This window comes from Denticeps clupeoides, chromosome 14, assembly GCF_900700375.1.
Source record: "Denticeps clupeoides chromosome 14, fDenClu1.1, whole genome shotgun sequence".
Taxonomy (NCBI): domain Eukaryota; kingdom Metazoa; phylum Chordata; class Actinopteri; order Clupeiformes; family Denticipitidae; genus Denticeps; species Denticeps clupeoides.
The window spans coordinates 7,547,951-7,608,898 of record NC_041720.1 but is presented as its reverse complement, the minus strand read 5'-3'; the positions used below and the strand labels follow the sequence as shown (position 1 = coordinate 7,608,898).

The 60,948-nt window shown below is 43.9% G+C and overlaps 4 protein-coding genes across 6 annotated transcripts; 3 read left to right on the top strand and 1 right to left on the bottom strand.

Moving 5' to 3' along the window:
- Positions 1–1,501: 1,501 nt before the first annotated feature.
- Positions 1,502–10,704, top strand: LOC114802898 (14-3-3 protein beta/alpha-A-like). The gene is made up of 6 exons (XM_029002033.1): positions 1,502–1,609; positions 2,288–2,742; positions 8,199–8,322; positions 9,013–9,176; positions 9,338–9,433; positions 9,521–10,704. Exons 2-6 carry the CDS (start codon positions 2,449–2,451, stop codon positions 9,575–9,577), a joined length of 735 nt encoding a protein of 244 aa, XP_028857866.1. The 5' UTR covers positions 1,502–1,609; positions 2,288–2,448; the 3' UTR covers positions 9,578–10,704.
- Positions 10,705–11,615: 911 nt separating this feature from the next.
- On the top strand, positions 11,616–21,587 carry adam17b (ADAM metallopeptidase domain 17b). Of its 2 annotated transcripts, none has more exons than XM_029002021.1 (19): positions 11,616–12,114; positions 12,236–12,368; positions 12,753–12,886; positions 13,786–13,874; positions 14,337–14,520; positions 15,192–15,319; positions 15,574–15,660; positions 15,744–15,854; positions 16,057–16,201; positions 16,780–16,868; positions 16,956–17,108; positions 17,406–17,605; positions 17,700–17,803; positions 17,912–18,046; positions 18,702–18,832; positions 19,166–19,244; positions 19,338–19,426; positions 19,507–19,563; positions 19,845–21,587. In XM_029002021.1, exons 1-19 carry the CDS (start codon positions 11,976–11,978, stop codon positions 20,214–20,216), a joined length of 2,559 nt encoding a protein of 852 aa, XP_028857854.1. In that variant the 5' UTR covers positions 11,616–11,975; the 3' UTR covers positions 20,217–21,587. The 2 variants fall into 2 exon arrangements, with proteins under 2 accessions (XP_028857854.1, XP_028857853.1); XM_029002020.1 differs by having other exon boundaries at positions 15,189–15,319.
- Positions 21,588–21,722: 135 nt separating this feature from the next.
- LOC114802888 (cleavage and polyadenylation specificity factor subunit 3) lies at positions 21,723–28,374 on the bottom strand. Its single transcript, XM_029002022.1, has 18 exons — positions 28,198–28,374; positions 28,046–28,109; positions 27,875–27,972; positions 27,667–27,795; positions 27,021–27,198; positions 26,757–26,846; positions 26,534–26,684; positions 26,234–26,409; positions 25,990–26,148; positions 25,650–25,796; positions 24,779–24,931; positions 23,292–23,400; positions 23,080–23,178; positions 22,851–22,945; positions 22,634–22,721; positions 22,448–22,514; positions 22,117–22,213; positions 21,723–22,035 (listed from the first exon to the last, which is right to left on the bottom strand). The coding sequence occupies exons 1-18, from the start codon at positions 28,266–28,268 to the stop codon at positions 21,934–21,936; spliced, it is 2,073 nt and encodes a 690-aa protein (XP_028857855.1). The 5' UTR covers positions 28,269–28,374; the 3' UTR covers positions 21,723–21,933.
- A 7,387-nt stretch (positions 28,375–35,761) lies between these two features.
- LOC114802895 (H2.0-like homeobox protein) lies at positions 35,762–38,414 on the top strand. Of its 2 annotated transcripts, XM_029002029.1 has the most exons (4): positions 35,762–36,297; positions 36,487–36,642; positions 37,065–37,249; positions 37,751–38,414. In XM_029002029.1, the coding sequence occupies exons 1-4, from the start codon at positions 35,808–35,810 to the stop codon at positions 38,030–38,032; spliced, it is 1,113 nt and encodes a 370-aa protein (XP_028857862.1). In that variant the 5' UTR covers positions 35,762–35,807; the 3' UTR covers positions 38,033–38,414. The 2 variants fall into 2 exon arrangements, with proteins under 2 accessions (XP_028857862.1, XP_028857863.1); XM_029002030.1 differs by lacking the exon at positions 36,487–36,642.
- The last annotated feature ends 22,534 nt before the right edge of the window (positions 38,415–60,948 follow it).

Sequence of the window (60,948 nt, the reverse complement as noted above, 5' to 3'; positions counted from 1 at the left end):
ATCATTACAACATTTCAAAATCTGAAACTAATGAAGGAGACTAATGTAAGATTTACTTTTTGTTGCACATTGTGTACAATAGCACCAACACACAGAAGATCAACTCACCATCTCACCAAATAAAGAAAAGCTGAGCAGTTAACACTCCTGTTTCACCTGTCCTAAGTTAATCAATATTATTGATATTATTTTTATTTTATTATAGGGGTATACACTTGTTTATTTGGTTGTTTTACATTATTGTAACGTCCATGTAATTTCTTTTTTCATGCCAGATTCGCAGATTAAATGTTTTTATTGAGCGTTGAACATATGATCAGTAGTATATTGATGATTCTCTACATATTTCATCTTGATTCACAATGAACTGACAAGAGAGTCACAAGTAGTGCACACTGGTGTGGAGAGAAGCCACTGAACAAAGAGATGACAATCAATACTGGAATGTGATTAGCCATTAGTGACCACGAGTACCCAAAGACTTCTTAGCTGGTTCTGACCAGTAACAAACACATTCAATACATTGCCATAATACATGAGAGGGCATAATGCAAAATATTTTTAAAAAATGTACAAAGAAATGTTTTAGTGAGCTAAAAGATGATATTTTTAGATTATTCAGTCGACATTTTGTCTGTGCTATTGTTTTTTTCCTGCTCTTATCTAGTGCTGTCCACTTTCTGCAATGACAATCTAAATGTCCCACTTGTGGTACTAATAAAGCATCATACGATCCTATCTGATGAGATATGTATGATGTTTATGTGGTTAAAATTTTGATGATTTTCATTGACAGAAGGACCGCACGGACAGGCCCGAGGTCTCCTGGCCAGGCCTGTCAGTCGACAATTCTCACGAAGCTTGCTTTGTTTCTGAGAAGGTGAAACCTTGTTTATGCTTTTTGTAACAATCCCCCCCCCCCCCCCCCCCCCGCCTCCTTTTTCTCGCATAGACGTGAAAACACAGACAAAGACATGGGCACAACGTTCTCAAGAGGGGCAGTCGTGACTTGCCTTGCGCAGGAGAAGGGCTGAGTGCTTTGCCATGCTTTTTGCCTTTGAACAAGAGCTAAACCGTTCTCGACCGAGTCATAGTCACGTAAAAACAAACGTGCCACACTAGGGAGACTCCACATAGGGCCGTACGCGCATGTGCAATTAAACGTCCATCAAACGTTCATCAAAATGTGCTATGAAAGCGGCATAATGATTTATCCTTTAAACGTGCTGTGTAGCCCAGAAACATATCTTCTCACTCGCGACCGCCGCCCTGGCCAGCACGAGTGCAGGATGATGAGGATATCCATGGCAATGGTGACGTCTACTCCCTTGCTCTAATTGGAGGAAACCCCGTGGCCTCAGCCCCAGCCTCTTGGCCTATTGAACAAATCCACATTAACCCCGCCCTCGTTCCCCAAGCTAGACTTCTATTGGTCGACGTGAGGAGACGCGACCGCCCAACGGGCGCATAACCGCCACGTCATTGGCCCGTCGGCGCTCGCCGACACGCCCCTTTTCGCCATGTTCGGTTGAGGGTGACGAGAACCTTTTCTCTCCCACCTCAAAGCGGATCTAGCCTACTTGGAGTCGCAGGACGAAGCCGCTGTAAGGTTGGCAAAATATTTCCTTTTTTTTTATTGTAATTTTAATCTGTCCACGATACCGTTTGTTATACATTCAAGGGTAGTCCGGCAAATAGGAAAACAGAGGTGTCTGAATATAATTCAATTTTCACCTGAAAGTGTTTTAATCGCTTGCTAACCGGCTAACTAGCAAGACATTTGCATTAAAGCGTTAACGTTACTTCGCCGGAGGATGCGCTGCACTCTCCTCCTTTCTTATTTCATCAAGTTCTTATTTCGAACGTATCGCAATTTGTCAGTCCTCGGGAAACATGGGAGTAACATGTTAAAACGACGTGGGCGAGGCGTTTTTAACAATTTTATTTTGCAATAGACCGCTATATCAAGCGCCGTGGATAATGTACAAATCGCGACAGGTTAATTTTAACAATTTTACCCGATCACCAAGGTATTTACGTAGAGTGGAATTGCAAAATATACCTGTTCGTGTCCGCGACCTTTGTATTGTTTAAAATGAAGCGGTAGAAAATTGGTAGATAGATTTGTGGACGCACCTGTGCATTTTATATATTCGTATCGACAATTAATTGATTGTCGATACTTAAAATGATTTAAATTGCCATGTCCCGCTAACTGGGCGAACTGGCCCGTCCGACTGGTTTAATTGGATTCCGCGATCTTATCGAGTTCATCTTTTTTTACCAGGTGCTCCGGGGATCTCGCTCTTCACCCCCCCGTCAGTACGCCTTCTACGCCCCCCTCGCTCTGCACACCTTTTCCCACGTTTTCCCCTCGCCCCCTCCTCTCGGACTGACCGGAAACCCCCCCCTCATTTCGGGATTTACGATCCGAGGTACGAGGCGAAGATGGATCGGACGGAGCTCATTCAGAAAGCCAAGCTGGCCGAGCAGGCCGAGCGCTACGACGACATGGCCGCGTCCATGAAGGAGGTGACGGAGCGCGGCGCCGAGCTGTCCAACGAGGAGCGGAACCTGCTGTCGGTCGCCTACAAGAACGTGGTGGGCGCGCGGCGGTCCGCCTGGAGGGTCATCTCCAGCATCGAGCAGAAGACCGAGGGCAGCGACAAGAAGCTCCAGATGGTGAAGGAGTACCGGGAGAAGGTGGAGGCCGAGCTGAGAGAGATCTGCAACGATGTGCTGGTGAGGTGGCGGCGTTTTTTTACATTTTTTCCCCCCCTTCCTCCGTTTCACCTTTAACCCGAAAATATCTGATATCTTGATATCTGCTGTGCGCGATATTATAAACCACGCGGATCCACCGAACCGTGCGTGCTTGGAATCAGAGGCCGATTGTGCGACGAGTAAAAATATCTCCTGCTCCAGGCTTCATGCATGCTGCGAACGGGGTCAGGTCCAAGTATTAATAGTAAGGAGAACGAGTCCTGGCGTTCTTATGCAATTCTCTCGACCAAACGTAAAATCTTACTTGCGTTTCATAAGTGCGTCGCCATCAGTTTTTGGTAAAACTATTAGTGGTCCTTAACACCGCGCTCTGTTATGCATACTCATAACTGGCGTTTTAATTTCAATTTGTGGCTTAGGCAGCTAGGTCATGGTTATGTTTTACATTTTATGTGTTAGTATTGCATTGGCACTGCGTATTATACGTAAATCACGAGAGAATGCATATAGTGCAACTCCGAATCCTGAATGTTGAGCGCAGGTCTACCTTTTAATGGTGTGTAGGTGCTTGTGGGAGGGGCAGAATTGGAAGAGGGCGAGGGCGCGCCATTTGTGGACTTTGACACTTCAGCGTTAATGGCTTGATGCTTATCGGAAAGTGTGCAGGAGAGCTGCAGGAATTGATTTCCTGGGGCAGCAGTGCAGAGGCACGGTCTGCCACCCGAACTGCTCGATCAATATGCGTAGCCTGGAAAACTGCATTTACCCCTCCCTCCCTCCCTCCCTCATTTCCCAGAGGTGGGGATGTGTCCCGTGTCAGCACTTCGTTTATAGGGTGTATGCAGGGGTGCTCCTTTTGATATTAATCTGATGACCAGTGTGCAGTCCTACAAGCGCAAACCACACAGCCCGTAATCAGCATGCTGGTAATTCCCATTTTTACGGAACAGTGCGGACGATGCCGGGAAGAAACCAATATTTATGCCCCAAATGTTGCATTGTCTGCTTAAATTCCACGCCAAATGAGGCTGAACAAACTGAGCTGTGTGCCCTGCAGCAAAAACACTTCTTCTCCGCTCTGATTCAGTTAATACTCATTCTGAAGTTGCTAATTGTTCCTTAGGGAGGGATTTCTCAGCTCCTGACAGCGCGCTGATGAACACCAGCCACGGCTATTTGCTTCTTTTTTTTTTTTTTTGTCTTCTTTTTTTTAACGATTTGGCACAGCTGTAGTGAAACGTTAAAAACCACCATGCCTGATATTCAATCTTTTATTTATTTAATTTTTTTGGAACCTTGTTGGAAGTTTTTATTCCGAATGTCACAGCCGTCAATTTGCCATATTCATTATGAGACCGTTACGGAACACGTGCCCCTAATTCTGTCAGTTCAGGGGGCGCATATGGACATGTATGCCTGATTTACAGGTTCCATCTTCATACGCTCTAGATTTGTGGCCTGTAATACTGATGAAAGGTGTGTGTGTGTGTGTGTGTGTGTGTTGGGGGCAGGTTAACCTCTTGGTTGTTTCCGTCACAGCCTGTGGCCGCCTGATGCAGCGGGTTTTTGGAGAGGTTACTCGGGTAACGTCTGCTATGTTCCATTGTAATGGACCACGTTGTTGGGGACATGCGTGAATTGTGAGCTTTAAATAGGACGCCAGTGCCGCTTGTCTGAGGGGCTGAAGGACACGTTCATGTGAAGCTCAGCTGCATTGTTCTGCAGCTAATCTGCCCTGAACTCTCAGGCATCCTTACTATGTGTGTGGTGTGTGAGGAGGGGGCGTAATTCAGCCTCTGCTCTAACACACGGCCTCGTGTAGGCAGGAAGACAGCTAGAGACGCACCGACTCATCACGTAAGCCCTACTTACCGCTGCGTAGTGCTGAGAGGTGATGGGATGGTAATTTAGGCCCTCCATTTCTCTCTGTTCAGACGACCGGCTACGTCCACAGGCCCGGGTGGCTTCTGCAGGGTCACCCGTATGAGCGAGTGGCTTTAGACTTCTGTGGTTTGATGAAAAGGATGTTGTTGCAGGATGCTGTGTAGGTGTGGTTCGGTGTTGGTGTGCATGCGCTGGTAGAGTAGCCTGATGCCCTCCTGAATGCAGTTACTTTCTCCTTCTACGTTGTTACTAGCAAAATAATGTAAAAGAACTGCGACATTGTATATGGGATCCTTTCTTTAAGTGCTGCTTTATGAGGAGGCGATTGTAAATAATTCAGCTTTCCAAGATAGTAGCTCTGGCCGTTGCTCAGATCCTTAGGTGAGGAAGTGCGTCCTGGCTGCACTCATCTTTCACTGCAGAATTTATGCCAATGTTTATGGTGTGTTTGATTGGCTCCCTCAGCAGTCATGTGCTCTTATCTTATGAGCAGTAGTTCCTTTCTCATGTCTGCTGAGGCAGGCCCATACCCTGCAGGGAAATTAACTACATAATTAACAAGTTTGGGGGGGGGTTGGCCAGCTCTGCGCTGTGCCGAGGAAATGACCCAAAGTAAAACATCCTGCTGAGTAATGGAGGCGACTAATTGATGTTTCGAACACACATACAGCATTTAACACTTTTCCTATATTCTATAAAGTTTTTTTTTTTTTTTTTAGAAAAAATCATAATGGATCATTCATTTTTTTCTGGTATGTTTATTTATGAAATGTAAGTGAAGTATCTTGATCTCAATGTTGTGAAGTTTTCAATATTAAGTTTTCTATAAGGAAGCTCCACTAGATGGCGCTGCTTTAATGTAGTCAGGCAGTCAAGGCCATTTAAAATGCAATGCCTTCAGATTTTTGTTATACTTCTCTACTCCGTATATTTGATTTCAGTGAAAATGGTTTATAAACTAAAGTTCAAACCGGCAGCTACCCTGATAACTAGCTGCATTTACACTGGTAACCAGACAGAGTACGTGTATAGCAGACAGTCCATGTTTTTCAATCATATCGAGTTTAGCTGAGCTGTGTGAAGTTTTTCCAATTCATAACCATGTAATATGTACTTAACTGGCTCTGTAATATATCTATATATTTAATTAAAGCTAACATAGAATAGATCGATGTCATACTCTGGGCTCTAGAGTCCGACCAATTTGGTCTGTAACTCTAAAAGCCCATATCGTATTCTACACCAATCGGACATCATGAAGGGCGGGGCCTGCCTCTGATTGACCTTGGTCTAGATATTCCTGTATGCATGCTGCAGTCAGACAGAGAGGTGAGTAGCCTGAACCAACTAAGGTGGAGTGTATGTCGCCAGGAAATTTAGACTCGAGGCCGAGAAGTACAGTTTTTTTGAAGTTCAACATTGACAACCTGCTTCGTGTGGGTTATGATTTTTTTCATGGTCAGTTTCTTTCAGTGCAACTAAAAAGTTCGAAGTGGCCTCCATTTCACCACCTCAGCATCCATTTTCACGCTAATCAAGATACATTGCCTAACCGCTCATTTACCGCGCCCATGCAAAATGCTAGAAATGAAATGCTGAAAAAGTATAATGCACCTATAAAACACATTACATGCAACGATAAATGTACTGGCCAAGTGTCCCCTCTCCCCGCGGCCTATCAGCAACAGGCAGCAGCAAACGGCTCACCAGGCCGAGATGGTCAAGTTCAAGCCCTTAAAACTCTTTCACTTTTAGTTTAGATTTTCTTTTAATTTAATTTCAGCTCAGTGAAGCACTTTAAGCACCAACGCATTTTCAGTAAATTACCTTCTTTGTAGAATTGTGTTTCGAATAAAGAACTTAAACCAGATTGTTATTTAATAATTTGGTGCCCTTAAACTTTGCTATTAGGTGCACCAATGCAAAAAGCTCATCTAGAGCCCTGACGCTGTATTATTGACCGTCCAGTGTGAACCTCAGTGTAGCACCTTTTGGCTCGGTTATTCTGATTGGTGGTTAGATGTACGTTGTCGGAGAGAAGTGGATTGAATCCTTGCCCGTGACTGCTGGTGGCCTGATTCAAGATGCGAATGGACTGGAGATGTACTCCACACAACCATCTTGATTTTAACTTTTACCAGAAAGATGCCCAGCCCTTTTTCTGTGTACAGACTTCTTTCTCCCGACCTATGACAGTTGCTGTGGGTAAAGACAGTATGTTCTGTTGTTTACTGAGAGTTCACTTGAGTCTGCTGACTCATAGTCCCTCTCCCTCATAGTACAAACCCATCTCAGATTCCATCTCCAGGGGTTTGCCGTGGATGATTTGCAGGAGAATAACCTGCATTAATGTCACTGTATGAAAAGGTACATTTTATTTTATGTTCTTCTGATGATACATTGGATGAAATATTCTGTAATCTTTGTCATCTTTAGCCTCTGCGGTTAATCCCCTTTTATCAAATGCCACTACTTCTCTAATTGGGAATTTCAGTTCCGTGGCCTCCTTGTTGTAAAGTATCTGGGTCAGTAGAAGTGGTGATTGCAACTAGGGCTGCATTATATTGCAGGAATTGAAAAATTGGGATATGGAAAATGAATTGTGACAAAAAGATAAGAGGTTAAATCCTTTTAAATGTACATTGTGTGCCATGGTTTTGCACATTTGTAAGTTTTTGAAATTGTGTAATATTGTTTTTTTTTATTTTTTTTTATACAAATATAAAATGTTTTTTCTATACAAAATAAATCCTGCTGTATAAGACCTCAGATTTCTTTTGGTCTGCCCACGCCCTGCAGGCTGTGCTGGTCCTCCACCTCCCTGCAGAAGCTGCTAATCTGGTATTAAGGCCTGACCATATGTGATCTCACTGCCACTCACTCTCCCTACACACTCGGGTCATCTCAGTTCAGCTCGTTGCGACGGGCGGCTCAGATTAAACTGGTGATTTCATCCTACACTTTCTCCACTGCTTGATCATCCCGCCCGACCAGCCTGCTTCTTTCCCTCCTGCACACGCCCCCTCATGATGAATCTACTGTATTCTCACATACAGTTTCATTCATATGTAGCAACTCTCAAATGGTGGTTTTATTATCATTTTTATTTTATTTTTTTGCAGTAACATGCAGTAATTCATGTACCTGGTTAACATTTATTACCACTGTTTTCATGTAGCGTTTTCTTTGATCATCTGAAAATGCGTTCAAGCTAGCATGTTTTCTACATGGTCTTCGTTGTTATCTATGTGTTCTGATTTATAAAAAAAAGCACGTTTCATGTGTGTACTTTGTAGTATTGAGAGTTTTGAGGGGGTAAATTGCTTGACTACGGAACCTTTACCGTCGTGAACGTAGACGTGTGCTCTGCGTGTTCAGGATCGATTCCACACAATCCTTCCTTCCCATTCAGCTTTCGCCCTCATTATTCTGCCCTAACATGACTGCGCCTATCCCGCCACTTGGCAGAGTGCCCACGGTTTTGTTTTAATATGCAGCATATATTCATACTGGACAATGTTTCTGTTCAAGGTCCAACTTTTAGCACAATTTGAGTGAAATTGCTTTAATTTCCCCCTTGTTTTCTGCAGGAACTTTTGAGCAAATATTTGATTGAGAACTCCACGAACCCCGAGAGCAAAGTCTTCTATTTAAAGATGAAGGGAGATTACTACAGATATCTTGCCGAAGTTGCCTCAGGAGACGACAAGAAGGGTGCGTCAGTAAGCATATATCTGTCTGAATCTGTCTTTCTGTTTTTCCACTGTCACTGCCAGCATTGATGTATATAAATGTTGAACAACTGACTGCCACTGTTCACTGTCCTAACAAACACCAAACCCACTTGGCTGACCGGGCGTACGGTGCTGCTCACTGCATAAATAGGCCCAGACCGTCTGCTGAATCATGTCCTGATATAAATATATAGCTCATTTCTTTTATTCAGCAATAAGAGGCGCATGCAGCTTCATGTGCCAGCTGAATTCATTGGATTGATAGTAGATGAATCTACAAACCAAAAATGTGTGTAATAACTCTACTGGGGGTAAATCTTCTCTTCCCCTTCCCCCATGTCTGGATTTTAACCTTGCACATAATACCTCTAGACTATTTAAGTCCCAGTGTGCGTCTAAGTCTGCCAGCCTGTCTGGTACATCTTTGCTTGGGGCAGGATGCAGACTAGAGGACTTAAATTCATGCTTAGTGAGGTTGGACTCTAAATATGGCGAGTGGTATTTTAAGCCCTAAAAAACACCTCAGTCAGTCAGCGAGTCAGGCCTACTCGCTAGGTCTTTCAGGGGTAGGTCTTTCCTTCTGTTTTTTTTTTGGAAATTGCTCTTGTGGATTCAATCTTTGGTGTCTGCTTGTTTTTTCCCCAAAGTCTCCTTTTTTTTTTGGCTACAGACACGATAACCAACTCTCAGACCGCCTACCAGGACGCCTTCGATATCAGCAAACGTGAGATGCAGCCTACACACCCCATCCGCCTAGGCCTGGCCCTCAACTTCTCAGTCTTCTACTACGAGATCCTCAACTCCCCGGAGCAGGCCTGCGCTCTGGCTAAACAGGTGCGGTTCGGCGTGTTGTTGGGTAATTGTGAAGGGAAAAAAAAAAAAACACGGCAAGTGAATTTTGCTTGGAGAACCAGTAGCCTGTGGAGATGGGCTTTGCAACGCTGCGGCCCTTTCGCACTCGTATGCCATCTCACATGGTGCAATTCTCCTTGCAGGCTTTCGATGAAGCCATCGCTGAGCTCGATACACTGAACGAAGACTCGTACAAAGACAGCACGCTCATCATGCAGCTGCTGAGAGACAACCTCACAGTAAGTAACCGCGGTGTACCGTGCGTAGCGAGGGGTGGCTTGTCGTGTGTAATGGAGCACAGCCTAATTGTTAATACCTCTCCGCAGTTATGGACCTCTGACAGTGCTGCTGACGAAGGCGAAGGAGGAGATGGAGAAAACTAAGACGAGGAAAGCCTTCGATACGGAAAAAAGAAAACAAAGGAGAAAAAAAAAAAAAAAAACCTTTTTACACATTCATTCCTTCCTTCATTCAATGCATTCTAGCCATGTAAACCATCATTACCAAGGAGCTGTGTGTGGAAATTATGTTTATTTTTTGTTTTGGGGCACTTGGATTTTGGTATAATGGAAAATATTAAGTTAAGAAAAAAAAAAAAACATCTCCATTCCTTGGTTTGTGTTTGTCCTGGCCTTCCGTAAGTGCAGTGTCTGCTGGAGAAAAGTATTACTATCTTTATGTAACATCAGTAACACAGTTTTTGACTTTGATGGACTAGACTGTATGGTGACTTTCAAATGCCAACTGCAAACGGCGAGGGCGCCCAGGGTGGCACTGTGGCAATGTAAGGGTGGGGTTGCGCCTGCTAGCTTAAAAATGTTTTGGCCAATACGGTCCTCCTTGATCTCCTTTTACCACTGTTCTAACCGTAGATTTAAGCAAAAAAAAAAAAAAAAAAACTTCCCAGGATCGTGAGAATTTTTGACCATTCCTGTGTTTGCTTGAGAACTTGTGCGGTATCTGTCTTTCTGAGCTGCTTGGGCCATAGTCGAACTACAAATAGCCAGCCAGCAAGCCTTTCTCTGCCAAGCGAGCGCTTTTCATTGGTTATTATGAGCAGGTCTGTTCTCGGTGAAGGCCATAAAACCCTCCCTCTTGTGATGTTCACTTCAGTGTGTTACTTTGTAGCATGTCAGGTTGACTTGAAATTTGAAACGGTCGTGGTTTGTGCAAGACCAAGTGATGTTGGGGGGGCGTGGGATGGTGAAATGATGAAAAATCACATGACTGCATGCCTTTTTTTTTTTTTTTTTCTTGTTTTTTTTCAGTGTACACTGGAATGGGAGCCAATACTGCATACACAGAGTTTCACTTTGGATCTAGTACTTTTTGTTTGCGGGTTTGTGCACATGTGTTGAGGGTGTACAGTTTGTCCAGTGCTTGTCACTAGAGATTCGGACCACTTGTGTTTTGCTAATCATTGATTGTAGTCCCCAAGAGCCTTGTGAAAATGTTAATGCCCTTCGTAATAGCAATGTAACATGAATAAAATGACATTTTATAAACCATTTATTTGAGTTACTTGTCATTTGTTACTTTTAACGTTTGGAAGACTTTTTATTATTACAAGGATAATATACAGTACAGGCCAAAAGATTGGACACACCTTCTCATTTAATGTGTTCTTTATTTTCATGACCTTTTACATTGGTAGATTCTCACCAAGAGGGGGCCAACAAGTGCTAAACACCTCTGGGAACTCCAAGACTGTTGGAAAACCATTCCAAAGCATTTCACTGCATATCATACCGTGTATTACTATGTATGTGACACGATTTGAATTTCAGGTGACGACCTCTTGAAGCTCATCGAAAGAATTCCAAGAGTGTGCAAAGCAGCAATCAGAGCAAAGGGCGGCTATTTTGAAGAAACTAGAATATAAAACAAACATGTTTTTCAGTTATTTCACCTTTTTTTTTTTTTTTTTTTTTTTTTTTGTTAAGTACATAACTCCACATGTGTTCATTCATAGTTTTGATGCCTTCAGTGAGAATCTACCAACGTAAATGGTCATGGAAATATAACACATCCAAACTTTTGGCCTGATTTCGTAAACACATGAAATGGTCTATGAAAATCGGCCAGTCTTAAGTTTTTTGTTTTGTTTTGTTTTTTTGGTGATTGGGACCACATGGTCCGTTCCTCCTATAAATAGACATTTTAAACACGTGAACCACGCATTCCTTCCCCGCATTAGAATGTAGATCGTATGTCGGGGTAAAAAAAACAAGTAAATAAAAACGCACAAAACGATCCACGCACCCAGCAGCTCGGCTTCTTAATCGGGACGAATAGTGTGATCGTCATAAATAGACCGAGCGGACGCCGCACAGTAGTCACGCGAGTCGGGGCCACGTCCCGCCCCCCACCCACCCTACCCCACCCCACCCCACCCCGGTTTACAACACGAAGTTCCCGCAGAACCACGTCCTGCGCCGCCCCAGGAACGAGCATCGTCACGCCAGGCGACGCGCCGTCCAGAACCCGCGCAACGTGACCAGGTCCCCCTCCCACCCCACCCTCGCACCCAGAACTCTACTTCCGGGTGGACGGGCTGGTGCTTTTCACTTTTCCGCTGCTTTTTAAGACGGAAATATTTCGCTCTCCAGGCCTCGTCTTTTTCTTTTTTTTTTTTTACTCGTTTCCGGCCAGATTACGCTGGGCGCTTTGCGGCGATAAGGGGAAGTTTTTATTATTATTATTATTATTTTTGAGCGGCGCATCGTTATGCCCAGATGTCGTTTCCATCCGAAGAATTAATCCGGCCGACATCGCGCTGTAATGTCTGGTCGGGGACGGGAGCTCTGCGCCTCGGCCGCCATGAAACGCGTCCTGCTTGAGCTGCTGCTGCCGCTGCTTTTTATACTTTGGACGGAGGGTTTCGAGGCGGCGCGGGCTGATGGCGAGGACCCCGAACTTGGTGAGTTTTTTTTTTTTTTTTTTACTGAACGGGGAAACGACGCGCGTATTCTCCGTCCGAATGCGGGTAAAAAAAAAAAAAAAACCTCGTCTTCTTCGTTTGGACCGTCTGTGCCCCCCAGGCTCTCTGCGCTCCGTGCTGTCCGACTTCGAGGTGCTGTCCGTGTCCGGCCTCCAGCAGCACTCGGCGAGGAAGCGGGACGTCCGGACGCGCAGCCACACGGAGCGGCTGCTGACCTTCAGCGCCCTGCGCAGGTGGGCCCTCACACGCGTGGCACGACGCGCACTGCATTCTGGGCCGAGACAACGAACAGGACCCCCAGCTGTCGGGGGAGACCCCAGAAATCCACTTCAAGTCCACTTTGGGGGCAGTGGTGGAGCCTGGCCCCAAGGAAGCGGCCCCGTAATCAGAAGGTTGCCGGTTCGAATCCCGACCTGCCAAGGTGCCACCGTCCCCACACGCCTGTCATGGCTGCCCACTGCTCACCCAGGGTGATGGATAAATACAGAGGACACGTTTCGTTGTGTCAGCAGTGTGCTGTGCTGAGTATCACAATGACAATCACTTCACTTTCAGTTCACTTAGGCCCCCCTCCTGTTATCTGTTTCCTGTCATTATTGCACGTTTGACATTTTCAGGCACTTCAGGCTCTACCTGACCACCAACACCGAGCTGTTCACCGAGGATTTCAGGGCTGTGGTCGTGGGTGCAAATGGAAGGGAGGAGACGTTCAACGTGCAGAGACAGAACTTCTTTGTTGGGCATGTTATTGGTAATTTCACCTTGAAATCCCACAAGGCTTGTTTTGCACTAGTGAGGACTTTTTTTATTTTTTTAATATCTGAACTAAATTCTAGAGCTAGTTACAGATTTGCATTGTGATTGGCCGAAACATTGGACGCCTGATATCAGCGTTAAACTGCATTTAAATCTCACTGACATTCAATCTCTGCTTAATCCACACTGCAGTTGAGGGTCCTGGATGTGCAGGGGCGGGGCTCCAAACCACCATAGGCCATCTTTAACTATCACCTTGTCTAATTACATTGCATTAACCAGCCTCATCATGAATTTATCAGATCTGTTGCTTTGTGACCTATGATGCCATGATGTTGCTTAGCAACAGGTGAATCATAGCTTCAAATATTTTGGAAGTCGGAGGCGAGTAATTATTCTCAACGTTAAACTCAACGTTTTCATATTTCACAGTGGTCACACATGACAGATGATGCAATCATAAATTTTTTTCTCAATTCAAATGAGATTATTGCCACGTTCACTGTTTAATAAGAATTATTAGTCTGTTTTATGCCTATAGATTGTTCAGGAAGGGGCTATTTGAGAGTTAATAGTGGGAAGATGAAAAACCTTAAAATGTGATTGGTTGAGCCCTGTTAATGACCTGTTAAGGCAGCCATAATAGATTAGTACAGTAACTCCATGTAATGGTTTATATTTATTTTATGGACGTTAATGAAATCAGTTGCACTGCTATCAGAACCACGTCTGTGTGAGCAATAAGCACCCTAAGATCATGAGTTTGCGATTTCTATGTCACTCCACCGCACGTCATCCTTAGTTACAGTGATATAAATATGTAACTGACGTGTTGACGCAGGCATGAATCTGGTCTCATTCTCACACCCTAATCAGAATGCCTGTCATTCTCAGGGGAGGAGCATTCTCGGGTGCAGGCTCACATCAATGACGACGACTTCTCCGCCCACATTCTCACCCATGAAGCTGAGTACAATATAGAGGTATGGATGAGGCACACGTGCTGCCTACCCATGACATGGCTGGACTTTCCACCAAAAGAGTTAGGAATCATGAAACATATGGTTTTGTTGTGCTGCAATCATCATTTGAAAGAAGTCCTGTAATATTGCTAATATATGGTTTTGTGGCCATTGTTTTTGAACGGCCGTGTCAATTATAAATTGTGATGAACATCACTTTGCTGTCATTAATATTAGTGCAGCAAAACGGTATGCGTGCTTGTGTGGTGAGTGAATTCATTAGGCTTATATTGTTAATAAGCTGATGAGCTGACGCACACTGACATATGTGTCACGCTGCATTATTAATGAATGTCAGGGGGCTTTTAGGCCGATTAGCACCGACCACTGGCGCCACTCCCTTTAATTCAAACACACACACACACACACACACACATCTTTTTTATGTTTTTCATTAAGCTTTTCTGCCATCTCCCTGTCCAGCCCCTGTGGCGGTTCACCGAAGGGGACCCCGACGGCCGACTCCTGATCTACCGCTCCACCGACATCCGCAACGCCAGTCGGCTGGCCTCGCCCAAAGTGTGCGGCTACATCAGCGCCAGCTCTGTCAGCCTCCTGCCCGAGGCAATACGAACCTCCCACACCGAGGACCAGGGAATGGAGGAAGGTGAGGCAGATCAGAAGTCCTGTCCTTTTTGCCGCTTACCACGGCAGCAGTTTACTCTTACAATTATGCAGATGAACTGTTTTGTGCATTTACATTGTACAGCATTCAGGGACAAATTATTCCCGACAACACCCATGTAGGAAACAGAGATGTTGTAACCTTCCTCTTTGCAAAAGCCCGTGTTCTACTTTTGTCCCTCTGGTGAATTTCCTTAGTTCCTCTTTTAAAAAAAAACCTGCGTTCCATACTGTCAGATGGACCAGAAGGGTTAAAGGTTAAGCTGTTTTACTGTTGCTAGGTTGGTTGTACCGTCCAGTGTTGGTAGAGAATTGCAGCTGGAGACTTTCTTTTTTGGCATCTGCATTTAGCTCACTGGGCACGATGTGTCTGTTAAATTAATCATCTCCTCCTCATCACCGTTATCTATTATTCAGACCCAGTTAATGAGGCGTCTGCTTGTACGTGTGTAATACATTGTGTGAGTTGTGTAAGCTAAAGTGTGTGTGTGTGTGTGTGAGTGGTAATTGATGAGATCGGCGGTAAAGATGATGGCGCGATCACCAAAAGCCACGTCATAGATGCAGGAAGGTGACAAACAAGCGTCTGCTGAGCGTAACGCGGCTTTGCTCGTTGACCGGATAACGGTGCAGCTCGAATGTGACATGCAGCAGGTCACCTGAGGGAGACGCGGCAGGTCCACGACCACAGTGTCAACACCTGTCCTCTGCTGCTGGTGGCAGATTATCGCTTCTTCAGGGAAATGGGCCGACAGGAGGAGAGCATCACTCTCAACTACCTGGTGAGGACGGTTCTTTTCTTACATTTACGGCATTTATCAGACGCCCTTATCCAGAGCGACTTACAATCAGTAGTTACAGGGACAGTGACCCCTGGAGCAACTTAGGGTTAAGTGTCTTGCTCAGGGACACAATGGTAGTAAGTGGGATTTGAACCTGGGTCTTCTGGTTTGTAGGCGAGTGTTTTACCCACTAGGCTACTTTCTCTGTTGAAGGCTTTAGTTCCTGTCTCATGAAATGGTGTTGTTCACCCCAGATCGAGCTGATCGATCGCGTGGACGACATCTACAGAAACACGTCTTGGGACAACGAGTTTAAAGGCTACGGGGTGCAGATTCAGCAGGTGAGCGTACCTGAAGCGACAGCGTCTGTCCATGTTGCTGGCAGCTAAAACCCAGCTTTCCTTATCTCACCCGTCTCCCTCAGATCATCATCAACAAAGAGCCGACTCTGGTGCCGGCAGGGAAGGCTCACTACAATATGCTCGGGAGCCCTGACAAGAGCAAAGATGTGTGGGACGTGAAAAGGCTGCTGGAGGTGAGTGGGGGGAGAAAGGCTGGGACCCTCCTTCGACCACAGGGCGTAATGGTCACCATAGTGAAGGATAAGGTGTTTACTGACCAGTATTGTCCTTGGCACAAAAACAATATTGTGAGAAACCTTGCTTTTTTATGGGCAGATTGTGCCATTAACATCGTACAGTTAAGAGTTTGCCACGCCCCTCTCACTCTGACCACAGCAATTCAGCATAGACGTTGCAGACAACGCGTCCCGGGTGTGTCTGGCCCACCTTTTCACCTACCAGGACTTTGATGAGGGAACCCTGGGGCTGGCCTTCGTGGCCCCCTCTCGTCCAGGCTTCCCCGGCGGCTTGTGTTCCGAGGGTGAGCATCCTGCCGTTTCCTACACACTCAATCCGCCTCCTGCTGAGAACGACATCATAGAGGAGGGAATCTCAAAGGATTTGTCCGCCTAAAACCCATCTGTAGCATATTAGTGTATTGTAATTAAAGCATCGTATCGTCATATATCACCGACTTGACACAGAGTTGACTGTCTAATTGTATGGATTTAGGGTCTCTTTTGGAGACCTTGAAATTGCGTCCACTCACTCGCTAGTGGATTAGTTTCCTGACCCCTTGCACTAGTCGGAAGTACCGCTAGCAAGTACCTGTAATTACTGATAGTAAGTTACGCTGGATAAGGGCGCCTGATAAATGCCATTAATGTAAATATAAACACTTATTGCTGCCAATGGCCGCAGCAGCATAGCTGAATCCGCTGACATAAAAATATATTCTTGATACTAATAATACAATCAATTCATCCAGCGAGTAATGTTCATTCATAGGCAACAGTTGCCTAGCAACCTACCAGCGGAAGCAATATAGTTACTTTACTTTATTTTTTTAGTTCTAGTGAGAATTTAAAAATGCTGCAATTTTTCTGTTGCATATTTTAGAGTCAAGTCCAGCAAATGATGGCAAAGTGGTGTACCTAAATACAGGGCTGACCAGCACCAAGAATTATGGGAAAACTATCCTGACTAAGGCGAGTTTGAGGGGCACGTTCTCTGTAATGAGTCCAATTCAGATCCGCTTCATCCAAGGCTCACTTCTGCATGTGCGCTGCCCGCAGGAAGCTGACCTGGTGACCACCCATGAGCTGGGTCACAACTTCGGCGCCGTGCACGACCCAGACGACGTCCCCGGCTGCGCCCCGAGTGACGAACAGGGAGGGAAATACGTCATGTATCCAATCGCTGTTAGCGGAGACCACACCAACAACAAGGTCTGTATCTCATCTAATCTCGACTGGACTTGGTACTACAGAATTTATTTGCCCATTGTGCCTGTTGTTGTTGAGCAACAAAGGTCCCACTAGTCCCAATTTTTTGAAGCTTTTGCACAGTTCTTATAACTATTGGCAAAAGAATGAACTTTTTGGCGCATTTGCACTGCTGGAATTGGGAGAGATTTCAGTGTCTAAACCGCAACACTAGGAAACACAATTAGTTCAAATGTGCTTCCCCAGTTGGTTCCTGTTCATCCTGCTCCGTGTTCCTGCTCCGTGTCCCGCTCTCCACAGTTCTTCTCCAACTGCAGCAAGACTGCGATCGCCAGGCGCCTGAAGTCCAAGGCGCCGTCCTGCTTCCGCGTGCGGAACAGCAACGTTTGCGGGAACTCTCGCGTGGAGAAGGGCGAGGAGTGCGACCCGGGGCTGCTTCACCTCAACGATGACCCCTGCTGCACTGCGGAGTGCAAGCTCCGTCTCAACAAACAGTGCAGGTACAGCGCCGCCGTGTGGCACAAGATGGCAGCACAACACCAGGAAGGCGATGTGTGATTAATGTTCAGTGTTTGTCTGGTGTCTCGGCCTCAGTGACAGGAACAGCGCCTGCTGTAAAGGCTGCATGTTTGAAAAGGAGGGGAAGGTGTGTCAGGAGCCAATCAGTGCTACCTGCAAAGGGAAGTCATACTGCACTGGTACGCTGAATAAGCATCTTTCTCATTAACCGGCTTTGTGTTCCTCACAGTGAGGTTCCAGTGTGAAGACTGAATTTTATATGATTCTTCCCATTTTACCCCTTAAAGGTATGAGCAGCGAGTGTCCGCCTCCCCAAAATGCACCAGACAATGACACATGCGTGGACAATGGCAAATGCAAGAATGGAGAGTGTGTCCCATTCTGCGAGGCTGTCAGAAACCTCATATCGTGCGCCTGCAGCGGTGAGTATCCAGAAGGGCGAACAGGTTGCTAGTGTCACATCTACCCACCCATCCATCCTGATTTGCTACCTTTTTAATTTACATGAAATTATCAGAATCAATTTTATTAGATGTTACTGCCTGGCTTGACAGTGGGTAGAGGTGAGACAGTGAAGATAATACACATGCAATGGTATTAACATAAGGATTTTACCTACTGTTGGCAAAAAAGTTGTTTTTTTGCGGAAAGATGTAAGTAGACCAAGGACGTGTGAATGGATTTCCGAACTATCTGCAACTCTTAAAAAGATTATGTATACAGTCGGGGGTAAGCAGCTAGTGTTTCAGCAAATCTGGGACCTCTGGATAGGATTACTAAACCGCCCTCTACAGCCCATCAGTATGAGATGCATGTCAACAGGCATAAAAACCACTCACAGTCTGACATTAAAAGTGTTCTACTCTCTTTCCTTGACATTTACTACAGGTGTGGGCAGCGGTATGGGTAATGGTTTGAGTTGAGCAATAATTTACTTGTGTTAGAGCACTGTACAAAGTGCAAACATAAATTCCTTAGAGTAAAAATAAGATTTCTGTAAATTTTATAGTATACATTGTAAAATTGTATAGATTTACAGCAGTTACTCCGTAGCCTAATTTTCTCTCTCTTCTGCAGAACCAAACAACTCCTGTAAGGTGTGCTGCCGAAATAAGAAAGGCGTCTGCAGGCCTTACAAGAATGAAACAGACTCCCCGTTGTTTCTGAGGAAGGGCAAGCCCTGCTTTGTAGGCTATTGTGATGGAAGTGTGAGTACATGTTTGCAGACATGCTACACTTCATATTGTATCTGTTGCTGAGGCAAATTTTGGCATACTATGCAAATATACTGCATATATATATATAGACTATTTTATTATCTGTACATACATATTATAATAATTAAGTTATAATAGTCATAATAGCTATGTAAAGGCACTATACCCAGCAAGAAACATCACTGACATGAATGTGGCATCTAGGCTGAGCATTTGTCTCATTGTTGACCGATTGGTAGTTTTGAATTGAATATTTTTGGGAAAATCTGCTAGTTAAGAACAAGATTTCAAGGGACATTTAATATTCCTAATCACACCTTTCAGGGTAAATGCATGAAGCAGGTGCAGGACGTGATTGAGAGACTTTGGGATTTCATTGATAAGCTCGACAGCAGCACTTTCAGTGAGTTTTCATGTTCTAAAATATCACAAATGTGTTTCTATTTCTTGATTTTGGTATTTGGAGAAGCAGCTCTTTTTGTCTTATGGTCTTTAGAGAAGTTCCTGGCGGACAACATTGTGGGCTCTGTGCTGGTCTTCTCCCTTCTCTTCTGGATTCCTCTCAGCATTCTGGTGCACTGTGTGGTAGGTTTACATATTCAGATCTATTCGACTGAAATCTGCTTTTCAGATGCCTGATTACAATTTTTTATTTTTTTTTTTAGGATCGGAAACTTGATCAGCAGTATGAGATGAAAACCAAATCTCTCTTTTATCATAGTGTAAGTATTTCCCACAGTCTAGTTCGTTACCTTACTTTTTCCACTCTTGATTTTTATTGCAAATAGAATTTGGTGTTTTGTAGGATTAGAAGAATAATAGAATAAAAATGAACAATTTAGAAACGTATTTTGTGGTAAGGAGCCAGTAAAGGGGATGTGTGTTGCAGCATTCTGGATCATCTGTAGATGTAAAACAGAAGGCTCATGCCCACAGTGAGAGATTTCTGTGTTTTAACTTTGGTGGAAGTCTGTGTGTGTCACACATTTCTTTCCCTGGGCAGAATGAGCTCTTCAGCAGTCTGGATTCAGCATCTGTGCGAATCTTCAAGCCGCCGTCCTCCTCCAACTCCAACACTCCACGCTTCCCAGCATCGGTACCCCTTCAGGCCAGCAGTCCACCGATCCTGGCCACCTTCCCGGGCCCTCCCATCCCCACCATGGAGCCTTCAAGGATGGCCACCATACAGGAGGACACCAGCTGTGACTCCCCGGTGGATGAACAGATTCTGGAGGAGGACTTCTCCCCGTCAGGGTCTGCGGCGCGTTCATTTGAGGACCTGACGGACGGTCGTCATGCCAGAATGTCTCGCGGTGACGAGGCCCAGAGCTTCAGGCTGCAGAGGCAAATTAACAGCAAAGAGACGCAGTGCTGACCGGGACGTCTGGGCGCTGAGCAGTGAGCATTTAGGTACAGAGTAACAAGCAGGACTTGTTCAGGATGTAACTCATCAGTACCTGGCCCTCGCCATTGGTTCATAGACTTTTAAAGGCTGATCTTCCAAAATTGGGGTATTGGTGACACACTAGTGCCTTTTTTTTTTTACTCTGCAGTACGGTACGGTATGTTATCAAAGGTATGGAGTATTTTACTGCACCACAGTACTCATGGCTTTAATAGGAACCAAAGCCTCTGAACATTTCAGATTGGAACACGAGGAGGGAGAGGGTTATTTGGGTCAAACAAAAGAGCCACAGCACTTTACTTCCAAACCCAGTATCACGCCTTCCGATGTCACATCGGACAACGAAAATGAGAAAAGTTCTACCTCTGTAGACCCACGTTTACCTTTGTATTTCCTGCTGTTTTACACGTTCTTACTTTAGATTGCTGGCATAAATACAACCAAGCGCAGGGGCAGTGGCGCAGTGCTTGTCCTGCAGCTCATGTTTTTAGTTTCTTATCATGTGAATGTACTGAGGTCACGTGACCTTTTGCGAATGTGTCCCATGCGCCGAGGCTTATTCATGCCAGTAAAAAAAAACAGCATGAAATACAGATTTTTGTGATAGTTTCACCTCACAAGTAAATATGGTATTCTGGAACAAGATTTCTGCAGCAAATAGGCAAGCTGGGTTGCTCACTCTGTACCTCCCTGATGAGCACATTTCTGTACAGGACATCAGATTTGCTATGAACTACTGAGAAAGTGACCTTATTGTGCCTCTGATGCCTTGAGTCTCTGGTATGTAAACTATCATCTAAGATTTACCGTGCTGACATCGAGACCTAAGTGCCTTTTTTTTTATTTTCAACAGTGTCATAGAGGATGTTTTGTATGTAATGATTCCTCTGCTTTACAAGATTTGCCATTATTCTGAAGGCTTTTCGGTAGAACAAAGTTTAGTTATGACATTCCTCTCTGTGTGTGTGTGTGTGTGTGCGCGCATGTACACACTCATTGTTCATCGTCACCCTGCTGCTTTACAGGTATTATATGTTTGAGAATCTGTGCGTTTACGGACGCGATTTAGGGTTCTTAATGCATTTTTCTTGAAGACATGCACATGGGACACCGGTTATTGTTCCCCCCTGTAGGTAACAGTGTGAGTACAAATGTTGTATTGGATTTTTTCACAAAGTCTAAGTGCGCACACTTCAGTATGCATTACATATTTATAGTTTACAAAAATAACTGTTAGGCAAGAATCATCTCAGCGTTGGACCACGGTGTAGGAAACTGTGCCCTTATGTCTCCCAATCAGTGTTCATGTAATAGATGAATTAAAAATAGTTAATGTCTTAGGATGTGTTGGATTATTAATAATATAACATCCTTATTAGTATTTTTTTTTAATTTCATCAATAGTCAATGCACAGAACCTTCAAATAATAAGTCATGTTTGTAATAAAGGCGACACAAGGTCACCATTACATCCAGTCATAGTAAAACAAAATGTTTTGTTTATTTTAGTAAACATCCAAAATACACTTTCATACAGACATTTTGGTGTGTAAAACTCAACTCATAAGCAGGACATCCCGTGTCTGGATGGGTCATATGCTGTTTTGATAAGTAAAGATGAAATCAGCCAACAGAACATTGTGAAGCTGCAGTCCGACTGATCTTGGTGGGGGGGGTTCCGCGTGGGTCACATCACGGGGTTCATGGCGTCGTACAGCCTCTGCACCGCCAGCTCCACCATCTCCTTAATGGACTCGTCTTCCGTGTTGCCCTCCTCGTAGTCCACCACCTGTGTGTCACAAGATTCTTTACCTCGTGGCCTATTGGTCAGTCGACTTCTGAGTGACGTTATCCAGCAACATTAGCTCACCCGCGTCTTCAGGTTGATGGAGGCCGTCTTGCCGTCCACAGTCACCGACAAACGATTTGAATCTTTAAGCTCGACGCACTCCTCCCCAAACATGTCTCTGTGAGGAAACAACGTCACACCAGTGTTAATGCCAGAGTTTACCCCAGCGTGCACAACATCGGGCTAATATCAGGCATATATGATCTGTGTTTAAAATTTTCATCTGCAAATGTGTCTACTGGAACGTTCATTTATGGTTTAACACATCTGAAAAATCTGATAACTGAGATGAAGTGCATCCCTGGAGAATGCAAACGATCCAGTCCTCTATTTCCAGTCCAAACCCACTTACTGGAACATGATCTCTACTCTCTTAGGGAAGGTCTCCAGGTCCTCACTCTCCTCTTTGATCGCCATGACTGCAGATGGTTCCGTCATATTGAGGACAAAAATACATGCAGCTCAGTAACACGCTACCGAAGGGACACGTGCTGCTCGTGCAAATGTTATTTAAAGCATTCATTAAATTAAAAAAGACCTTTCTGTGCTTTGGGGTTGGACTGAACCTCCAGGATTACAGTCGTGACTGCATCTGCATACATGTCGTTCAGAGGGTTGGCAATCCACTGCAGGGAAAACACACACACACACACACACACACACACACACACACACACACACCAAAAAAAGGTGTTTGTGTCTCAAGCCCTCGGACACTGTGTATGTGGCTCTTTGCGGCTCTGAAACTCACTCACCTCCAGCATAACCATGCCAACTTCGTGCACCAGTGTAATGTTCTTGAAGATTCTCAGCGAAGTCTTCTCAGCGCCATCGATCTCCTCGACATCACCTAACACGAAAGGCACCAGCACGCGGCTTAACATGACTCCAGAGCACATGGCACGGAAGGGATTTCTGGGTGCATTTCAATATCTGCACATCACAAGGTCACAAGGTGACAACCAGTGTTGCAGTGGAACCCACCTGCCAGGTGGCGCAGCTGGTTGACCAGGAGGGTGAAAGGGCCGGTGAAGGGTATGGCCTGGGTCTGCTTCACTGTGCTCATCGCCAAATCTGTGTAATCTGGGTGGCACAAGAGAAAGCGAAGGATTCACACAACTCACACACACATACACACACTCATTGCAGACAGAACGGCACAGGATGAGACTGAACAAGACTGAATTTAAACTCACTGGACAGGTCCAGCGGAGACAGGATGTGGTAGCTGAAGTTGCGTTTCACCAGAATGCCTGAAACCCTCTGGCCCTGAGCACACTTCTTATCAGCCAGACAGCCCATCACCTGCAGGGAGGGGTCACCAGTTACTATTTATATAGCATGGTAGTAGCCTAGTGGGTAACATACTCGCCTATGAACCAGAAGACTCGGGTTCAAACCCCACTTCCTACCATTGTGTCCCTGAGCAAGACACTTAACCCTAAGTTGCTCCAGGGGGACTGTCCCTGTAACTACTGGTTGTAAGTCGCTCTGGATAAGGGCGTCTGGTAAATGCTGTAAATGTAAATGTATATAACTGTGCGGAGCAACAAACGATTGAAAATGCCTTTAAAAATTGCACACACATGATGCGTATTATACAGTGTACAGTCCTATGGACAAGAGTTAACAGTTTGCAATGCAGTGAACATGTTACCCCAACAGGGCAGGTGCTTAGATTCTGCCACACGTACAGTATTATTGAAGGAAGAGCAGGGACAGAATAAAAAAAATACAAAATAAAACAAATGCTTTAAAAGAGGAACAGATGCTAATGTATATATTGGGAAGCCTTCCTATATTGTGACCTTTTAAATAGTTATATATTAAAAGTTAAACAGGGAGTTCCAGACATTTATATATTTAAAGCATTTACCAGACGCCCTTATCCAGAGCGACTTACAATCAGTACTTACAGGGACAGTCCCCCCCACTGGAGACACTCTGGGTTAAGTGTCTTGCTCAGGGACACAATGGTAGTAAGTGGGGTTTGAACCTGGGTCTTCTGGTTCATAGGCGAGTGTGTTACCCACTAAGCTACTATGACACACCACTAGTTACAAGACAGGTGCACAGTGACCTCAAAAGTCCAGCACCTAAGATAAGATAATGGGGAAGGTGTAGGGTGCTGTTGACAGCCTTGTCAAAACCATAGCTTGGTAGATAATGCACAATTGTTGGACATCTCGAGGTAGCTTATGACCATTTCTAATAAAATAAATAAATAAAGGTTTGGTACCTTGAGATTATTTATGGGTATTTGTAACTAGAGAATATTTTATGACAACAACCTGGTGATTTGACACACATGTACAGTGCAAAAAGTATTTTCCCCCAGAATTCTACACACAACACCCCATAATGATAATGTGGAAAAAAAGTTTTGGCAAACATCTTATTTTGCGTCAGATTTCTGATTTGTACGCACGAGTAATAAGGTCTGTGTTTGGTCTTTGGTCACGCCTTGAAGGATGTACCTGTGCTAATTAAAATGGTATTTAAGGTTGGGTCAAGTGGGATGTGGTGCACTCACAGGAGCCTGACAGCTGAATCCCCTATTAAAGAAACAAACTACACTTTTTTTTTTTGACAGACCCCACATAATGTCTAGGGAGCCGTGCATGTGCCTGACTCCTTACCTCGGAAGCCTGTGGCCTGTGTGCCTGGTCAGGCTGCTTCTCACCTTGGCGAGTTTCTCTCCTCTGAAGTTGAGCGTCACCGCCTCCGTGTTGCGAGGGTTGTGGACCTCGATGTGAACCTCGTCGTTGTCCTCGTACTCCCTGATCAGAGCCGCTTTCAGGCGGGCCATTTCATTCTGCTCCCCGTGCACCAGGATCTACACACAGTCGGCAGCGGTTTCAAAACGTATAAAACTTCTCTCATTGGTCACCCATGCCTATAGTGTAGAATGCAGACAAGCCGCACTACAAAAAAATGTTACGTCCCAGTGTGGTTGGGACATTAGACGTGTCTGTCTCTTTAAGGCTGCCGTGGTTGGAGTAGATCCATGCCTACTGGCTCCGCCCACTACTCACTGATTGGCGGTCACAAGACGTAAAAAGGAGATCTGCTAGAGATCTCGTCCTGTGGTTTTGGTTGCAGAGGCTGCTTAGGTTGCTCTGTTAGTTTGATGTTAGTTGTCCCCTAACACCTCCCTCCCTTCGTTGGGTGTCCGTACTGTGTGTGTTTATTTCCGATCAATGTCACTTTGTATACTTGTACATAGTTTCACTGTAAATAAACGCACTTTTGTACAGTTTTGTACCCCTTTCGCAAACCCATCCTGGTCACGTTCCTCTCCACCCCTAGACGAGGACGTGACAAAAAGGTTCACAATTTAATTAACATAGAATCATAAATATTATTTATGAGCCCATGTAATACTTTAAATTGACTGGCGACATTTTTTCAGTCGCACAGTAATAACACGTTACATTCTTACTGCAATCACCTGAAAAGCTCAAATCAGAGAAAAATGGGAAAACAAAAAGAGGCATATTTGTAACATGCTAATAAACAGGAATTCTGAAATAAATGATGAGCTGATACCGTACCACGTGTGGAGGTTTGAGGGCGCGGATGAACTCGCTGGTCTGCTGGTAGTCAGTGTGGGCGGAGAAGGAGATGTAGTCCACAGACATCTTCAGCTGGAGCTTCTGCCCCGACATGGTGGTGATCTCCTCGGGCTCCGACATGATGTGCTGCAAGGGGTCAGGGGTCACGGCAAAATGGCGTCATCAGGGCTGTTTGCGGGAATTATATAACTGGTAACAGCCCTACACTCCCATGAAGTCCAGCTAAACACCAGCTTCACCAAACCTGATACTACAACAGTCCAGCAGCATCATCATCATCATCATCACCATCAGCTGGTATAAAACTGAGCAAACGCACCTTGGCCAGAGTTCCTTCAACACAGTAACCGGCTATGATGACACCGTTCCTCTTGTCAGTGCACCAGCTCTCAAACAGCTCTCTAGACAGGCCGCTCTGCATCATACCTGGCGAGGCCATCACCACGCTGGGACCGATGTCATCAAAGTGGTCCATGCTCTGAGACACGAAAAAGAAAAGTTTGGGTGAAGTGGCTCAGAGTTGAGAGTGATTTTAATGAAATCGGATTTGCGGTCCTACGCACCTTCAGGTTGCTGATGTGTTTGAACACAAAAGGGTTGTTGATGTTGATGGCTTTCCGAATCTTGTCATTCATGGCGTTGACGTACGTCTGGTACACGGCCATGCACTTCTTGGCCAGCGAGGAGGCGTAGTAAATTGGAATGTCATGAAGCTCTGGGTGGTTCTGCCAGTACTCATCTATAACAGCCAACATGAGAAAACAGTCAACTTTGTGACTCTTTCTTAATCTTCTTCTATTTATTTTCACCTAAACGCCCACGCTAATAATATATATATATATTAAAAAAAAAAAAACTCTCACCCAGGATTAGAAGCAGCTCCTGGGCTCGGCCCAAGGCGAAGACGGGGATGAGGCAGCGGCCCTCGCGGTTGACTATGTCGTGGACTGTGTTGCAGAACCGCGCCTCCCTCTCCTCCCGCTTTTCGTGAATGTGTGTCCCATAGGTGGACTCCTACGGAAGCCGGTGAGTGTTAAGCACGGCCGGCGGTGTGACCGCGCCGAGGTCTGGTGTCTCGTTACTCACTGTAATGAGGATGTCAGGTTTGACGCTGGGAATCTCTGCCGCCATCAAATGCCGATCTTCCTGACGAGAGAAGTCTCCTGTGTATAAAAGCTGTGCAAAGGTAGCAGTTAAGGATATTGGCATATTACACCAGTATGGTGAAGTGGATCAGAAGCACATTTTGCTTTTCCAATAAAAATATTTTCTGTTCACATGTTTCATAAAAAGCATGACTGAGTTGGTTTTTTTAAAGGCAGTGCTGAGAAACGGGATAAAAACACACACCTTAACCCCAGCAATCTCGATCATGAACATCGCTGCTCCCAGAACGTGTCCAGCATGATAGCACCAGAACTTAATGCCGGCCACCTCTTTCACCTCGTGAAAGTTGATGGTCTCGATCTTGTCCATGCTCTCCTCCAGGTCAGTTTCTGTGTACAGCATGTCATCTGCGGAGATGTTGCTTCAGACAGACAGGAGAGGCGAGATGTTACAGAATTTGAAGCTACACTAACAGTCAAAGATTTTGTGCTTACAGCATTTATCAGGCGAGTGTAGGGCTTTGTATTTAAAGGATCTCACAATATGATATGCATCATGATACGTGGGTAACGATACGATATTGTGATATTGTACATATTCTACAGTTCACTGAAGATGCTGTGTACGATCTGGGTGGATCACATTACATTAATAATTCAGTCAAAACATCATCAAAACGTACGTGAAAAAACTGCTACCCCGTCTAAAGTACAGGAAAGTTATTGTTATAGCATAAATCCTTATACAGATGTCCATTCAGGGGTGTTGGTAGGAACTTTTGGAACCTTTTTTAGCAAAAACCGGCAGACGTGACTGAAAATTTCTGCTACGGTAGAGAATTCTGGCGAGGCGGCAAAAAATGGCACAGCAGGGACGTGCAGGAACCGACCTGACTTTGACGTAATCGGACAGCAGCCATCGGTAAATGGCCTTGGTCGCGTGGGTCATGAACGTTCTCCCCTTAAAGCTCGTCTTCTGCAGGAACCACGGCAGCGCGCCGCAGTGGTCCAGGTGGAAGCTGCGGAGCGGGCAGACGGCCGTGAGACACAACACCCTCTACCCGGAACCGAACGCGCCCGACGGGAGCCGCGACTCACTGGCTGATGAGGAGCAGGTCGATCTCGGCCGGGTCGATCAGGTCGATGTACGGCAGCGCGTCCATTCCCTCCAGCCCGGGGTGGATGCCGCAGTCCAGCTGCAAAAGCCAGCGGAGTTGGTCACGAAGCCGGTCGTTTCGCCCGGAGCGCGGCGGCGCGGCGCGACCTTACCATGATCTTCCGGCCCTTGAACTCCAGGATGATGCAGGAGCGTCCGACCTCCTGTCCGGCTCCGCTGTCGGCGAGCAGCACGATATAGATATATTATAACACATGAACTTCCACAGCGAGCGAGACAAATGAAACGTTCAAATGAAACTCACAGGGGCCGTATAAGCAGCTGGTCGCTCTCTTCCGCGGGCACCGGCGCGTCGGCTTTACGTTTCGCCGCCATTTGATCGTATTTTGGTCGGCGATCTTTACACAGAAACGCGGCGCATGACAACAAAAACCGCTACGCTTCGAATCCCACTTCCGGGTCCGCGTGTGAAAGCGCTCCGTAGCGGAAACGCTGCCGTTTACGTTGGTTCCTGCGACCGGCGAGGAGACGCCCGAACACGCACGAAGCCTCGTTTTATTAAACGACCTCGAATCAATTAATTTTCGCCATCGATTCATTTGCCGCTGACTGCAATGCGATAATGAATGGATTTTATATATTTGGGGACAGTCACGAACTCTTCAAACTGCTGCCATCAGGCGGACGGTAGAGCTTCAGTTTCTTCCATCAGACCGTCAGACGTTTGAACTGAACAGTGTATGTATATATATGTTTATAGATGTATTGTTGGTTGTTTCTAATATGCATTATTCACATAAATGTTTATTGTCTTTTGTCACACCACTGCTGCATGAGAAAGTGAAGTGATTGTCATTGTGATACACGGCACACAAAATCCTCTGCTTTTAACCATCACCTTTGGTGAGCAGTGGCCCATGACAGACGCCCGAGGAGCAGTGTGTGGGGAAGGTGCCTTGCTCGGTGGCACCTCAGTTTCGAACCGGCAACCTTTGGATTACGAGGCCGCTTCCTTAACCGCACACAGGTACTAATACCTGTGTATTGGTGTCATGTGATCAAGTGCAAGTTCAAGTGAGCTTTATTGTCATTTCAGCTACTTACATGTTAGACAGTACAAAGTCAAAGAATAGCATGTTTCTCCAAAACCAGGCATGACATGTAACATATAAAATATGGTTGCAGGCTGACATAAAGTGCACGTGCACGACATCGACAAACCAGGCTACATGAAGTGCAAAAACATGGAAGAAGATAAGAATTTTTATTGTGAAGGCAGAAAGTGGACAGCACAAGATTAGAGCTGCAAGAAATAACTGCATAGACAATAAGCCAACTGTACAAAATAAAAAGTTCTAAATATACGAATAAATAGTCTGGGAAAAAAACAGTGGATGTGAGTTTTAAAAATATCAGTGTATACATAAAAATATATATTTGCGAATGTCTGTATACTGTATAAGTAAGTGTAAATCTGTACAGAGTAGATATGCATACACATATTGCACAACAATAAGAAAAACGGAAATGGACACAGGCAGTGCAAGAATAACAAGAGTAACGTCATCATGTGGAAAACAGAGAAGACAGACAGCACAAAAAAAACCCCAAAAACTGTGGAATCAGTGAAACGAGTAAAAATAATGTGGTGATATTATTCAGAAATGCTCTGAACATAATGAGGTAGAGTGTGTTCAGAGTGGAAATATGTGATGTGACAATAAAAGCGATTTGATTGGACAACCTGCAATGCCTGACCTGCAATGAAGTAGAATGAACAGAAATTGAGGTTCAGTACAAAATGAAAAGGAACATGGTGGAAAGTGCTTGCTGGCTGGCTGTTCTTAACCCTTCACTCACAACTGCAAGGTGGAGAAGTAACTAAAAAGAAAAAAAGGAGATTAGAGGATGGGGACCAATCGAGACTTCTGCAGATGAGACACTTTTATAAATACAGAAGTTTTAAGGATTTTCAGAAGAAGGTAACAAATTAGGCAATGACAACCGAACATAAACGCACCATTGAAATTGATGTACAATAAATTGATAAAAAATTGGTTCTCAGGTTTGGTATGGACGGAAGTTGGCTGGAGGAACCATATTCCGGGTTTCATTTGCACCTCACATGAAAAGCAGTAAGTATGGACACACAAACATGAGGACATGCTTCCTTTACGAGATGCCTGAATAACTTGATCGTGCCATTTATCCATTAAAACTTTTTTTGCAAAAAGGTAATTACAAGGAACATGCTGAAATGTAATCCTCTATTGGACATCATGAGTCCTTCAGACATGCTGTAACATGCAGAAATATAATGGAGGGGCAGTGTCACATTTCATGGACAGAATCTCACCTCTGTCTTAGACTCTTGAAGCAGCACGTTTGGTAGTATAATCCAATGTTATGGAATAGCTCGTAGACATACAGTACAGACCAAACATTTGGACACATCTTCTCATTCAATGTGTTTTCTTTATCTTCATGACCATTTACGTTGGTAGATTCTCACTGAAGGCATCAAAACTATGAATGAACACATGTGGAGTTATGTACTTAAGACCTTCCTCTTTAAAGAATACTTAGATTAAATTGTAATTTTCTTGTTGTCGAACTTTGTGTACAGAATCTACAACAGAGTGAACTAAATAGATGTATTCATAGTTGGGGTCCTAGTGAACCGGAATTGATCTCTTCATCGATGGTAACTTGAAAGCACGTTGTAAGTCGCTCTGGATAAGGGCGTCTGCCAAATGCCGTAAATGTAATGTAAATGTAAATGTACTTAAACAAAAGTGGAGACCTGGTCTCCACAGTCACCGGACCTGAACCCAATCCAGATGGTTTGGGGTGAGCTGGACCAACAAGTGCTAAACACCTCTGGGAACTCCTTCAAGACTGTTGGAGAACCATTTCAGGTGACGACCTCTTGAAGCTCATCGAGAGAATGCCAAGAGTGTGCAAAGCAGTAATCAGAGCAAAGAAACTAGAATATAAAACATGTTTTCAGTTATTTCACCTTTTTTTGTGAAGTACATAACTCCACATGTGTTCATTCATAGTTTTGATGCCTTCAGTGTGAATCTACCAACGTAAATGGTCATGAAAATAAAGAAAACACATTGAAGGTGTGTCCAAACTTTTGGCCTGTCCTCTAGTTAATCTAAATGTAATCTAAATTGTAATTTCATTGTCTTTCAGTGTAATAGAGTATTTATTTTGCAGGATTGGGTGCTGAAACCTGTATGTAAACCTGTGTGTGATGAGTTTTGCTCTCGCCGTATCTGTGTATAGGTGAGCAGTGGGGTGTCGTTGCCGGGATGTCCCGCGTGGGAACAGCTGTGGTGCTTCGGCGGGTAAACAAGCGCGGGTCCCATCCGTCGTAAATCTGCGCTCCTGCTCGAAATTGCGTTTGGCTCCTGCCTTCGGTCAGCTCCCACGAGGACCCGCGCAGATTTGGGAATAAACTTCGGCTCCAGATTCTGGACGGTCCCACAGTCGCCCCTCTAAACGTAACTCAACTCTGAAATATGGACGGGGGATGTTTTCCAGAGCAGATGATCAGACTCCACAGCGCTGTCCCGTCCCAAAAGTTTTCCCTTGCCATTCATTATGTTAAGCTGGCCATTAGCGTGTCCATTATTTTGACATAATTACAAACCAACTTGAAGTAACGGTATTCTCTTCATTCCTTTCGTCGCTGCCGTTCCGCAGTACGGCCGCTAGGTGTCAGCAGAGGGGCGACATTTATATTTGACAGTGACACTTATATTTAATAATTTGGCCTATTAAACTCGACCACGCCGGATTGCAGTTGTGCTTCGACAACAGCGCGCTATAGATTTTACAGTGTACGGAACTTGCTTGAATATTTATCTTTGCCTTTTTATGAACAGAGTCATTCTACTCATGCACTGTGATCGCTTTTTATTGCATTCACACTTGTTTCATTTGAATAAGTTACTGCATGCATTCATTTGCATACTTTTTATTGATCTATCCTAATATCAATTCGTTGATTCGTAACATATCTGATTGCATCCACCCCTTTCCTGTTATCAGGCTGGTCGCCAGATACCGATGCTTTTTTAGGCAACCACGGGAATCGAACCCAGGAATTTTAAATAAACGAGCGCGCTGTGGGTGGCAGCGTGGGTGCATCTCGGATTTACAGTAACGCGTCGCCACCCAGCACAAGACACCAGGAAGGGTCCGGACCAGGCTCATCATCATTTCAAAAGGCGCCAGCGAAGGGAGAACAATATTCATCCCTGTCATACACACACACTGTCATATTTTATTAAATTCAATGTGAGTAATTGGTTCGATTTGGTCATTTATCCGTTCGAAGGCTCCCGATTTCTGTATAAACCGGACGCACAATATTGCACCTGTGAGCGGTATTATCTGCCTGTGAGTACCAGCATCTGCTTTTTCAATATCTGCACGTTCAGTCCTGCGTGTTGTGGTGGAGGAATTTTGGCCCGTTTCTCCATACAGAGCAGCACCAACCGATGCCAGTGGGTCTCTTCGGTGCTCCCTTAATCAACCGATTCTGTCAACTACAACTATTAAAAAAAAACACGATTTAAATTCAAACCTTGTCGAGTCACGTCTTATACACACGTCAGGATTAAAGTCTCTCACATGAATGACTTCAGTAATATTTGTTTGCATTCCAGTGCCTAATTCCCGGTGTGGATCCACGCGGGGCCCCCGAGGGCCCGAAGGTGCTGCTTCTGTCTTTTGGACTCTGGACGATCCAGCTGTGGAGACAAAGATCTGGGGAGGGCTGAAGTCGGTCTGGTGGGTTTCGGGGGCTTCTGGTTTGTTATGGTGACATTCTTGTTTTTTTTTTTTTATTAGCCCTGTCGGTACCCAATCCTCACCACTTGCCCGATCGGCTCCGCGCATGCGTACTCCAGAATACAATACAATACAAATACAAAAGATAAAAGTAAACCAGAAATGAAAATTGATTGAGATGTTGAATCTCGTGCAGTTTGATGAGGTGAAATGTGAAGCACCGATACAAGCCAGAGCCACAAATGTTGAGTTTTATTTTTATTTAAATTCCTTTTGTTCACCTCTTCTAATTCCTGAAACTGCATTCAACGTGGAAGTTGAATATAATCCGCCTCGTGATTAATATCACAGCACATCACCTTCTTCACAGGAACTCAATAATTTGCCTTATGCAGCAAGTCAACTTAAAAATGCAAGTTTTAAACCAGAATTTCTTGTGTGTCGAAAGAGGATTCGTATTTATTTTATCATGTCTGTTTCCAGAGACTGTCAGGCAGGACACATCCCACGAGTCCAGCTGAATATGAGCTCGACCCAGACGGACCTCAAAAAAAAAAAAAAACCCAAGATGCTACCATATTTTCCCATGATTGGGATTTGAGGAGATGGGGGCTCCCCTGCACGTATCCACGAGGGTCACGAATAGTCTCGTCAGAAACATTTAAATTGAACAAAACACCTTCCTCGATTCGTTTAAACTGTTAAATTAAATGTTAAACAATCACAAAAAAAATTTTAAAGTCAGTGTGTGTTTTTCCACGCAACATTATAGCTGTTTAACTGTAGCCCCAGAATGAGTGTTAAGGGGTGTCTGATTTTTTCATTTCTGGCCAACTGTGATCCGTCGGAACAATATTTTATGAAAGCTCGTTTCCTATTTTTAATGGGAATATTGTAGCTTGTGTGAGTAGTTTAGTGGCAGAATGGATTTCGCAGATAATAATCTGTCCATTATCGGTGTGTTACATCACGAATGGCAAACACGCGAAGTAAAGAAACGCGTGGGGAATTACACCGGTCGTGAACATTCCACATTCCGTGGATCGTCCGTCCCGGGTTCCTTTTTAAATCATTATTCTTTCCCCAAAAACCGCTTTATAGCCTTCTTTCCCATCAGGAATCAGGAAACGTCGCACACTTCGTCAGGTTTTTTTTCGAGCCTTCATCAGCTGAGATCAAACGTCCGTTATGTGCGACTTCCACCATCTCGCTCCCCCACAATGCCCCACTCCCACTAAATCTGCGAGGGTTCCTTCCGGAGGCCAGAAATAGGGAATAATAATTCCAGGCTGTAATAATGGGGACGGTTTAATTGTGATCCGGGACATTTCCTGACGGGAGCGATATCGGCCTGGAACAATGACCGCGTGGACGTGTGGGACTCCAGACCACGGAGACGTGTTTCAGGGCGGTGCTTTTTAAGAGGGACAACAAACTAAGTCTAATACACCAGAAGAAAAAAAACCACGACAATAACCCCGGCTGGAAATTATCACTAATTACACATTAATTATTAATTACAGCCGATGCGAAAAGTATTTAATGTCGAAATATGGTTTAGCGTTTCTCATTATAAACAATGAAATGTACTGATGCACACACACACACACACACACATATATATATATATATATATTTTTTTGATTTATAAAATCAAAAATAATCTATACAACATGTTGCATTATACCGATTTACACCTTGCATATGCCAAATATATATAAATATAATGCTTTCCCCTCTTATTCTATCGGCGGAAATTGTATGTTTTTTTTTTAGTTATAGTTTTATTTCTAGGCAGCGATTTCACAGCACGTCGCGGTTTAAATATGAACGCACGTACGTAAAGTTTTGGAGATGAAATGCCGTGTTCATCTCGATCGCCGCGTTAAAGCCTCCGCCGCGGAGCGCGCGACACAGCGGGGACGCGCACGCACGCACCCGTACTGGCCGGCGCGCTCCTCCGCACATCCTGTCCTTCACCTCATTAAAATGTATATATATATAAATACACACACATATATATATAAACATATATATAGGTAGTTATTATCCTGGAAACGTGTCGTCTAGATGTCGGGGTCGGTGCCGCGGGAAAAAGATAACGTGCGCACGCACTTAATGTAACAAGAACTATTAACGATCGTGATGACGAGTTTATTATTATCAGTGATGATAATAATGATAATGATACTGATAGTTACACGTACGCCAACTGACGCAACAACACCTGCACCCCCCCCCCTCCCCCCCCGTTAAAGCCGCTATTAGAATGACTTTTTTTTTTTTTTTTGGTGACGATGCTTGTTGTCGCTCTCCTGCTCGGGTCATATGGATGAAGTATCGCCTCTGAAGTTAATTGTGTTTTGCTTTTCGCGGGGAATAGATTTCCTCTGTTTATTATGGGCGCCGGGACGGATTTGCGTCACTGTACAACTTGCGGGTCGAGATAAAGTTGCACAAATATTGAAAGAAGGAAGTTCTAGCGGCCATTATAAAACCCGACCCCCCCTCCGCTGCCCTCCTCCGGAAGAAATAAGGATTTCTGCCGCATCCTAAAATACTGAAGCGGCGTCTATTTTTAGGCGCGTCCGCCCGTCGACAACAGGACGCGGTGCGCGTAACTCCCGCTAATTTACTGAACCCGACACACGGAGACATAATTCATTCTCTGACTTCATCAGAATTATTACAACAGTAATAATAATAATAATGTAGTTTAGTAAAAAAATAACGGTCCGTGTGCGGGAATTAGTGAAAATCCGGACTGGGAATGTTATTAAATGGCCAGGAAGTAGAAATTGGAGTAGTAATAGTAACCTGCACACTCGCTAATAGCTCACGTACATACTCACTACATACTCACGCATCCGAATGGCAGCGAATATTTCGTTGTGTTTTTAATGTCCCTGTCACGGTGCGTTTGAAACCAGCATCTGGTCACGTGGTCCAGGGAGCGTTTTGTTTTTTTTATTATTACCCTTATCATTATCGCGCGGCTCTGATTGGACGAGAGCTCCGCCAATCGGGGCGCGAGGAGAAACTCCGGCGTTCATCTCGCCTGGACCGCAGTCTGGAGCCCCAGAACCGAGCGGAAGGTCCCCGTGACGCATGAGGTCGCCTTTCCCGCCCGCGCCCGCGGTACACGCTCGCACCTTCGTCCCGCCGCCGCACGCCGCTCGCCCAGCCCGACCCGGGAGGATGTACGCCGCCGGACTGAGCCCGTTCTACGCGTCCAACTTCAGCCTGTGGTCGGCGTACTGCTCGGGCGGCTTCGGCGTGGACGCGGCCAAGAAGTCCTCGTTCTGCATCGCGGACATCTTGCACGTCGGGGACGCCGAGGGCCTGGCCGGCTCGTCGGCGCTCATGGCTCACATGGGCGGCCGCTCTCAGGTCCCCGGGTCCCCGCTGCGTCCCTCCCCGGTGGCCGCCGACGCGGCCGTCTTCGCGTCCCCCTACCACCGGCACGGAATACACCTCACGGCCGCGGCCCGTGGGCAGCCCGCGCCGCCGCCCTCCAGCAAAGACCTCAAGTTCGGCATCGACCGAATTCTGTCCACGGACTTCGAGCCCAAAGCGAAGGAGGGCTCGACGTTGCGAGGTAAAAGCGGCTCGAAGCTGCCCCGATCGTGCGTGCAAATGGGGGTTCCCGGGGAGGGAGGGGTCTTCTTCTTTCATTCATGCCATTTTAACACCACGAATCCATCAATAAAATCCAGAAATCTACTAAATTCGTTTAGTTTTATATATATATATATATTGTATCTTTTTTTTTGTCGTTTTACTTCAGATCTCTCGTCTATCGTTAGCTCGAACCACCAGTCGGCGGCCAGCCCGTACTTCACGTCCATAGAGCCGGGGATGAGCGACAGGTCGCCCATGCTGAGCTCATTAAGCGGCGGGGGGAGACAAACAGGGCAGCATCAGTTTCAGGACACCTTCCCAGGTAGCCTAGCGTGTACTCCACCGCATTAACTACACTTCAACACACACACACACACACACACACCACTCCTAATTCTAACATGGCATCATTCATCAACAGCAGGGGACTGATGTCGCGCGTTCTACACCACCTGTAGGGACATCGGCTTGTCACTGGGTTCTCGTTACCTTCATTTGTACCTCAAAGGGACACCTGTGCACATATAGAACCTATAATTGATCTATAGGTCAAGATAGATTCCTAGGGTTCCAATAATTGACCCATGAGGAACGCAACTGGACAAAGTCGACTGTACTGTTGTTTTAGGGGTATGTCGGTCCCTGTCCTGCACTGTCCCTGCAGAAACGCGTTGCAGGTCGGGGACGTGGTGCGTCTAAAGCCGTCCTGACCCGCATGTCTCCTCCCCTCCTCAACTTTCCCAGGCCCGTACGCCGTCCTCACCAAAGACACCATGCCGCAGACGTACAAGAGGAAGAGGTCGTGGTCGAGGGCCGTCTTCTCCAACCTGCAGCGCAAAGGCCTGGAGAAGCGCTTCGAGATCCAGAAGTACGTGACCAAACCGGACCGGAAGCAGCTGGCCGCCATGCTGGGCCTGACCGATGCGCAGGTACTACTGAGACACCACTGAACGTAAAACACACCGTACACGTAAAATCCGGGTTTAGAAGAACTGTTTTTTTTTTTTGCCGTGACAGGAAGACACACCCCGTAATATAAAGCAAGGAAACAAGCGGAATTTGTTGCGAAATGAGAGCTTGTGAGGAAATGAAAGTCGATTATAACGAATTATGGCAAAGAGCAGTTGTGTGACAGCAGCGTTCCGCATCCTTTCATAACACTCTGTCCATTTTTTTATTAGGCAACTTTTCAGGGGTGATTTTTTTCCCCCTTACAGAATAAAAAATAATTAAAAAAGATACATTGATTTGGGAGCATTAGTGTAATGTTTATTAGAAAAATATGAATAATTTATTCTCTTTACGAAAAAAAATAATTCATGATACATTTTTGAATTTTTTTTATTTTATATATGCTAATGTATAAATTGAGGGGACAGACAGTGATTAGACTAACTGGACCATTAACCCAACTCGACCCTCCCGTCCAGGTCAAAGTCTGGTTCCAGAACCGGAGGATGAAGTGGCGGCACTCGAAAGAGGCGCAGGCGCAGAAGGACAAGGAGAAGGAGCAGCCGGACAAGGCGGCGGACGACGGCGTCCAGAAGGAGCCCGACGAGTCGGACTGCGACAGCGAGCCCAGCGAGTCCGAGTTCGAGGACGGTCACGAGGAGAAAAGTGACGTGGACATTTCGGAACAGCACGACAAGGCCGAGGACGTGACGTCACCCGACGCCCTCACAGAGTCAGTGACGTCACCGCAGATGTTATGAAGGAACTTTTTATTTCCCCCAACGCAGAACTCATAATTTAATGCGACTGAAATTCGTCTTAAGCCACGCCCAGAGCCGCTTCACCTTGTTTTTTCCCTTTTAAGTCACTTGGCAGGAAGAACGACGTCTCCGACATTTTCCTTTAATAAGGAAAAAAAATTGAAAATGCTCTTGTGAAAAATTTTCTTCCGAACCACTTTGCCCACGTGTTGAACGGAGCATATTTAGGCAACCAGTGCAAATGTACTGTTTATGAAAACGCTTTTGTAAAATATATTTTCCAATTATTTGCACTGAAAATAATGTAAATTTAAGGTGTCTTACATTTAACTGTATCGATGAAAATCGAATTCATTAAATATTTTGCGAACTACGAATGTAATCGTGCACTTGTATTATTATTATTATTATTATTGACAATGTTTCAGAAGCAGAAAAAAAAATTATCCTGGAGGAAATTGTTAATTAAGTTTGTAAATTAAGATCGAAAAATCTTAAAAAATAAGATCATTTACCCAAGAATGATTTAAAAGACCAAGACCAGTTCATAATGCCTCCATCACTTTGCTGTGTTTTACAGTATCTGCATCTCAATTCACTGTCCAGCAACATCTGCCGAAAAGCCAACAGATAATTTCCACGCCGACACCGATTTCTTCCCCCGTGTTGAACCTATCTGACCTCTTGTAAATGTCGATTCTGGTTCGTCTAACAGCGAAATCCTGCAGACACGACGCACAGAGACAGCCTCACCCAGACAGGGTAATGTCGTGTGTACCGCAATCATAAGCTGGTGATAAATGACATTTCGGGGCGGCTGCTGGCTTCAAAAAGTTCACTTAATGCGGCCGGATTCTCTCTCCCTCTCTCGCTCGGCCTGAAGAATGCTAGTCGCCCTACAATAAGCAGAAGACGAGTAGAGGGGGATTTATAGTTTGTGTACATTTTCTGGCTCCATGTATCAGCGGAGTAAAGGATGAGTATTTTTCTACAAGTCGGCCTCAGATCTAAGTATCAGGCCGCGCTCCATGTATGGGCCTCCAGCTGCTGGACAATAAAGCTGCTTCGCCGAATGTCCTGTTTTGATTTTTAAAATATTATCTAGTACGCCCCCGACACAATAAACCCGGCAGACAATGTGAGCAGGGTCTTAAACCCGCTTGATGTCGTGGCAGATATGCAGTTTAATAATTTTATACAGCACAAAAAAGTGTGAGGGTCAATAGACACAGGCCTGCAGTTCACAGTCCAGTCTAGAGAAATGCAATTTAAAACAATATAAAACTTCATAAAACAGGAAGCAAATAGAAAACTAAATGTTTCAATAAAAAATGGGATTACATGATATGTGTCATAGCTCTGAATGAAAAGACCTAACAGTCACCTCTGAAAAATGTGTTATGTGCATAAATATCATAAATGCCCGAATAATTAGTCTAAAGGTTAGTAGTCTTTTCTCATTCCTGTACTGACAGTATAAATTGTGGCTTTTATCCATTTACAGGCAAATATCAAATGGAGCGGTCACTGCATGTCACAATAAATTCAAGATATTTCAAAATATTTCACTTCACTTTTTTTACAAATCTGTCCATCGATGAGCATAGAATCGTGTGAGTATGAACACAAATAACTCAAAGCAGGACATCTCAACGGCGGTGGCCTGGTGTGGTTGGGCTGCGATTTTCAGAACAACTTCACCAAAGACCACCTGAAAGCCCCTCGACCACGGTGTCCACTTTCTTCTCCTCCGGAAAAGAGGGAAGACCTCTGGAGACGGAGACGTTTTTCCGCTTAAGAGCACATCTTGAGTTTCACTTGACATTTTACGCCTCCCTTATCTCCCGTACCTGCCCGGCGGCTTCATCAAGGCTCCCCAAAACCTCTACACGCAAGCGGGCGCTAACAAACGGGGTGCGAGGGGCAGTTCAAGTTCGGTTCAATGGAGGGGTCCCCTCACCCGAACACCCCGGAGCTCAAATGTTGACTGGTTACCATGGACCTTTCTGAGCCCTGAGGAGTTTTATTGGCTGAGAATTAACTGGAGAGCGGCAACATATAACACTTCGGCGTGAATCTCAAATTATTCTGGCAAAAGTGATAAATTTCCTTTGTATGTGCAAACATAAAATAACAATAACAATCCAAACGCTTAAAATAATACAGCGGGCCTTGATTTGTGAACTGTCTTGAGGACTTTTATGACTCGTCCAGGAGAAAGTCCATCTGGCCCATATTTAATGTCAACCTTTTTACCACCGTTTGAGAAGCTCCATATATGCAGCCATCAAGGACAGAGGACAAGCAGAGCAGATGAAGAATTTTCTTTTTTAATCCCCATTTTGAAAAACTGGGTGTTCTGAATAAATTACCAGCTTGGCGTATTTGGTTTCCAAATACATCAAGTCATGGATTATTTCGACTTAAAAGCCCTCGAACCTGTGAAGGTGACCGATGTGTTGATGGAGACATTTGGTCTATTTCGTTTTCTTTTTTTTTTTACTTGAAAAAAAACAACACTTCATTCTTCAATAAAACATATACAAGTGTTTTACGAAGGGTAATAAAAAAAAATCCTATCATTCTACTTTGACTAAATAATAGACAATATATCACAACATATTACTAATTAATTCACTACTGAATAAACGGTATACAAAAGCTCATAAACCCTGTTTTAAATACCAGGGGTAATAATTATGCAATATCTGTGTTATGAACATGTAATTACATATATATAACAAGACTAAAACCTAAAACTAAAACCTCAGTATACTTTTAATGCATTTATAAGCATTAAATAACTAACCATTTCACATATTTTCTTAAACATCCAATGATACTTATAAAAATAAATATATATAATGTAAACCCTGAACATAAATGCAATTTGATATGATATAAATTTGATCCATGTTGTAGAGGTATCTTTCTGTATGTTGTCCTCTCACACGTATGCTCCTGGGAAGGTTCCACTGGAGCGGCCGTAAATCTGTGCACCTAAATGGCGTGTTTTATTTAGTTACACAAACCTGAGGACGTGCCGCGGCCGCGTGTTTGTTCAATCGCATGCTGATTTATGGGATAAGAGAAGGGGCTTCCCTCACAGATGAGGTCCGGCGAATGGCTTCCACGCACTGAGAAAATATCGTCACCCTCCTTACCTGTAATTTCAGCCCCAGTCATCGTTTTAATCCAAAAAGAAATCATGGATATTAATCACACTCTTTATTCAAAAAAAAAAAATGTTTTATGGGAAAAGGCTTCTGCTTGTGTTGAAAATTCTTTAATTTTTGTTTAAGTGGAAAAGGCCACCGATGGAGCTCTTTTAAATATGGCGATCGTAAATTGTGACTATTAGCATGCTCCCAATCACATTCTCCCCTCTCCTCTCCAAAACTAACTTCACCACTTTTGTGAATATTGTCTTGCAGGCCACATATCGGAACACCGTGTAATATTTCCTGAATGTGCACACATTTTAATCTACATTTTGTCTGGTTTTCCAGAATGATCTAGACTCAAGTGCAGAACACGCATGTTCTCCCAGGCTGAAAAGGTCCTTATACAGAGTCTGTCGCCACATTATTGAGTGCCTCTCTAACATGGTTCTAGTTTCCTGGCAACTTGGCTTTGCTTTGCAAAACCCAAGGCCCTGCCAGCAGTTGGGAGCGGGTGAAGGGAAAGAAGGAAAAAGGAAGGGAGGGAGGGGAACGGGATGGAGAAAAAAAAAAACTAAGAGGCATCTAAAGTTAAATTTAAAGACGTGTTTCTTTTGGACACGTGTCCGCGCTGCAATAAACCAAGGGAGACATTTTCATACCCCACATTTTTCATGGTTTCTCTCGGAGTTTCCTCCCTTCCTCCTCTCTCCACCTTGGCTCCAGCGCTACCTACTGCTGCACTACCCGAGCAGACCACAGCCATCGGGGCATCGGTTCCACCCCCTTTCCTTCAACAGAAGCTTCCCCCCCGGACCCGGGTCTGGTTGTGTTTGGACGGCTCTCCGACAGGGAAGGTCCTCTGAGCTGATGCCACCTGGACGGGACTACTTAAGGCTCCTTTCATCGCCCGCTCATTCTTAAAGTAATACCGCGTGGCGCAGCCCCCCAGCCCCCATCGACCACCGGCTTCCCCCGGCCTGTCCCTGCCCATTTAATGTGGCGGCGGGCTAAACGTTTTCATGAACTGCAGAACAAGTAGCGCAGAACCCGGGTCCCGTCCCTGCCAACTCCGCCAAACATCATTTACGAGCTGCGGCCGCAGTTTTGTTATTAATTAGTGGCTCGCGCTCCTCCGAAGGGCCCGGGGCCTCAAAAGCCCGGTCTGTTCCCACAGAGAGCGTGTTTATACGGCGGCACATGCTGGCGATTACGGCCGCGTCTTAAACCGCCTGCAGCGACGCCAGAACAAGGGCAGAGGGTGAAATTACTGTCATCAACGGTGGAACAGAGACGACTTTCACTTCGCTTTCCGTAATTGACTTTGAAATTTATGGCCTGTGCCAGTGTTACCCCGACTGCTGACCATGTATGGTGCACGTGTGCGTCTCTGAACGCTAAACGGACGTGTGAGGGACTTGTGAATGTGGCAGTTGACGCGCTGAATGCTTCATTCAACCTCTGTACTAATTTACTGCTAAATTACACTTTTGTTGGCGGGTCCGTTTAACCCTTGGCAGCGTCTGTCGAGTCTGGATACTGTGATGTTGTGTGTCTGCAATATTATGGGTAAATATCATCCCCATGTTGTGATGCGTGTAACAACTTTAAATAAGCATGAGCTTTTGATCGTTTGTGTCTCTGACATATTTTGTCTGGCATTCGCAAAACTGGATTCCTTGAACTCAGTCTCATTTCTGCATCTGCAAAACAAAAGTGAAGTGCAGTCAAAAAGGTCTTCTTCCATGTACAGGAAAGAGCATAGAGGAAGAGGAAGATATTTCTGAGACTTGGAGGAATTTCGTGTAATTATTGTCAGATGAAAGTTAGAGTTGATCACTGGGGTTATTTCAGCATTTATTACCCATATGAAATGATCAGTTTTAAATGTACATTTGCAATTTAACTGGTATTAATTAATTTTTCTAACATAGTATCAGAGTTTGTTACTTCACAGATTAATTACATTTTAATATCACACTAATGTACATATACAGTTAACCCTGTACACATTTATTACACAGCTCGGGTGGCTATTTATAGTTCGTTAACAGGCTCTTTCATGTTGTTTCATCAAAAAAAAAAAAAAAACACACAAACATATACAGTACAGGCCAAAAGTTTGGACACACCTTCTCATTCAATGTGTTTTCTTTATTTTCATGACCATTTACGCTGGTAGATTCTCACTGAAGGCATCAAAACTATGAATGAACACATGTGGAGTTATGTACTTAACAAAAAATGGTGAAATAACTGAAAACATGTTTTATATTCTAGTTTCTTCACCCTTTGATCTGATTACTGCTTTGCACACTCTTGGCATTCTCTCGATGAGCTTCAAGAGGTCGTCACCTGAAATGGTTTTCCAACAGTCTTGAAGGAGTTCCCAGAGGTGTTTAGTACTTGTTGGCCCCTTTGCCTTCACTCTGCGGTCCAGCTCACCCCAAACCATCTCGACTGTGGAGGCCAGGTCTCCACTTTTTTGTTAAGTACATAACTCCACATGTGTTCATTCATAGTTTTGATGCCTTCAGTGAGAATCTACCAACGTAAATGGTCATGAAAATAAAGAGAACACATTGAATGAGAAGGTGTGTCCAAACGTTTGGCCTGTACTGTACATGTTATTTGTTTTGTTGGAAAAGTCATGCAGACCCAGTGAGGTGACATGGGGCTTTTCTCACTTCCCCCTTCCCTGCTTATCATGACTTACAGATACATATTAATTTGGGGAAGAGGTACAGAATAGGAAAAATACAACAACATCTCATGAAACACGGCATCCTTGATTAAACATTTGTTCGTTAACTCTATATGTCACTGAATTTAAAATACATTTCTAAGTACATGCAAAACATTTCAGGCCCTATTTCAGAAATGGCTCGTCATGTCTGTTCAATGTAAGCGATCTGATGTGGCCAAAGCCTCTGGCAAAAAGGGTGAAGAAAGGCAAATAGAGGACGACCCCCTTAAAACCAGTCATCACTAAAAGTCACTTGTGTTTGTTGTAAAGGGGATCAGTGGGCTGGAGGCCGGGTGTTGGGACCACCCTCACGCTCTATCTGCTCGGCCTAAATGGAGCCATCCCTCATTCCCGCCTTATCTGATAACGAGCTCATTATCATGGCCCAGGACTCGCCGTCAGCCCGTGTTGCGGTCTGCTGGCTGAGCCGGTGTGTGTGTTTTGCTCTTAGAGGAGTGGGGAGTGTGTGTGTGTTTGTTAAGCAGGGGGTTTGGAGTGGGGCTGGTGGAGACCGGGAGGGGGGTCAGATGAAGCATCTAGTGTCAACACCTTCCCTAAAGCACACTTTGCAACGAATTGGGGTGAGTGATTAGGGCCGAATTCTTCTTCTCGGCCCGGCTTGTTATAGGGAAGGCGAACGGGAGGGCGTGACAAAATAAATAATGCGTCACAATAGTTTGTCTTGCTCTTGTTCCAAAATAAACGCGGCAGATTGGGGGAAAGGGGGCAGAAACTGACGGCCGACCGGCGCACCGGAGCGCTGATACGCTTATCTCGCGCCCAGCGGCCCGGTCAGCTGGCACTCTGTCATCTATCATCAAATGATGCAGAGAAGCGCTAACTGATAGTGGAGTGGCCTGGCAAATGCTAGATGGTGAAACGTCTACCTGATGATAGTAGAAAAAAGCTGCCAAACGAACAAGCATTACTCTTAATAAGGGGTGGGACTAAAAACAGAAAAAAAACACGACAATATAAAGCGATGCTTCCTTTATGGATGCATTATTGGCCCCCTCGTTCATCTTCCGCATTTTACTTCTTCAGATACATGCGCACCTCAACCGCATCAGAGATTACTGTCCGGCGGTGTATTCATTATAGCAGAATTTACAGCACCCTGATATCACTGTTTGCAACTAAACAAAGTTTCCTCAGTCACAGGATGTCTGTCCTCCTCCACCCTTACTATTAACTCTACGATGACACAGAAATTGATGATAAACAAAACATTTAAGTAACATTCAGTGTAGGTTTATAACCTACAACATTGTGTAGCAAGGCATGTTGGCACATTAATTTGATGTCAATTGTTTTGTCTCATGTACATTGGACAATTCATAGTTTTCTGCCCCACCCTGTGCTTTATGTGATTGTAGACTGAATAGAAATATGAGACCACAGAAGAGGGAAGCCAGGTGATTTTTAGAAAGCTCTCTGACTTTTGCTTTTTTAAAGAACAGCTTTCACGTCGGAAGCGTGTCAGTCGAGCGATGGAGACACGGGTGACTGAACAATATTGCTGCTGCTTGCGTGTTGCGAAGTGCCGGCAGACGTAAGAAAAAAAAAAAAAAAAAAAAAGCAACACAGTGCGACGCATTGATCCGCCAGCAGGACGTGCAGAACGCTCCCCTGAGCCACCATGGCCGCTCTCTCACCCGTCTGCAAGAGGGGTCAGAGGTCGGTTCCTCCAGGGATATGACACTGTGCAGCTGGCCTAATCATCTGCGCATATCTGGCGATAAAAGTTTACGAAGCGTGGCGAGGGCCAGCTGCTTTTATCGGCCGATTTGGGGATATTCCCACTGAACGTTGCCAGGTCTGTGACCGGGCTTCCTCTATTCATCTTTTCACCTTTCATTCTCCGGCATGAACTAGATTCCTTTATGAGCTAGAGTTCAAATCTAGAAATGAATACAGAACTGCAAGATGTTGCATGAATTTGAATACTGTGTGTGGCTCCGACCACACGTCTGCAGCTTATCCGCCTCTCTGGCTTCTTCCCTCTCTGCCGCGTCTCTCCCTTCATTCCATCACTCCTACCCTCCCTCTGTCTGTATCTCTTTTTTCGACTGCCCTCTCACTCCTGACACATGCTTGAACCCCGATGCACGGCATCCGTCAGTTGATCATTACAAGCTTGGGGTCCTGACCTGCAGAACTCCAATCGTGACACCTCTCCCTCTTTCCCCCTTTCCTCTGGTTCCCCCTGTCTGCAAATCCTATTGTGTACTGAGGCCTGCTTCACACATACGAGAGACGATTTTCCCCACCAAGGGCCGCTTGATTGAGATATAGAGCAATCTGCCCTGACTGCAGGAAACGTGGGGAGGAAATGGCGATGTCCTGCATTGCCTCGAGTGCCACTTCAGGTTATTTATTTGGACAAGGAAAAATATTTTAGCGGAATTCCCCAGTCTCCCTCGAATCGCCCCTGAAACTGCACCGAGGAGCTTGGCCGAGGTGTCATGTGGACTGTTGGGAGAGATCACTTCCCAATCTGTAAAACACACGCTCATATGCACACATGTACACATGCACAAAAAAGTCTCACACACGTACATAAAAATTACACAAACTTTTAAGCATGCATTACATCACAAAACACACACATTCTGTAAACATGTACGTGCATAAAATACTTGCACGTCCCCAAACCACATTTACATACATACATCACATGCCTGCACACACAATGGTGCTTGTCCACACACACACACACACACACACACACACACACACACATCTGCACATGCAAATAAAATTCACACTACTACAAATAATCTGCAAGCACTAACAGAGAAAACAAGCACACATGCACACCCCCAAACACACGTCCAAGCACATAAACACACACACACAAACACACACACTCCCTTTCTATTCATGCTTGCAATCCAATTACGTTATCTCTGCCATGACACTCCCCTGACCGCCTGCTCTACAGACACAGCGCGCCTTCACACATCTACTCATAACAAACTGTTTGTAACCATCAGCCCCCTATTGATTATCAGCTCTAAACAGTTGTGCATCTGGTTAGCATTAGCGTCCAAGCGGCGGGGGCGGACACTGCTGTGGTCTCGCAGGCTATAAAGACACATGTTACACGAGCCGTAATTATAGACTGCGACGTGCAAGAAGGGAACGGGCCGGCAATGACTCCGGGCCGGGAACCAAAAACATATTTTTTTGGCTACTATTTATTTATCTATCATGCAGCTTCTCACATGTCATGCTTCCTCGGTTGCTTTCTCCACATGATATTTCTGCTTGTGCAATGTTTGAAATCATTTATAATAAACAAGAGAATGAAAATTTGATTTTATGCAAGATTGGATTATTAACAAGTGTTGGATTATTAACTGCTTACTTATAAGGTGTAATATAGCAGTGATAGAAAATCTATTATATTGAATATATTAGTTCAGAATTGACAGACTATTTATTACTTGCTTATAAAGAGCGACAATAATCATAAGATCATTAGGTCATTTTAGTATAATTTATATACAGTTCTAATCATGTTTAAATGGGCTTTGTCTTTGGTGTACTGTTGACTAGTTAGAGAAAAATACACATTTTTCATTTACAGTGTTAAAAATTGCCTGAATTAATACATGCATCAGAAATGCTAAAAACTACAGCAATGCAACGTCCCAAGTGGAATTCAAATTTCGAACACACTTATAACCCATTTACCAGTCATACAGTTCATGATCGATGTTTAAATATCTCTCGTCTTCCTGCAACATGCAATGAATGTTGCAATATCAATCTGCACATGTGTGATTCAGAGCAGAGCTTTTGCGTTGCGTGTTTTCAGTGGGGAAACGGGCCGAGGGGAGCCAGCGTGAATCCTGTGTCAGCATGCAGTGCTTGGAAGGGTTGATAATGTCTGCTCTGTGTCCTCCAGTCACTCTCTATGTCTTCATTACACCGTGCTGTCAGGCTTTCGCTGGGCACAGCTTCAGACTTTATGTGGCTATGAAAAAAATGGCCAGGAAGTGAGTTGCATTGTACAACATGTCTACCTAGGAGGTGGAAATGATGGCAAGTGATATCTTTACATCTCCTACAAGAGCAAAAAAAAAAGAAAGAAAAATCAGTTTATTTCAAGTCCCTCCTTTAATTCTGCCATGTCTGTTTTCATCATCTGTAAAAATGGGTTAATAATTCAGTTAAAAAGCTAAAAAGTGAACTTCACTAAAGTTCACAAAAAAAAGATTTCTGCAAGCACTCCTACTCCTGCTTTTATTTATTTCTGCATGAATCTGTCTTTCTCTCTCTCACACACACACACACACACACACATACACAGCAAAAATCTCACAGAAATTATGGGTTTGCCTTTCTGGAGTTTCGCTTATATTCCTCGTAAGATGAAGATTATTGACTTTACTGGCCTGGACGTCCACATGACAGGAGGCAAAGCACGTAGTCGGCCTTGCAGGCAATCTATGTTTTTAGATGCCATCATTAAGATGTCATTATATGGTCACATAAAAATTTAAATAGATTTTTTTTGGTTTTTAACCAACATATATGTATGGCAACAAAAAGCTACAAAAGTACATTTTTTGAATGAGTGAATCAATTTATGAATAAGGAATAAGTTGACATAATGTATATTGGAAGTGTTATTATGGTGTCTTTCTTCATTATTTTCCATTCTTTCTCTTGTATCAATGTAAAATTAGCAATGTATTTCACTTCAGCACGCTGAAACAAGGCAGGTGAAAAACTCACGATTACCACAAAGGGGATTTAATGCTTTAACTCCGACCCGGATCTGAGCCCGGGCATCTCTCTCCAGTCTGGCCATGACACTACAAACATAATGCATTCAAAAATATGCAGAACTTATGTCATTGCACATGAAGATTTGAATGATTCTATACATAACATCAGTGCCTGTGTCAGTTACAAAATGCTAATGAAAGTAAGTATTGTGCATTGGGATTTGCGTAGTATTTTTTTTGTCCAATCAGCATCAAGGTACAAAACTAGTAGAAAAACTCTCCAGCCATGTCAATTCAACTTAGCAGTGTTGCTTTAACACCGGCGACTCTAAATCACCTTTAAACACAAACTTATCTGACAGACAGACAGTCCACACACATACATAAAGAGCGTGACACCAGTGCCTGCGAGATAAGTGAGCTGGTCTGGGGGGCCTGGAGGAGAAGACCCACGTGATGGACAAGTCGGTGAAGATCCTGGCCCATAAGTCACTAATGCACTCCTCAGTCGTCCCCCTAACTCCCAACCTTCCATTGTGATTGATGATGTCCGCTCCAGAGACGCACTGCTGTTGATGGGGAGGGGAAGGCCCTGTCATGTAATTAAAAGTCACAAAGCACGGCCCGAAAGCGATAAGTCTGATTGAAACGTGATGAACTCCTCCCTTGGCGAGTGCTTGTCTCATTACGTCAAACCGGAGTCTTCAGCTCGCCATCTTGCCGACTACTAAACTCCACATAAAACAGTTTAAACATTTTACAGCCCGGACAAAAGTTTGTTTTGCCCTCCTCCATTTGTGCTAATGTATTTGCCTTAATCTTTCTTTATCTTGCCGTATGACTTCATTACCCTCAATCTTCTTGAATGAATGTGAATCCCAGGGCCATTAGACAGATGTTTGTCCTACAAGAATAAAAAACTCACACTATAATGAAAAGACGGCCGAGAAAAAAGCTCTAATCTGGCCACATTTCGGAATTACATAAACAGAGATGTTTTAAACGACGATAACATTAAATATTGTGCATGGGAGCGGGGCAAGGTAGTTTACATTCTCAACAGAGTAGTCCTGATAACCGTCCAAGAGGAATATTAACTGCTCTAAATGTGTGCATTATCGTAATTTATTGGCCTTCTATTTTTTTTTTGCACTGCGTCGTGGCTCCAATGGGTCTTTTCCTGTGCCGCTCTCTGCTCTTCCCTCCATCAGCCGTTAAAAACAAAAGACAGGGCTCCTGCCGGCAAGTGGGTGGGAGTGAAAAATCATTCGCAGTCGGTCATCGCATAAAACAACACCATATTTGCAGACTAATAGGCCAAAAAAACGTTCCACTCCTCCCTCCCTCTGATTGGGATTAGGGCCCTCGTCCGAAAAAAGGCCGCCTGATTTACGCCCAGCGATTTGGAAACGCTTTCGTTCGGAATGGGCCTGTGGAGGGAGGACGAGGGGTGTGGGGGCCTGGGCGGACAAGCAGAGAGACGGGTGGATTTCATAATTCTCTGTGTATGTCTGGAAGTCCTCCATGCGTTCCGATTTTTTAAACCAATTTATGTCCAAACGGAATGACCCTCGGAATTAATGAGGCTCTCGCTGTAAAGTTCCAGCGCTGCCGAGGTCATGTAAATCATCCGCAGGGGTCCGGTGCTCCCACTCTTGCTCCACATCCTGTGATAACGGACAGAAAGGGGGCGGAGACAGACGGCCTGAGAAATTGCATCTCATCGACACGTTCTGTCTATCCTGCAGGACATATTTTACGCCGCGAGGCTGTAAACGGGCTTTTAGTGAAGCCCGCGTCTGCTGATGAATGAGACCAGAGCCCGGCAGCGAGGCGAGGGGGTCGCTTTCTTTATTTCACGTCCCGCCAGAAGTTGTTGATGTTATACACATTGCTCTCTCCAGAGGGTTTCCCCATTTTTTCCGTCCGTGTCTCCATTTTATTCGAGAATTTCAAGGTCTTACATGTGTGATTTAGGGTCCCTAAATTCACATTGAGAGCTGTAATTATTAAATCAGACAGAGTGAGACTGCAATGTGGAAAATGATTACCTCACTGACGTGAATCCAAGTAAGTTATCGGATTTACTCTATAATGGCTACTGCAAATCAATCAAGCCCTTTTAATGTCGAAAAGGGGGATGGCTCACTCCATTCACAAGCAATTAAATCGTTCTAGACCGCCCTGACGGGTTTTTCTTGTTAAAAGAGAAACGAGTGACAGCATTCCCAACAATGATTTTACTTCGAGGAAGGCCTGAAAAGTTGTTTTTTTTTTTCATATGTATTCCCAGTGTCTTCTCTGCAGCAGATGTTGTAACTCCTGCATGTTACCGTGGCTGCGAACTGTTTTATTCGCCTGTTTCCCATGTAAACACGTCAGCGTTTATCGCCCAAAGTTCACCCACCTCCTCCCCTATCTCTGACAACATCAAGACTAGTGTGCGAGGACAAGCGTCTACGTTCACCAGGAAAATGAAATAACACTAAAACAACTCGCTGGCCGCCAGCGTCACAGGCTGCACTCCCTCCCCTTGGCCGTACTTTATCTTGTTTATAGGATTATTCTCAGAGAAACAGTTACGATGATATATGGATTAGTCCGTGTGACAGCTCTCCGTATAAATCTGGCCCATCCCGCAATTACGCTCATTGCATACTTAAGCCACTTTTAAAATAAACGCAGCGGTGATGTCAGGCTGAACCCTGAGAAGAAGCAGCAGCTCCCCACAGGCCCGTCTCCACGGGAACACCTTGATGGCTGTAATTACTGTCTTGTTACAAGGCAGATGAAAGATGCCAGAGGTCCAAATAAAACGTAAAATGGTTTCGATGTGATAGATGTCTGCATCCTTGTTAGGACATTCTGAGAGCACCAGGGAGCACATTTAGAGCCGGGGTTCCTCTCCTCGTCATGCCGTTCCTTCTTTGAAGATTATTTTTACGTTATTGTTTTAGTCCTTTTAAACATATTTAGGTTCCTCATCTTAGTTCCTTTGTCGCTGTTTGCCCTTCCGTCTCTGTTTTCAAGAGACCCCTTGTGACAATGGAGTGTTTATGTTGGACCTAATGCATCTAAATGACATTAAATCCAAACATATTCACTCAGACACGTTCTGCGGGGTTTAATGGGACATTCCCTGACCTCCTCTGGAGTCCTTCTGCCACAGGACCATTAGCACCTACCAAAACGTTACAATGTTATTTGATATATTTTCAGCATTTCCCGTTTGTGTTGCTACAGGTTGGGTAAAAAAAATCTAAATATTCATCATGACACTTGCATTGCCAGAAATACTGTAAATAAGTTTTATCTCTGTTTACAGTTTCGCAATGACAGTGTATTGAGTACAATAACTACCTCACATAATAGAATTTAATAGCATCAAAGAATTGAAAAAAAGAAATCACAAGGAAGGTTCTGTTTTGAAAGGTCTGGTCAACGGTGGTCAAATAATGTCAATTTGTGGCGGCGGGTTGCACCGGCGTCACAGTTGCACTCCCAGATCACTTTTTGCTTCCCTATTCTTTGAGTTTGTTTTCCTCGAAGCTGAGTGTCTGCAAAGTAGTTATTAAAAGACTTGAGGGAATGTTCTAAAGTAAAACATGTTGGTAGTGTACCATACCTCATGTTCATAATGGCAACCCAACTTCATATTGTAAAAGTGGTGCTTACACGTGTGGCCCTCAATCTACACAAACAAACCACATGGTGATCCAGTATTCAGCTGCAATGCATTACATGTATGCCATATTTTGCATTTAAAATATAGAACTAAGCCATGTTTTAAAAGCCCCGTAGTCTTGTATCAAGTAGTCCAGAGAAATGACCAGACAGACAGAACTTCACTTCTGGTAGACTGTTTTGTTTAAAATACAATTGTGGTATTTTAACAATTAACATCATTTTTATTGGTAATGGGACTATGGTTTTTGTACAGTATATTGAGAAAAATAACAAAATGGCCTTACTTCTCCACAGAAAAGATTTACCTGATATTCCTTTTGAATGTTTTGCCAAAAGTGATGTCTAAAAATGGGGTCTGGTTTGGCAAGTGCACAATAAAAATCAAAATAAAACCGGAAAGCCATTTATGTCTGGGATCGGGAAATGGGAATTTGTCATTTCATGGCCTAAGCCACAGTCTCACGGTCTTTATTTATTCATGGTGTTAAGTGAGAAAGTCGCTAACCCTTTCTTGTTTCATTCCTGCTGCATCTTCAGCATGATTTAGCAATAATGTGTAATTTATTTATTTCTTTTTCTTCACTATTATTTGTATTTGTTACAGTATTTCTCCTTAGATTCTTGACTCTATTAATGCTAAGACCGATGCTAATGGGTATTAGCACAGAAAGCTAATATTATGTCGCGTGTGTCCTCTGTAAGTCAGCTAGTTTGCTAGTTAGCCGTAGCTAGAATAAGCGTAATTAACTACCATGAAAATGCTTATTTTGTCTGCTTTGTTTTAAAAAAATGTGAAATTAAAATGAGTAGTTTCGTTTTCGCAGATATGGGACATGTTTGCCTTTTTAACACTATGACCTGTGCCACGTTTCTGGTAGCACACGGCTCATTTTCTCAGGATGTGCCCACGTCCTCAAAATAACTATATTTTGCAAGTTTCAAACTGGTTGGAGCAGTGTTTTTTTAAAATGAGGTGTGACTAGGCACAATGACTAGGCCACTCTCCATTTTTCCACTCTGATTGCTAGCTCCATGTATTAATTCCTACATATTGTAGCTAGATTTTATGGCTGTCCTGTCCTTGACCTGGTATGTCACTTTCAGACCTTCAAAGAGAAGGATTTTTTCTGTTCAAATAATTCTCACCTATACTACTTTGGTGCTTGCATTTCACTCAGACAATAGAACCCATGTTCTCTCAACTGTAACCAATTGTGGGCTGTGAAAGCAGTTGACATAGCAGTTCTGACACTGCAAAAACAAGAGGATCGAAACACGTGCAAGGCTGAACAAGTCCAGAATGCCAAGATAGTAATTATACTGCAATGTGATTGTTTCAGGGATGACATCAGAGACACGGCTCTCACTCTCACGGCTCTCAAACAAATAAGAGAACACTTAAACAACACAATGTAGCATGGGAGGTAGGTGCTGTGCCAACTTATGAGACACAAGTTCAAAAATGAACAACAGATTCTCAGCTGAAAGAGGAAAAAAACCCACTGGAAACCACAGGTATGATTTATGAACCGGCCCAGTCGGCCCAAGCAGAATTAATAGTAGGAAATGCAAGAGTAGCCCACCGGCTTGTCCAAGATACACTTTCCGTGGCTTTCCATGAGGAACTTGGGTGGCCCTTACCCCAAACTTCCTCTGGCTTTCTGTGTTAATGTCATTGCTTTCTTTCGCAGGACAGAGTCACCACCGCAATTGTGGTTTTTGGTCGGACAAAGAGCGCTGAACATGTTTGTTCTCACACGTACCAAAGAATTGATGTGTGCTGCAGTTTACAAGAATAAATATTTTTTGCCCATGAAGAATATTTAGTGCTAACTCTGGGCACACCGAGTTCTGCTCTGAACTTCAAAGCCACATTGCACATTGTGGTCAAAGGATATTTTGAAGCTCTTGAACAACCCATTTCATAGTGGTTTTAGAGCATTACTTAAGATGTTGAAATCTAAAGATTGAATTGAAAAGGATTGAGCCTCTGCTCATATTTAAATAGTACATTTCATCCAACAACAATGGTGATTCCTTTTTATTGTCCTCATTATGAGCCAAATCTGGGATTTTTAACCACACATATGAATTGTTTTCACCACTTCAGCACCTCGCTTTCAAGAATAACACATCAATATCTACAAAGCCTCGTATGACTGAGCTGACGAGCGCTGTCGTTTCCGTTTTTCTGGAGTTGGCACCCTTCAGAAAGACCCCTGTTTTCTGAAATAACAGAGGATCTAAGGGCCATTACCCTATATTTGGAATATTGTAAGTAGGTAAGTGGAGGCGGGTGGAACATTTTGTAAATCTCGAGTCACCCCAAACCACCGCGAGAACGATAAATGTGTTGGGTTCTCCAACAGGATATCCCGTCAGACTCGCCCGCCGCAGCCCTGATGAGGATAACAGAGGGGGCATTATTTTTCCTCAACAGTTCGGGAAGGTGATAAAGGGCTCCCAGATCCTCTCATGGGGCACAGCAGTACACAGATATTCATTCACGTCGACATAACATTTTGGCTTGTCCATAAACTTCAGGATTCTTTAATCCTTTTCCTTTAACAATGAATCCTGATTAGGTTGAAAAAAGCTAAAAAGTGAACTATAGACTGACACTTACTTTTCTAAATGATCTGAAACCAAATGAGGGGTCAGGGGTGGAAGTTATGGTTTTCCTTTATTTAGTTTTATTATTCAGTTTGAAAGTTGGCTAATTCTCAAAGTCTGACGTTTCTCACAGTCATGAATGAAGGGAAGTAAATTAATAAGATCCAAAATGTCGAAGTATCGTACCAGCAGCTTAAAACAATCACATTTTCAGAAAAATTATTGTGCACACACAATTTCCATTCAGACATTGCTCAGAAAATATGATAACACATATTATCATAGACTGTGCATATTATAGTGTATAATGCAACTTTTACCTACAGAACATTTGTAAAAACCAGTTCTGGGCTGAACAGCGCCTCTACCTAAAAACTGGGGTCTTTCTCCCATTCATTTCTGCAAGTCTGATGGTGATGTTGCTGTAACAGAGCTAGCCTCTGTTACCAGTACTCTGAACAGCCATGTAGGGTAACCAAATGGTGTTGGGTCAGGGGAGAGTTATAAATGAGTTATAAATTAATGTCAGTAACTTTTGGAAATGTTCTTAAACTGCATATTAGTTCATTTATTGATGAGTGGGCAATTGTCATTAACTGTTTTATGTTAAGATAATAATTTTCTGTTCAGAGAAATGGTTTGGTCCAAGCCTTTAAAGACTGGCCCAAGTTTTTAGTTAGGGGGGGAGAGATGATTGGCAGGACTTGATGTTTATTATGTATTATTGTTTATTGAGTTTTTTGTTTAAATGTAATTTAATAAATTGAGTCTTCCTCCAGTTGCCATCCACTTTGTGTCATCTTCCCTGCCACCATTACCAGTCAGCTATCCTGCACAGGGGGATCTTCATGCCCTCATTATAGGTGCATATGCTTACTCTTTGCATCTTCCATAATTGCAACTTCATCATACAAATCCACGCTTAAACCACTCATCATTCTTTACTTTGTGCATAACCACATGTTTGGCAAGGCAACTGAAGCACTGCATTATGGGAGCTGTAGTTTGTGCATTATCAGCCTTTCATATCGCTGACCCATTATATTAAATCTATATTTAATTGCCAAACTCCATCGTGCATTGATTGGCTGTAAAGGCATGTGAGTTAACCAGTATGTCTGCACAGCCAGATGAAAAAAGAGATCTTTACATTGTCGTGCTAGTGGAATAACTACGTAAATTAAGTAAATAATAACTAAGTAAACTAAGTAAATTTGTCATGCATTATGGGATTTTAGGAACTATTGATCGTACAGAGGGTAAAATTGTGGTACAATACGATAATTATTGTATATCTGGCAACACTGATAGGGCCTGAATGGGTACTTTCTTATACTTGTACTACCTTTTTATGTTTTTTTTTAGGGGTTTTGTTGAAGTTAGTGGGTTTATGCTTATTCGCTGCTTTGACCTAACCTGTTTGTCTGGGGTCCACCCGGCCAAGCCAGACCCATTCTGACTCATTGTTGCAGATTTTCACAGAACAAGGAAGATGAAACAAGGAAATTGCAACGAACACAATTCCGGGACAATTCAGTGAATTCAAAAACATTTTTATGTGCCTTTAACACACCTCCTGAAAAAACACTCAAAAACCATACTTAAGTATACTTGCTTATTTGTACAGTGAACTTTTATATTACACAGTCGACATAGTGTCTGTGCTATTGTCTTTTGCTTCTCTTTTCTTGTACTGTCCACTTCCTGCCGTGACAATGTAAATTTGCCACTTGTGGGACTAATAAAGGATCATCTTATCTTATCTTATCTCTATCTTACCTACATACACTGCTCAAACAAATAAGAGAACACTTAAACAACACAATGTAACTCCAAGTCAATCACGCATTTGTGAAATCAAACTGTCAACTTGGGAAGCAACACTGAAAATCATTTTTACATGCTGTTGTGCAAATGGAATAGACAACAGGAGGAAATTATGGGCAATTAGCAAGACGTCCCCAAAAAGGTTGTGGTCCTGCAGGTGGGGACTTCTCAGTTCCTATGCTTTCTGGCTGATGATTTGGTCACTTTTGAATGCTGGTGGTGCTTTCACTCTAGTGGTAGATCCTCAGACCCCTTGTGAGAACATATGCTGGTGCAGTTGGCCCTGGGTTCCTTCTAATGCAAGACAATGCTAGACCTGTGGCTGGAGTGTGTCAGCAGTTCCTACAAGATGAAGGCATTGATGCTATGGACTGTCCCACCCGTTCCCCAGTCCAAAATCCAATTGGGCACATCTAGGACGTCAAGTCTCGCTCCATCCACCAATGCCATGTTGCACCACAGACTGTTCAGGAGTTGCCGGATTCTTTAGTCCAGGTGTGGGAGGAGACTCCTCAGGAGACCATCTGCCACGTCATCAGGAACATGTCCAGGCGTTGTAGGGACGTCATACAGGCACGTGGAGGCCACACACTACTGGGGCTCATTTTAACTGGTTTTAAAGACATTACATCAATGTTGGATCAGCCTGTAGTGTTTCCACTTTAACTCCAAATTTTATTTCCATCAGTAATTTTTTTGTGATTTTGATTTCAGCACATTCAACTTTGTAAAGAACATAGTATAAAATAACAGAAGTATTTAATAAGAATGTTTAATTAATTCAGATCTAGGATGTCTTATTTTTGTGTTTCATTTATTTTTTTGAGCAGTGTAAATGCATGCTGGATTAGGAAAAAAATGTACACTGGGTTCTCACGGTCACTTGTGGGCAGTTGCATGCAATGGCCATTCCATAAACTTATCAAACAAAATAAGAATCTAAAACAGACAGATGTGCAACAAGATCACCCCGATGAACTAGTGATTCATCAGAGTATCAACATGACATTGACACATAAATAACATATTTATGGACACATGTTTATGGACACAGCCAGAGCAATTGCCATAGCAATTCCATAACTGTTTCATGTCAATTCCTGAACTTTTGGAGCACATCTTATATGTTAAGCTCTATGTTAAACTGTGTGCTACTGTACTGTCCAGCAGCAGCAGCGGGGCAGCGTCAGAAGGCACCTCCAGCGCCAACATTAATTCACTAGTTTTCCATAAATCCCTTTGGCTGGCTACTTTATCACATGAAAAGTGAAACTGTAAGTCCCACGGAAATGTAAGACTAATTATATTGGACAGGTCGGCATAGTGTGCTGATTTTCCTTTGTGCAGCTATAACAACATTATTGAATACTGCTCACTGACAGCCCTGGCTGGGGTTTATAAACCTGTGGCAGTGTACAAGGTAAAACTCTACAGTTTCTTCTTGTCTGTGTCCTGCCATAGACGGCAAATTTGTGAATTGAATCCTAGTAAGGAGTGCATGTTTTCATGCTTGTCTTAGTCACACAAATTTGTCTTTATTGTGTTTAACCATGTTTCATAAAATAAATGTATCATTTAGAATACATTTATTTTTTTAACATAGGTTATATGTATAATTTAATATATTTTTGTTGGTGTTTGTCTTTGCTTGAAATTATCGGATGCAGTGTTCCCTACAGGCTCCCTCTAGTGGTAAAATTATCTTTAAAATTGGGTCTATCTGATTATCTTAAAATTTGATCTAGAAAATAAAATTTAAAAATATCACAAGCGTATAAAAAAATCACAGAATATATTCACAAGTACCTCTGAAGCTGATCAAACTGAATGCTGCTCAGGTCAGACTAAACTCATCTGTCCACTGACTGCAAAAACGCGAGCATCTCTGGTTTTCTATATGATCATTAAGTGCTGGTGCTGTTTTAGTCTGTTGTTTCCTGTGACTGTGCGTGTGCACAGACAAAAAAGTTCCTTAATCTGTTAAAAGAACAAAAGAATGAAAGAAAAAACAACGACCAATATTACACAAGAGGCATTCATTGAAAGAGATATTCCTTCTGGACCAAGGTACACCCACCAAACAGTAAAAAAATTGGGTACGCCCCAACGATGGGAAGCAGAATCCATAGTGAATCAAATTTACGAGTCAACATTTAACTCGTCTCACCGGCACTTAAAAGCTGAAAAAACACTGTTTGAGCCTCACCCACTGTTGCGCTGAGACTTTTCCCCATCAAACGATCTGACCAGACCTTCCTGGCCGAGCATCAGAAGCCTGACAGGGCCACAGGCTAAATCTAACTTGTCAAAAACACCCCGCTATTGTAAATTACATACCAAGGGCTGTTGAGGCTTTATTTTTCTTGGGTTGGCAAGACCCCTCCCGAGCTCATCTATCATCCTTTAATTTTGACTTGTGAAGACCTGTCAATGCCGAAAAGGTGATTTTCCAGACTGTGCTGTTCTCTTGGTTGCATGTCACTCGAATCAAGTCTAGAGTAACGTCTGTACAGCATGGTAGAAGGTAGCAGGAAAGATTCATGTTTCAGTATTAAAATACACAATTCCCGTTAGCTTTGGCAGGCCTGGCACACCGTCACATGTTGCCGTTTAAGAGGGGTACATTCAAATATTCATACGATATCTTCTCTAGGAAATCATTAATACAGTGTTTGCTTGAAAGAAAGCAGGCCGCCATCGAGGTTCAAAATCTGGTCGCAATAAAGATACTTGTTTACTGGCACTCTCTCCAAGTGGAGCTGAGCTCATCTACAGGCCTTAATGAGGATGTGTGCAATAATCAGATTATGTGCAAAAGACTTAGCACTCAGATAACAAAACAGGAAGTGGGGACAATGTGTAATTTCAAGAAAAAGGAAGTCGCCATGCCGTGAAAGTATTAATACACTTACTTGGAGAGAATCTGAGCTGGAAAAATCACTGGATCGACTTTCTGAGAAAACAGCTCAGCGGCTGCAACATTGCGTTACGGACCGTTGTGAGCTATAAATGTATATGAAAGTATATATCGCTGCTTGGGACCACTCTTCAATTGAATATTGAGTGCCTTTAAAAAAAAAAAAACATTTCAATAAAATTGGGGAAGTAGCGATTACTTTCATCGCATTGCAGCTCAGAACATGTCCAGCTGCGCGGCCTAAGACGAGCGGTTTCACTTCTCCGCCGCTCGGCACAGAAATTGCAAAATCACACACAGACCGTTGAATGCTAAGATGGTTATCGTAGCGGTTGCAAAATGCACATTATAACCACACACATACTGTTTTGCTGTTGAGCGAGCACCTTGAGGCTGTGAGAAAGTGGTCTTGCCCTCTGGTGTGGAATCACTGGGTCTCTTGCTTCACTGGCACGTGGCTACACCAGGATCCCAGCGCTCTAACAGAAACCAACAGCTGTACATTTTGCTAGATTTAGACCGATATAGACTCAGTGTTCCAGCTGCAGGGCTTGTGCATATGCTGGGCTATGTTTTAGCAAAGTAAATAACAGAACAGGCAAAATAGGTGCTATTCTAGCAGCAGCTGGGACAGTGGTAATAATTCTGTCCCAATTGCGCACTGTCGAAATGTGCAGAATTGTGAAATTTAGACATGGATTTTAAATATGATTTTCTTCAACTGTTCAACTGTATGGCCCGTCAAAGCCCATTGAGACATACTGTATGTGATTTGGGGCTATATAAGAAATTAATGTTGTTGTTGTTGTTATTCCTATTCCTGTTCAGTATAAGGCCCATACTGTCTATACTGACATGTACACAATGGTTCTACATGATATCTAGGCACAAACATGCAGAAGTTTATCTATCTATCTATTGGAAAAATGAAGGAAATCCCTCATAGTATTCTGGATGCCACAGAGATCATGACCTTTGACTTCCGACTTCACCTCATGTTGTATCAAATCTGAAAACATTCTCTCAAAGTGGACAAATCAAGTTCATGAGAACAGACGAACTGTGTAAAAATCTTGCCTAAAACGAAGTGCAACTGCAGGTTCTGCAGCACAGCAGAGTTACTTATCACAAGACTTTTTTTCTCAGCATTGCTTAATGACTGATATCCTTTGGAAAACATGATTATTGTGAAAAGGTTGCATAATGCCACTTTAAATGTAGGCTGT

What these genes read in the sequence shown, in the direction of transcription:
- LOC114802898 (XM_029002033.1), top strand. Translation starts at nt 2,449, where the DNA reads ATGGATCGGACGGAGCTCATTCAGAAAGCCAAGCTGGCCGAGCAGGCC. An exon ending in AGATCTGCAACGATGTGCTG is followed by an intron (nt 2,743 to 8,198) that starts GTGAGGTGGCGG and finishes TGTTTTCTGCAG; the next exon opens with GAACTTTTGAGCAAATATTT. An exon ending in TGCTGAGAGACAACCTCACA is followed by an intron (nt 9,434 to 9,520) that starts GTAAGTAACCGC and finishes ACCTCTCCGCAG; the next exon opens with TTATGGACCTCTGACAGTGC.
- adam17b (XM_029002020.1), top strand. Translation starts at nt 11,976, where the DNA reads ATGTCTGGTCGGGGACGGGAGCTCTGCGCCTCGGCCGCCATGAAACGC. An exon ending in TGGCGAGGACCCCGAACTTG is followed by an intron (nt 12,115 to 12,235) that starts GTGAGTTTTTTT and finishes TGTGCCCCCCAG; the next exon opens with GCTCTCTGCGCTCCGTGCTG. An exon ending in AGGGAAGTCATACTGCACTG is followed by an intron (nt 17,804 to 17,911) that starts GTACGCTGAATA and finishes TACCCCTTAAAG; the next exon opens with GTATGAGCAGCGAGTGTCCG.
- LOC114802888 (XM_029002022.1), bottom strand. Translation starts at nt 28,268, where the DNA reads ATGGCGGCGAAACGTAAAGCCGACGCGCCGGTGCCCGCGGAAGAGAGC. An exon ending in CAGCTGCTTATACGGCCCCT is followed by an intron (nt 28,110 to 28,197) that starts GTGAGTTTCATT and finishes GCTCGCCGACAG; the next exon opens with CGGAGCCGGACAGGAGGTCG. An exon ending in GAGGAGAGAAACTCGCCAAG is followed by an intron (nt 23,401 to 24,778) that starts GTGAGAAGCAGC and finishes CCCTCCCTGCAG; the next exon opens with GTGATGGGCTGTCTGGCTGA.
- LOC114802895 (XM_029002029.1), top strand. Translation starts at nt 35,808, where the DNA reads ATGAGGTCGCCTTTCCCGCCCGCGCCCGCGGTACACGCTCGCACCTTC. An exon ending in GGAGGGCTCGACGTTGCGAG is followed by an intron (nt 36,298 to 36,486) that starts GTAAAAGCGGCT and finishes GTTTTACTTCAG; the next exon opens with ATCTCTCGTCTATCGTTAGC. An exon ending in GTTTCAGGACACCTTCCCAG is followed by an intron (nt 36,643 to 37,064) that starts GTAGCCTAGCGT and finishes CAACTTTCCCAG; the next exon opens with GCCCGTACGCCGTCCTCACC.